General features: G+C 46.5%; 1 protein-coding gene and 1 long non-coding RNA gene across 2 annotated transcripts; both read right to left on the reverse strand.

Annotated features, from left to right (window-relative positions):
- Positions 1–2,927: 2,927 nt before the first annotated feature.
- On the reverse strand, positions 2,928–20,168 carry POLD3 (DNA polymerase delta 3, accessory subunit). The gene is made up of 12 exons (XM_075592771.1): positions 19,912–20,168; positions 17,876–17,931; positions 17,286–17,388; positions 13,989–14,028; positions 13,239–13,371; positions 12,037–12,280; positions 10,817–10,889; positions 10,444–10,621; positions 9,659–9,765; positions 7,490–7,578; positions 5,146–5,224; positions 2,928–4,685 (listed from the first exon to the last, which is right to left on the reverse strand). The coding sequence occupies exons 1-12, from the start codon at positions 19,966–19,968 to the stop codon at positions 4,480–4,482; spliced, it is 1,365 nt and encodes a 454-aa protein (XP_075448886.1). The 5' UTR covers positions 19,969–20,168; the 3' UTR covers positions 2,928–4,479.
- An 8,325-nt stretch (positions 20,169–28,493) lies between these two features.
- On the reverse strand, positions 28,494–36,023 carry LOC142491200 (uncharacterized). The gene is made up of 3 exons (XR_012800340.1): positions 35,832–36,023; positions 30,374–30,488; positions 28,494–28,760 (listed from the first exon to the last, which is right to left on the reverse strand). It is a non-coding gene; the product is annotated as an uncharacterized LOC142491200 (long non-coding RNA).
- Between the last annotated feature and the right edge of the window lie 36,066 nt (positions 36,024–72,089).

Raw genomic sequence — 72,089 nt, forward strand, 5'->3', positions numbered from 1 at the left:
CACGCACAGCCGCCGGGGGAGTGGCTGGCTCCAGTTCGGCATGCCTGCGCAGAACACGGAGAATAACACACCACACCCCCCCCCCCCCACGCGCGCACCCCCCCCCCCCACACGCGCGCACCCCCCCCACACACACACACTGAGACACACAAGGGGGAGAGAAAAAGGACTCTCAAAATCCAGCCGCTGTGTCCACAGCTCTGCCGGGAGAGGAGGGGGGAGAGAGTGGGGCCTGTTCCGGGCCGGGGGACTCCAACAGCGACAGCTCGTTCTCCCTGTCCAGTGAAGAGGAAGACAGGTCTGGCCAGTGGATGGTGAACAACCCCTCCTCCCCCCCGTACCTCCGCCGGAGGGGAAGGCAGCGGCAGCAGGACACAGAGAATAACCCCCACACACCACACAGAGAGAGAGACACGCACGCACACGTTATTATAAATATAGAAATGCAAATAGCTACAGTAAAATGCTTTCAAGTCAAACTTCTTCGCGTTTTGGCACTTAAATTGCGTTTTTGTTTTTAATTAAAAACATCACCATTACAAATACAATTTCTGTGACAAAAGGCAAAGAAGTTTCACTTAAAATTCACGTGCTCGGAACACACACTTTTTAGTTCATAAATCTTTACTAATTCAACACTGATTGAAAACTTTTAGGAGGATTTGGCTGGAATATAAAAGGGGACACGACAAATCCCACCATACCTCAGGACTAAATCTTATTCTTAAAAATAACTACAACCACATTAATAACTGGAGGGTTAAATAGCAGCTTTATTCCCAAAATAGGTAACAATTTAAATTACTTGAAATATGGTAAAAATAAATAATAAAATCAATCAAAACAAGTCCAAGAAACAAGGTGGTAACTACGTGTCTACATACATTATAGCGCACGTGGTGTTATTGCTTCAACTGCACGCAGGAGAATTCCATTTTAGGAGTCGCAGAAGCGAAAGGGAGTCAGAGCTGGGCCCATGTGTATAAAAGGGTGCTATGTTTTAGCACACCCTAACTCCCATTCAAATGAACAAGAGGAGACAGGCTGAAGCTTAGCACCCTTTAATGAATATGGACCCTACTCTCCGACTCCATTCTCCTGGGTGCAGTTGAAGCAATAACAACCATGTGAGCTATAAAGTAATTTTATTGAGTAGACTAACAGTTACTCACTTTTTTTCTGAACAAATTTAAGCCTTATATATCCTAAAATACAGATGTAGCCACTTAACATCTCTGGAGTGACTGCAAAAGAAAAGAAAAAGTGCACAGGTGAGGAAATTGTACCCTGATCATGTTTCCATGGCTTTCCCCTGGGGATAGATCACCACAAAATACAGTTTAGAAAAACATGTTAATGATTGGTGCCTAAAGGCTGCTGGTCGCCTGGGTTGCAGAAAAACAAATAAATTAACCGCCTCAGCTACGCCGAATAGAGAACTCACTTAACCCTTTAAGTTCCAGAGTTCCACAGACCCTCTGGCCCATTGTGATCACATGACCGGAACAAATCGCGTGATTGTGACATCACCGATGAAGGGACCAGAAGAGTAGTTCTCCTGTACTGGCCAGATCAGGTTCCGCACTCCACAGGACGCAACCTCCCCATAGCACATGAAGTGACCAGTATGTCATGGGCCCCAGACCCCATGATGTGGCATTTACATCATTGGGCATGTAAACAGGTGATATTAAAAGAGACTTTTCCTAAGCCCAAAATACTAAGTCGCTACACATCATGCGTCACTAGCCCCAGAGATGAGCCAAAGATTAAGGTTCAAGATAAATATTACTACAACAAGATAAATGAAGGTGAATACAGGTGCACCGACGAGTATTCTAAAACTTGCCTTGGAAAATCTGGGGCTATCGCCAACAAGATCCAGGTACATGCTGCATACATGCTGCAACATTTCAGTGACATTTCTGCAGAGACTAATGGCCCATCGGATTAACACAGCAGGGATCCCTGGCAGTCTCATTCAGTTTGAATGGGACAGCCAGGGATCCCCGCTGTTAATCCGATGGGCCATTAGTCTGTCTGCAGAAATGTCACTGAAATGTTGCAGCATGTACCCAGCATGTACCTGGGTCTTGTTGGCGACTGCCCCAGATTTGTTTTAGAATACTCGTCGGCGCTACAGTAGGTTTAAACTTTATACTGAAACCTTGAATACAGTACAGGCATACCCCACATTAACGTACGCAATGGGACCGGAGCATGTATGTAAAGCGAAAATGTACTTAAAGTGAAGCACTACCTTTTTCCCCACTTATTGATGCATGTACTGTACTGCAATCGTCATATACGTGCATAACTGATGTAAATAAGGCATTGGTACCAGGCTCTATAGTCTCCCCGCTTGCGCACAGCTTCGGTACAGGTAGGGAGCCGGTATTGCTGTTCAGGACATGCTGACTGGCGCATGCGTGAGCTGCCCTTTGCCTATTGAGCAAGATGTACTTACTCGCGAGTGTACTTAAACCGGGGTATGCCTGTAATTGTGAATGTGCATGAATTTCAGTTTATACTGTGATATTTGTTACAATGGTAATCCTTACATATATTTTTTGTTTTATAAACTACAAGCAGCGTTTTTCCAATCGTGTTATGCTTTTTTTTCACCTTAATATGAATATATGACCCATTTTGGTGATTATAGTTGTAAATAAGATTATCTGCTCAAAGCCCTGACTGCCGTAGTCTGCAAAAAGCATTACTACTGTATGTATTGCCTAGCAGACCACTAAAAAGACTAAACACGGTTCAAAAAAGTTCACGCAGCAAATATATAGTCACATGTTTATTTACAATAGTTCACACATTTTACAAAAATCCAATTGAGCATCTTTAAAATCAAAAGCAGGCACTTTTCAATGTACTCTACTCTCCATCAGCGTTCCAGTTGAAAACATGACATCTGGAGAAAAAAAAAAAAACACCCTACAATTTCTAGTGATTACATTTATTTATATGTAATGTAGCAAAGAAAACTGCCCAAAAAAGTATTACATCCAATATAGCATTGTTAGAAAAGTGTAATCTGTGGATTTCTAGCCAAAAACTAGCAATGTGACTAGCAATAGACGGAGTCTTTTCTAGGTTGCCATTTCTATGTATTTCACCTCTTAATTCAATTAAATACATTGAGCCTATACCACCGTGACAGTGCTAGTTGTTGGCTGCTTTAGCCAAGGTGTGCGATTAGCACAGCCCATGCTCATATAGACTGGTAAGCACCCTCCTCTAAACAAACAATTCTACAAGAACTTTTTTTTATTTTGCAATTACCGAAGTTATGAAGTGGAATGTCATCAGAAAACCTTCATACACAAATAAAAACACAAACGCAACTAGGATGGCAGCTGCCAGTTTCAGTGCAGTGCTCCATTAACCTTTAGGATGCCCTCATGTTTCCCAGATGTCACACGTTGGTTGCCCATGTGACCTCATCGCTGCCTTCTCTCGTTTTTAAGGGGAGGCACGTGAACAACATATCTCAGGGGGCTGTCGGATCAGAACGGAAGGCGAGGACTTGCTCTTCCAATGTCAGCGGGAAAGTTGTGGTATTGGGCGCTGCAGACCTTCCAGCAGATTCAAAGAAAACGTGCTGATCTATTTCTGTTCTACCCATTAGTAGCTTGTATTGTAACACTGGTTGGTTATTGTAACCTGTTAAACCCTCATGCACGTTTTGGAATAGACCTACTTAAAGAGAATGTCCCACCATTGACCAAAGTGAACTAATGGAAAGTGATGTTTAATAGATTTAATCTAGTTTAATCGATTCTGCACAAAAATTAAAATATCGCACTTTTAATGTTTAATTGGCCAGTGGACAGATTCTTTTGATGATTTGTATCGAATAGGTTTGTTAATAATACCATGTAGAACCTACTGTCCACTAGAAATGCACCATTACCCCTTCCCATCTTCTCTCTGGTTAATGTCCTAAATTGCTTTACAGTGAAAACAGAGGGAGGAGAGGGGAGAAAAGGTGAGGGCTGCATATTTTCCACAGGAACCAAAAACGCGAAAGACTTCAAAAAAAGATTAAATGGATGCTTCATTTTTGGTGGGGGGTGAGGGGGGAGTTTGTAGATCTTTTTTGCTTTGATATTTCTAGCAACACGTGCAAAATATTTTATTTTATAACATTAATATATTCTTCCCAGATTTTTATTTTTATTTTGAGAGTGCTACACGTACATCAACTCAATCTAGTTGGACTTACCAACGAATCTGCATCACTGTAATGGCCGACATACTGTGAAATAAGTCAGGTTGGAGAATGTATCCACCTTGTATTCCTTCCATTTTTCAGCATCCCAATTAATTATCAAAGTCAGAACTTGCAAGTATGACACGAAACCCAAGGGACCGTGCAAGACCCTCAGGGAGGTAATTATAACCAATCTCCTTTAATACAAAAAAAAGACTAACTGAAGCCTTCAAGAACAGTACGACAGTAGAGGAGCATCACTTCTTGTGAAAGAAGCCCATGATGGAGGCTTGCTTGCTGTTCCCTTTGCTGGCTGCCGCAGCTTTTTTGGATATTTTCGCCTCTGCTTTAGTCTCTTGCTTTGTGGCTCCTGCTGCAGGCGGCTTTAGCGCTGCTGGTTTGGATTTCGGATACTCTTCTTCGCTGTTCGTACACGACTCGCTCTCATACACCCTTTCAGTTACTGGAATAAAAGAAAAAAACAAAACAGATGACAAAGGAACCAACAACACAACCCTTTCCCACCAGGCATATCAATGGCAGAGCACACATTATTTGGTGAGACATTATTTGGTGACATGACGATCCTAATCCACCTCCTTATTCAGTTGTTTAGCATAGTAAACAAACAGCTGCAAGTCCCTAATAAAACACAAGGATCAATAGCATGGCAAGTCTTCATCTACAAATGTTCCTTTAATAATCCAAGACCCGGCGGTACTCTGAGACAGGGACCCAGTGTTACTATAGTTATGCTTGTAGGTATTACTAAATAAATATATTTTTTTACTTCAAAGCAACCGTTATGCAGATTTTCCTCCAAAAACAAGTGCTGAAAAATTCATGCTTTAAAGGACAGATGAGATCTCCCAGTGCAAGTCCTGCCCAACCACGCGTATACATCAGTAAACACATCATCTTACCCATACACCCTTCTTCGTCAAGGAAAGTTTTGGGTTTTAGAACACGTCTGCGCTTTCGTCTCTTCCCTCCAGGCTGTGGCTACGGAGAACGGGTCAAAGCAAAATCCATTTTATTTTCTGTTTGTTTAGATCACCACTTTCCCCCAACAGAAGGTAATCACTACTACTTTACACTTGCTGCACGCCACATCTGAGCAGGAAAGCACTCCTATTTTTACTGCTGTAGCAGTGAAAGTGTCACAATATATAGGTGTAATACTTTGTATAGTGAAGGAGACCAGGTTAAACTCTTTGAAGTGTAATAAGCAAGAACATTTCTTAGTCAACTAACTTTTTTCCCCAAACCTATGCCAAGAATGTTCTACAAATTTAAATCATTACATTGATGAAAAAAATTATCATGTATTCCAGAGTTTCTAAAATGTGTAATTTTACAAACTTCTCAAAATAAAGTTGTGTATTTGGTCACAAATGCAATTTTAACCTTGGTCATAAAAAAAAAAAAGTAAAAGTAAAAAACTTTCAGAAAATATAGACCAGGCATCAATTAGAAGTATGCAAAACGCTGGCAACGTGAGGGAATCTCTCAGAAGGTGAAGATGTTACACATTTCATGGATTGTTCAAACTTCTTCATGGCAAGAACTACCAGTACCAATTGTCAGGCTCCTTTTATACTAAGTGGCGTTACTGTGGTCACTGACAGGCACTTGTGCAACACCCTCTGCATATGTATATATTTAATATACAAATCCTCTTCTATACACCTACACAGCTTGAGAAACCACACCCAGGACGGAACAAAACATTTGGTGTGATGCAGACCGCGGCTCCTGAAGGGCGTCTTCGGGAAGCAGAGTGGTGAGCGACTGCTCTGCTTCCCTAAGCTGCGCCCCAAAATGCCTTGCACAGCGCAGTGCAAAGTATTGCTGGAGAAGCTTTAACAGTGATTGACGGCTTTACTTCCAAAGAATTTCTTCAAGAGCCACAGTTCTCCTACGCTGGCCCCCCATAGTGGACTAGTGGCTGGGGTGGTCCGGTGCTAGCAAGTTACGCGCGCGTCAACAATTTCAACCTCTGGTGAAGACTTCAGTCCCACCATAATTCTAGTCGTTGTAGAAGTAACTCATTAAAATGCACGTCCTGACTTGAAATGTCATGATATTTCTATGAAAAAAAACTCATTAAGGCACCTAATCTTTGGAACTGGTCATATCAAAATACCTTCCTTTTAAATACAGATTTTTTCCTCTGTCAAAGAGAACATTTAAAATCGCCTTTTCCTCAGTACTCAATGTAGTTAATGACTTTTGCCTCTACAACTTCAAAACCAGTTATTGCCTTATGCGGATACACTTCCTTGATACCACAATCTTTGTAAAGGAAAAGAGCATAAACATTCAAATAACACAAACCTACATATCATCCTCTCACTCAAAGCATAGATTGAAGTATTTGATCATGCCTTGTGTTGCCTGACAGGCTTCCATGGTTATTCAGAGTGCTGCTTTTGTATTCAACAGCATCTCAGAAAACTGTCAACTTAATAGGTAGATTCATATAAAAGTGCAACGCTTAGGCTGCGCTTATATAGTGCCGGTGACAGCATGTCGCGCCAAAACAAATGCATTGCTGCCGTCGCGTGCGCTTATAGCAAGCGCGAACAGACGGCTTGGTCGCGCTCGCTGGAAATCATCTCAATTTGATTTTTCTAGCGACTGCAGCATTATGTCGCCGTCGCTATAACCGTAGCCTTAGGCGCAGATCCACAATGCTCAGTTGTTGACTTAACTAGACGTCAATATCTAAGTGCTAATGGGCATCGTCAAAGCTCACCAACGCTCTGTTAAGTGCCATTTTCAGCCGTAACAAGCCCTTGCATTACTATAACGGACGTTAGTAGAGCAGTTAACGCAGGGATGTTACGTTACTTAGGTCAGGGGGTGAGGAAACATGTTATTTATTTTATTATTTAATTGCGCCCCATACAACAGTGCCAACTTCAAATGGCGTTGAACCTGTGCTTAGGAGATCACCAACCGCTGTTATTTTTGCATATATTTAGATTTGGGGATACCTGTTAAACGCAGACAAAATGACATCCGTTATCTATTTAGATAAACGTCACGTTATTTGCCCCTATTTAACAGAGCTCTGTAGCATCTGCCCCTTAGTGTGCATCATAATAAAATGTACGGCAACTTCATGCACAATGTATGGCCAGTGTGCTTTTGCAACTGACGTATTGAGCAAGTTATCATTGTGCCGAAAACAACATTTTAAAGATATCAGCGTGCAATTTCTCAGGAATAAACAAACAGTAAAATGGTCTGGCCCGGCCTTACCTGGGACTCTGCCTCCGTTTTCGTTACGTATTGAGGAGCAGCAGCAGGAGGAGGAGATGGAGTCTTCATTTCACGAGAAGGAGGAACAGCTACAGAAAAAATATATATGATAGATATATAGATCTCTATTGTACGATTCTGCATATACGGTGTACGGTTCTGCATATACTGTGTACGGTTCTGCATATACGGTGTACGGTTCTGCATATACGGTGTACGGTTCTGCATATGCTGTGTACGGTTCTGCATGAAATAAAATCAGCATTAAATAGGAGCCTTATTAACGGTCATTCAGCTAAACCAGTCACTACTTCTCCCTATCCTCCTGGACTTTCTCCCTGCTGAGTTTGATATGGATAATCACTTCTCATCTTTCATTCTCCCTTTGCATCAGTGCCAAGACCCTTTCCTGGTATTCATCCAAACCCTTTTTTTGTCTATACAATGAAGCTTACTTACTGTACAGATTGTTTAAACATCCCTATTATATCTATAACTGAGATGCTGCCAGTGTTTCATAGTTTTAGTATGTATGTTATTATTTATACAACGCCATTAATGTACATAGCGCTTCCTTAATTTATAAAATCCCTGAACTGCCAGTGCTGGTTCCCACCGAAACCTGCCAAGCACCCAAAAGCCACTTTGACTCGCAGCGCAACATGGGTACCCTATAGAGCCTCTGTTTCAAGCTGGAGAGCTCATTCGACTGTATACAGGCTCTCACACTGCTTAGATTTTAGGCTCTCACACTGCTTAGATTTTAGGCTCTCACACTGCTAGATTTTAGGCTCTCACACTGCTTAGATTTTAGGCTCTCACACTGCTAGATTTTAGGCTCTCACACTGCTTAGATTTTAGATTTTCACCATACTTGTGAACAGATGCAGAAATAAAACTCAGCAAGACTACAACTTCCCCGACACCAGAATTGTTCCTGCCTATAAATGGCAATATACAATAATCAATAAACATTATGTGACAAGACAAAGAGGAAACTTGTCAGAAATACGCCAGATTTACACCCTATATCTGGGATGTGTGTGTACGTGTAAAGAACTAGAATGCAGAATCAGAGTGATACTTGTTAAGCACAGAGAACGTTAATAGAAAGCACTAAACTTAGCAACACCTCACATTAATAATTAATCCAGCCAAATTACTCAGGCTCACTGTGACTGAAGCATTTCACCAACAAATGATTTCTGACAAGCTGGGAACCAGTGACCTTTTCCAGCTCAGCAAGAAGTGACACGGCTCTGTAATGAAGCGCAGTGTGGTGAGGTGAGAGGGGGACGAGAGCAGAGATACAGTGCACTGACGCAGACTCTGTGTTACAGGGCAGCACTGGGGCTGAGAGTTATGACTGTGCAGGGAGGCCCTTACACGCCTTTCCAAATGCAGACTGCTCCAGGCACAGTGGCAGCTGCCAGTGCTTATTAATACAAGAGGCGAGTCCAGCTGTGACCAAATCCCAATGCTTGGTGGGACAGTGAAGAAAACAAACAGCACATCAAAAGGGAGCGATTGGTGTGAAGGCTTCCACCAGGCTACAAAGAGCTGGCACCGCGTGGTACCCTGACGTGGAAAGAGCTGGGTGACAAAGGCAGCCACTTCATCTTTGAAGTGATGCTATGCTTTGGCTGGCTGCTCAACAAGCCATGTCAGGGAGCACTGCAGCCAAGCGACGCGCTTTGTGTGGGTGTGAGAATGAGAAAACCATCAGCAGAAGGTAGATTATACCCAAGGATAGGCTCGAGGACAGGGACAAAGGCAGAATAATAATCTAGCAGGATAAGGATTTCATGCAGACTACATGGTAGCCACTCATTTAAAATACTAAAAATGTTAATCTTTCCAGCATGCCTCCTACGGTGGTCAAATGTTTTTACCACCCACAAAAATAGTGTGTTTCTAACCATAAGCTTTATTATACAAACCCATGATCAGCACAAAACAAATACAGCGTAATTGCTGGATGGTAGTATTAGTAAAAGGCTTGTCCCATGGCCACTTCACCCGCTTTCACAACACATCCCACCAATTGTTACGCAGCGAGAGGAGCTTTTACATTCAGCTCAAGTCTAGCAGACCCACAATGCCAGAGACTAGGAACAAAAGCAGAATCTCAAAAATCACCTTCATCGTACCCACAGGTTCAGAACTTACCCTCATCCTCACTGCTGTCAGACTGGGGCCGTTTGATCCGCCTTCTCTTTTTCACTAGTTTATCCTCTTCCTCATCCCCGTCACACATTGCTGCCCTTTTCATCCGGCTGTTCATGGAAAACAAATAGAAGCATCATGGAAGAATCAAGCATAGCGCCTTCCTCCGACTGACATCACAACGGTGCCTACCCTGGCAAAATCATCCAATTTGTATCGTTCCGGACCAAATTAAAAACATGCAGAAATTATTTACTTTCTGTTTAAAATTTGATTTCCAAGTGCTGAGAATGGTCACCTGACCATTCAGTAACCAATCAGCATGGAGATTTGCCAGCGAGCAATGGAGGGAGGGGGGTGGGGGGGGGGAGAGATTGAAGGGAAAGCCAGACGCATACACACAATCCAGGCAATGACACACCCCCTCCCTTAATTCTCAAATTATTGCAGGACAGCCGAGCGCTCATGCTTGGAGTTGGTGATGTCACCGCTCAAGCAGCCTAAAGGTTCACATACTTTTTTCACATATGAATATTGAACGTTGACTCATTTGTGGATAAATAAATGTTGAAAAAGTATCATATTTGTGTGTCATTAGGACTTAGATTAAGATCTAATAACATTTTAGGTTTGATATATGTGAAAATCCTAAGGGGTTCACAGACTCTCGCGCCACTGTATATATAAATAATACAGAGCTTTTAAAACCTCAGATTTCTTAAAGTATAACGACAGCATCTGATCCTTAGCAGTGTGAGTTTTTAGATGGAATGGCTGTGCCGTGTTACCTTTTTCTAGCCTTTGGTAGGGCTTTTGCTGGCTCACTTTGCTTTACCGGTTTCTCTGGGGGAGGCACATCATGGACGATGACAAGAGGCAAATCACGAACAGGGGCAGGAGGCGGAGACGTCGCAGGTTTTTCCTCTTTGACAGCTTGACTCATGGATGAAGTTTCCTTAATTTTGCCTATGAGATTACATCTTATTTATAATCATACCAACCATGCACACAATGCATTACAGAACTTGAAGGCTGTTAATAGGAAGGTACACAGATCCACAGGCCTTCCTTCCTCCCCAATATAGCAATCAAGTACACCCACAATGTATGCTCCGTGCTGCAATATTTACCTAGGTGAAACCAAAAACTTGTGCTACTCACTTAAAGCAGCCTTCCCAAAGAAGTTGTTCATGGCATTGCTTTTACTAGATGGTTTGCTGCTTGCTGTAGCTGCCTAGAAATAAGCAAAAAAATAATAATATGTAGACAGGACTGTACCATCGGCAGAGGACACATTTAATGAGGATTTGAAATGGTCTTCTGCAAAGAACCCTGTCTGCATTTTTGGATATGGTTTAACTGCAGGGGTGAGAGACAAGAGAGAGTGATACTCGCTCAACCTAGAATTATGGATGGTTGGTACAGAGTAGGTGCACTAGGGTGGTAGCCAGAGAGAACAGAAAAAGGAGGTCCTGTCACGCAACAGGAAAGACCCCAAATTGCATTCACTCAAAACTCTGTAAACAGTATTGGCCGAGTAGGGAGACAAAAAAAATCCTATATAGTATATGGAGGATAGCGGTGCCTGAATAGCACAGATAGTGCTGTAGCTAATAATCCGCTAGGAGACAGGGTGCGCATACAGTCAAGTCTATGAAGTCACATGTGACTAAGGTAATGCTAGACCTCTGTTATATGAGTCAGTTCCCTGTGTATACATATACAATGACTACTACAAGGGGTTGCAGGGTGGATTGCCATAAATGGCAAATCCGCCGATTCGGCGGCTATAGGAGAAAAGAGCATGAAAATAAATAAAAATAAATGTTCCTAACATGCGATATCCACTGCCTAATTGTGGCTGGTGCAAATTCACTATGTAGACGACTAGTAACACAAATGAGTGTTGACGGTTGCTGCTCCTAACAAACAATGCCTGCTAATTGTCAGAAATTTACGGCTGTTCGTGCTGGCAGTTAATGGATATAGGGTGATTAAAAGTGAACGGACCAATTTAAATATAACTCTGACCCTACATACAACTGTACAATACAAGTGGGGTAGAGGGTAGGGGAAATGCTAAGCTGTGGCTGATCTTACCCCTGGTCCGACAGTTGAATCAGAGAACGCCTGTTGCAATGTAACGAGTATCCCGTGCGCAGGCTGCCAGGTTACCGATCTCGGCGGAATGGTGTCAGTCGCATAATACGTGACGTCGACAGTGACTCCCTACCCTTGACCCACGTTTCGCTCTCGTTACTGTACGTGGTTTGTCCCCGGCTCCTCATGCGTGGCTGCTATAATTCTCACTTGAGAATCACGTGACTGACACTAAACCGCTACAGAGTGCGCACCGTAGTCTAAAAATAAAGCCAACTTACAGCTGGTTCCTTGGCTTCTGCTTTAGTTTCTTTATGAGCTTCTTGGGGTTTTGAGGTTGGTCTTGAGAACATTCCCATGATGCCCTTCGGCTGCTGGGAGACAGCCTTAGCCGCAGGCAGTGAGCGCCCATTGGTTACATGCACTTCCTGGGTCCCCATGTCATTTAGCGGAGAGGTCTTCTGGAGCTGGGAGATTTCCTCAGGGGACCTCAATACAGCCTCCGGACACTGAATGGCACTATACCTAGAAGGTATGAAGAAATAACATATGTAACAATGAACAAAGATAACAAATACCGACATATATTTTTTTTACCACTTCTCTCCAAAAATAATCCTGCTACAACTGCATTTGGTCTCAACACTGAAAGTGGAGTGTGCGTATCGACCCTTGATGGGCATCATTAGTTGTGATTATTGGAAGGCTGCCAGATTTTTGGGATAGGATTAAGCATTGACAATTGTTCAACGTTCATTAAAAACCTAATATTGCTTTAAATTTCAGCATAAAAGATTTATCTCTGGGGAATGAACATGATGTGCCCTTCAATACACTAAATTATGTGGCAGACTAAAGCATAGAGTGCAAAAAAAACAAATATTATTAGTATGATAGATTACACACACTTATCTAGAATCTTGCACTGATTAAAATATACTAAAAAAAAATAAAATAAATTAAAAAAAAAAAAAAAAGAGATGGGTTTAAGTGCGTAGAGATACTTGCTACAGTTATACACGGTAGCACGTCCAATAATTGGTGCCTAAAATGTGACTGGGGACCCTCTGAAACTGAACCACCATATATAGCTCCGGGGACCCTGCTCCCTAAGGTTCTCCTGAGATAACAGCTTAGTTGCCAGCATTTGATGCAATCCAGTCAATCAAAATGACCACAAGCAACTCAATGGTCTAAATGTTGCTGCTCCCTAATGGATGACCGAGGGTGCCATCTATGAATATCCAGGAAGGAATACTAGCAACTAGTCCGTTAATTATCTCAAGAACCAGGGGTCTAAAAACCTAAAAAATAAAAGCACCATTCAGTTCCAGGGGACAGCTCTGTATTTAAAATAATAATGGGTGGAATTGCTGCTTAAAGATTAACCTCCTAACACCCACCTATGAGAAAATAGGTGCCCCATACAGGTTTAAAATCTAACTCTAAAGTATTTATCTTTACTGGGTGGGTACCAACGCACTTGTTGCAGTTCTGGAGATTATTCTTGACGATGTCATAGTCGGTGTTGAAGAGAGGACCGCTGTCCTTCAGCACAGCTTTTTGGATGCTGTACATATGCACACTTGCAATCAACTCCAGCTTTGCTTTCGTGGCTGCGGAAATAAAACGGAGAGTGAAATCTTTTCAAGTGAACATTACGCCTATGCAAACAATGCTAAAAAAATATTGTGCTAAGGAGCTACATCGGTTGTATAGGTCCTTGTGGGACCTCAAGATAGAGAGATAGAGAGATATACACACATACATACATTACATATATAGTTTTAAATTGAAGCTTATTCAACTTCACGCAGGAGGATGAATGTGTTGTATACTTAAGCTACTACAAACCTTACTTTAATAAAGTTGGATAAAAATACCCTGTGTGGGGTAATCTTCCTGTTGGGGTCTTTACTAAATATTCAGACATATAGATTCAGTGCATCACCTGGATGCACTTTCCAAGCAGTAAACTCAGAGAAATATGATGTGTTTTTGAAGGCTCTGCACATTATCATTTCATCCATGAAGGACTCAAGTTGGCCTATTAAAAAAAAGGTACCAACCTACAAAGAAATCGACTCCTCTCAAAGAGAAATAACTCAAGAAACTGAACTACAACCGAAAAAACACATTAAGGAAAGACATCTGATTAGGCCACAAGGGCTTGTACAAAGAAATATGGACCTTAAGTTTGTATAGGCCTTATAAAGCACAATTCATTACTTACCTTCCAACTTCTCTTCCTTCACTATGGCTACCTTGTGAAACTAAAAGAATAGCAGAATGTTAGATACGATTACAATGTGTTGTGTTCTTAAAAAGGTAGCAGACAAAATGACAGTGGGTGCTGAGGCTGGTATAAAGGCGTAACATTTTAATCAGGAATACTCCAGAAATGCTCAACAGTAGTAGTGGCCAACTCCAGTCCACATGACCCACCAACAGGTCAGGTTTTAAGGATACTCCTGCTCGTTGACTGAGCAACCTGTTCCGGTTTTAAGGATATCCCCGCTTCAGAACAGGTTGCTCAGTCAACAAGCAGGGGTATCCTTAAAACCTGACCTGTTGGTGGCTCATGAGGACTGGAGTTGGCCATCCCCAGCCATAGAAACTCCACAGTAACTATTTATACTATTGTGTAATTGTATGGTACAGTTTAATTTATTTTATTTTTTTTTAAACAAAAGAAAACTTGAATTCCCTTTTTCAGTAATAGGTTGTCATGCTATGCAGTTTGATGATATAGATCAGTGTTTTTCAACCAGGGTTTCTCAGAACCCTTGGGTTCCCCGGGCGTCACTAAAAGGTTCCCTGCAATTTTCTGGTCATTTGAAAATTGTATCAAATACAGAAGAATTTACAATGCATCTGATCACATATAGGAGTTGCTTTAAGGGTGGTTGGGGGTTCCTCAGAATTTTACTTGTGGTTCCTTAACAAAACAAATAAATTGGAAACTACAGATATAGATATACAAAAATAGATAAAACGCATAAAGTATTAAATGTGAAAACCTTTAACCATTCTGATTAGAATGAGAAAACATCCTATGGACTGGTTAATGGAGATCTAGACATTCCACATCCTAAAGAGAGTCAAAGTCAGTTCTACAGTAACTACATATATTAAATAACTTGCCGTATATGATTATAGGCATTTCATTAATCATAAGGAGGAGGTAGGGAAATAGTTAGACAGCAGCACACGCTGGATGAAAAAGAACAGTACTAGTGCTCAGCTTTATAAGGCATTAGCAAATACATCCTTTAGGTACTGAAACACTTCATCACTAGTAGAGTTTTTGGCATTGAGCAGAGGCTCTCCAACCTGGAGCCCCTCCTCATTAGTCTTGAGTACTTCCCTAGTTTGAAAAATTACTCAGATACAATATACAATTACTTTCTTTATTAATCATGCACACAAATACAAGGAGACACTTAAGCCTGAGTGCCAAAGCCCCTCAGGCATTTGTGATCACTTGACTGCTCTGTCACCCATTACACATGTTCTGTGCTGCAGAACGCGATCACCTCTAGAAAAACCAGCTGGAACTTTATGTTGTAGCCACTAAGTCACGAGGCGGTGAATAATGCCAAGCTTTATGGGGTGCAATTTCGGGAAGCAGAACCCGAAGAAGGCAATCTGCAGTAGCTTCGGTCCACACGTCCCCGACCTCCCAATTATTCTCCCAGCCTGAACAAGGAGTTTTCCAACCTGATCATTGATCTTACCCTTACTTAGGGAAGAAATACTCTGCCACAGTGGGTGTCCAAATGTATTTAAAAGAATGCAAGATCTTGGGTAGGGTGAATCTGACAGTTTTAAAAAAGGTTGGACATCTTTTTGGAAAGGAAAGGTATACAGGGATATACCACATAAGTAAACATGGGCAGGATATTGGTCCAGGGAGTAATCCGATTGCCAATATTTGGAGTCAGTAAGGAATTAATTTTTCCCCTTATGAGATATTAGATGATAAGTCACTGGGGTTTTTTGTTTGCCTCCCTCTGGATCAATATACTGTAAGTACAAATATAGGATAAAGTATCTGTCATCTAAATGTAGCATAGGTTGAACTTCATGGACGTACGGTATGTCTTTTTCCAACCTCATCTACTATGTATTAACCATTACTGACCTTGTAATGTCTCGCGTGTGACACGCCAGTGTCAGGTTGATTGACCAAGGTCTTCTTTCTATTGCCTGGATCACTACTGAAAGACTGAAATCTGAGGATGTGGTCAAACGCTTTCAATATAAGCCTTGCCCTCTTTATTGGGATGGAACCTTTACTACGGCTTTTTCTTTCAGCCGTGTTTACAGACTTCCCCTCCAGGGCTGGTCTTTTCCCCAAATTGTTTAACATTTACTATCTTACAAATCTATTGAATTTGGGAAAGCGAGTTACATCACATAACCATTTCTCACCAGCCCCAACATCCACTAGAGTACTGGATTAGGACATATGCAATCCTCTCTTGTACTAGGTCTGAATTAGATGCCTAGGCATTGGCGCGTGCTGCACACGTTTTGTGTATATACTGTGCGTGTGTATGTATGTGTATTTTAAATAAATCCTGAAATAATTTACTTACACACACACACACGCACACACACACACACACACACACACACACACACACACACACACACACACACACACACACACACACACACACACACTTTCAGTGGCGGTAGTAGCGCGATTTCTTTCTTTCTTCTTTGTCCGTCGGCCGGTTCTACTCTCCTTGCCGTGCGCGCGCGGCGCCATTATAGAAAGGCCGACTGGTGTCAGCCAACTAGAATTCCGCGCGCCCGGCACTATAGAACGGGCCTAAGATATCTCACAAAAAAGGTGCTTAGAAAGGCAGTCCTAGCTTCCCGTGCTGCTTATCCTGTGACTGACAGATTTCCTACTGACACCATCAATCATATGCAGCCGGAGGTGCAGTCAGCGGCTCTATAAGATCAGCCACGCTTCTGCTTTGCCATCCCACTCTCCTGCCAGCGAATCACTGAGAGCCTGCTTCTCTCACGCCCCCTACAGGGACAACCAGCCACCTGTGGAGCTCCAACCTCCGCCACCAACAACTTGGTGGGGAGAAGAGGCAAGATCCTGAGACTATCCAAATTGAAACTCCTGCAGAAGTAGAACTGCAAAGACGAATGGTTGGATATCCCCTCTACCCAATGCCAGAAAAGAAAAACTGGCCCCGAACTTCAGGGGGATGAGTATCTTCCTATAGTATGTGCAAGTATCCCAGCTTCAGCAGAGGTGGCTCAATCAGTGTCTCAGTCGAAGATTGAGCCACCTCTGCTGAAGCAGGGATATCCTGAAAACCTGACCTGTTGGGGGAGGGGTGCTTGAGGACTGGAGTTGAGCACCACTTGTCTACAACATTGCTAAACGTTCAGGGTCATGTTTTACTGCCACAGTCAGGTGAAAAACATCCCTGTATAAAAAGGCATAGAAAGAAGAATGAAAATACCATGATCAGATAGCTCGTGGATTGCAAATACTCACAGGGTAACCATTCTGAATACATTTTCCAGTCACCAAGTATGTGACATGCACCTGAGCACTTAAGTTCTCCTTCCGCTTCCTCTCCACGTAATCAAAGAGCATCCTGAAAAGCCAGAACAAAAATATGGTTTAACCCTTTCAGGTGCCATGGATCAGCCACTACAACACCAAATAAATATATACACACACACAACCAACATTTTAATAAGTAGCCAAGATAGCAGTACATTGTGTTTCTGACAAAGCGTTCTGGGGCTTACAGTATCAAGGCAAAAGTGGGACAATTCTGGGGCACAAACATTGCGCCCGATGTATTGCCGAAAAAATATATATTTTACATTTTTTTATACATATAGTGCAGTTTTTTTGCCAGAGAATTGCCCCCCTAAATGTTATTCTGTGAGGGGGAGGCCTAGAAATCTTGCTGCTGAGCACAGTTTTCAAACAACGTTTTAAATGTTGTCAAAAGAGCAATGGCCTTTCAGTATAAAGAAACATTATTTAAATAAGAAAAAGGAATAGTTTTACAATGAGATTCAACTTGCTAAGTCTTGTGAAAAGAAGAAGACAGCTGGTGTCACATTACTCACTGCTTCGCTTGGTTGACATGAACACCCAGAGTCTGGCTCAGCCATTTGTACGTCACCTGCAAACAGAAAATATTACAGATGTAAAGTTATTCATTACATTTATTGTGATCCAAACATGTGGGGACAGATCAGTGTACGAAGTTACTCTTCATTCTGTGAGCCCAAGCATGCTGCCTAGGGGTCACACTCGACTCCTCTCTCACATTCGCCTCTCACATTCAAAACAGTTCTAAAACCTGTCGCTTTTTCCTCCGCAATATAACAAAGATACGCCCGTTCCTCTATTGCTCAAACTCTGACTCAGGCCCTCATTCTCTCCCGTCTTGACTACTGTAACCTCCTGCTGTCCGGCCTTCCTGCCTCTCACCTGTCTCCCCTACAATCTATCCTAAATGCTGCTGCCAGAATCACTCTACTCTTTCCTACATCTGTCTCAGCATCTCCCCTCATGAAATCCCTCTCCTGGCTTCCGATCAAATCCTGCATCTCACACACCATTCTTCTACTCACTTTTAAAGCTTTACACTCTTCTGCCCCTCCTTACTGTACATCTCAGCCCTAATGTCTCATTATGCACCATCCAGACTCTTGCGTTCTTCTCAAGGATGTCTTCTTTCTACGCCCTTTGTATCTAAAGCCCTCTCCCGCCTTAAACCTTTTTCACTGACTACCCCACACCTCTGGAATGCCCTTCCCCTCAGTACCCTCTCTATCCACCTTTAAGACACAACTTAAGACACACTTGCTTAAAGACGCATATGAATAGCACTGTGGCTAGTCTGAACACATGATACATAAAGCTTGGCCCCCTGCAGACGCACTTACCAGAACTCCCTCCTACTGTCTCTGTACGTTCTCCCTACCTACCAATTAGACTGTAAGCTCCTCAGGGCAGGGACTCCTCTTCCTTAATGTTACTTTTATGTCTAAAGCACTTATTCCCATGATCTGTTATTTATATTATCTGTTATTTATTTGGTTACCACAAGTATTACTACTGTGAAGCGCTATGTACATTAATGGCGCTATATAAATAAAGACATACAATACAAGACTGCTCACTGACTCAGATTAGTCTGGAAATAAATTACACTTTATCAATATATTAAGTTTGAACATTGATAAAATCATATGTTGTGTGTAATCATATGTTGTGTGTGTCACACATTCCCCCCCCTCTCACTGGGGGGTCACACATTTCCCCCCCCCCCTCTCACTGGGGGGCCACACATTTCCCCCCCCCTCTCACTGGGGGGCCACACATTTCCCCCCCCCTCTCACTGGGGGGCCACACATTTCCCCCCCCCTCTCACTGGGGGGCCACACATTCCCCCCCCCCTCTCACTGGGGGGCCACACATTTCCCCCCCCCTCTCACTGGGGGGGCCACACATTTCCCCCCCCCTCTCACTGGGGGGCCACACATTTCCCCCCCCCTCTCACTGGGGGGTCACACATCCCCCCCCCTCTCACTGGGGGGTCACACATCCCCCCCCCTCTCACTGGGGGGTCACACATTCTCCCCCCCCCTCTCACTGGGGGGTCACACATTCCCCCCCCCCCCCCTCTCACTGGGGGGTCACACATTCCCCCCCCCTCTCACTGGGGGTCACACATTTCCCCCCCCCTCTCACTGGGGGTCACACATTCCTCCCCTCCCCCTCTCACTGGGGGTCACACATTCCCCCCCTCCCCCTCTCACTGGGGGTCACACATTCCCCCCCTCCCCCTCTCACTGGGGGTCACACATTCCCCCCCTCCCCCTCTCACTGGGGGTCACACATTCCCCCCTCCCCCTCTCACTGGGGGTCACACATTCCCCCCCTCCCCCTCTCACTGGGGGTCACACATTCCCCCCCTCCCCCTCTCACTGGGGGTCACACATTCCCCCCCTCCCCCTCTCACTGGGGGTCACACATTCCCCCCCTCCCCCTCTCACTGGGGGTCACACATTCCCCCCCTCCCCCTCTCACTGGGGGTCACACATTTCCCCCCTCCCCCTCACTTGGGGATCACACCGGCCTTGCCACCGCTTACTATTTTATTTTGATCCGTGACGAACTCGTCAATATTCTCCAGGTAGAGCTCGTCCATGGCCCGAATACAGGAGGTTGGGGCCTAGGGACTGTCCCCCGATACCCCGCCTTTGCACCGCTACCCGTTAACGCTCCCGCCGCGGTGTATCGCAGTCACCGCTCTCCCTGCGCCGCTCGTCTCGGTGCCCCCGCGCCTCCGGCGTACTGTAAAATTACGGAGACAGTTTTGGCGCCCGGCAACTGACGCGGGAGAGGAGGCGCGTGCGCCGATCTGATTGGCTTGCAAGCCGCCGCGGGCATCCCAGCTTGGCCAATGGAATGGCAGTGGCGTGCACGTGCAGCGCGGATGGCCACGCCCCCTTTGTGTTGTGTTTCTGATAGTGTACATTAACCCTTCACTGGCTGAGAGAGAGAGGAGGCTGCAGAGAGAGAGAGAGAGAGAGAGAGATAGAGAGAGAGGAGGCTGCAGAGAGAGAGATAGAGAGAGAGGAGACTGCAGAGAGAGAGAGAGAGGAGGCTGCAGAGAGAGAGATAGAGAGAGAGGAGGCTGCAGAGAGAGAGAGAGGAGGCTGCAGAGAGAGAGAGAGAGGAGGCTGCAGAGAGAGCGGAGGCTGCAGAGAGAGAGAGAGAGTAGGCTGCAGAGAGAGAGAGCGGAGGCTGCAGAGAGAGAGAGCGGAGGCTGCAGAGAGAGAGAGAGAGGAGGCTGCAGAGAGAGAGAGCGGAGGCTGCAGAGAGAGAGAGCGGAGGCTACAGAGAGATAGAGCGGAGGCTGCAGAGAGAGAGAGCGGAGGCTGCAGAGAGAGAGAGAGAGGAGGCTTCAGAGAGAGAGAGAGAGAGCGGAGGCTGCAGAGAGAGAGAGAGGAGGCTGCAGAGAGAGAGGAGGCTGCAGAGAGCGAGGAGTGAGGGGGGAAGGGGGAGGAGAGAGACTACAGTGCCAGGCAATGGAGCACAGGAGAGTGCTGCAACAGGGACTGATTGAGCCACCTGTGCCGAAGCAGGGACTGATTGGGCCACCTGTGCTGAAGCAGGGACTGATTGAGCCAAAGGGATGGAGGGAGGTTCTCTTTAATAAATGTGCATTTCTTCAAAGGGAAAGAGGATTTGTAAGTTTGTAAATAACGCACCCCAGAAAATCCTCACTTTTCCCCTGTGTCACATGAGGCCAGGAGAGGGGATCTTCTGGGCCAGGCTGAGGATGAATCAGTCTCCTGGGACAGCGCTTGTTCTGAGATGGGTTGAAGTGTGATGCTAGTAGTGGGTACAGAGAAAGGCCCAGATTATGGTGCAGGCATCGCTGCGTGCACGAGCTTGCGTGCGCCCACCCGGCAAGCACTCTTGCTGTATTTTCTTATGGGACCTTCCCCCGTGCCTGGGCGCCTACAGGCGGAGAGGAGCGTTGACGCGGCCGCGTTTTGAAAATACAACACATTTTGTGTTTTCAGGCGGCTGCCGCGTGCCGCATGCCGCCAGCCGCCAGCGCACGTGAGCTGGTTTAGCCAATGAGGGCGAACCAGCTTCGTGACGCGTCCGCCACGCGTTCACAACCCGTCTTCGATCTCCTGCAGCCAAGCTCACAAACCGCTTGGGCTGCAGGAGTGCGCGCGGTGGCGCGCTCGTTCTCACGCAGCCGCGCAGGGATCATAATCCCCGCCTTAGGTGACACTTTCACTGCGGTTTTGGTTCCAAACACTTTTTGTGTTTTGGTTTTGCTGGAACTACATTTGTTTATTTTTTTAATTTTAAATGTAGCCTAGTACCCCTGGCTACTTATTTCTCTGGCCCCAACACTGTTAGGCTGAGTCCATGGTGACTGCAGCCGTGCGGAGGCGCGCTGAGGCTGAGGGAAAGTGGGTGCTTTCCCTGGCCTTAGTTCGCGCGCTGTCCGGGGGTGTGTCGTGGGGCGAGGCAGTGACATCACAGAGCTGGTTTGCTCTCATTGGGCGAACCGCTCACGTGACCGGCCCTGCGCTCCCGTGAGCGCTCAAACTAGAAATCTGGTAAGACCTACGCCTGCGGACGCGTGCGCGAGCCCCTGCTAAAGCCACTCTCATTGCGGCTGCAGGGGCTCACTGACAAGCGTCAGCGCGCCTCAGCACGGGTCAGCGCCTAAGCGCTGACCCTGGACTCAGCCTTAGTCCTGGTAAGGAGCAGGCAGTGTTGGGGTTAAATCCCTCATAACATGAGACAGCCTGTGTGATCACCATGGGATAGATCATTTGTTGCGGTCTCCAGATGCTAGCTGGGGACCGTTGGAGCATGTGACCCTGGGGGTGGGTTTCCTGGAGGGGTGCTATCCTCTTACCGGGCCCAAGGAGTTGGCCCCTCCTCTGTGGTATAAAACATGGCATCCTGCTAAATTTAGTGGTTCTGTTCCAGATAGCCTCTCCTTAGAGAGGTGGCTGGATTTCTCTTACCCCATCAGGGGGTAAGGGAGCTGAGGATAGGTTCTTGGGGCCTCAAGCTCCTTGGGCTGATTCCAGGGAAGGGTCCTGTGAGCAACGCGCTGGCCCAGGAAAGATGCCTGCAAGCTGCGAGGTATAGGTTAGTGAAGTGCCTGTGATCTGTACCTCTCTTACATGGGAGATGAGCTGAGATCACCTGCAATAAAGATCTAAGTTGTTCCATCACTGCGTTGTGTTCTATGGAGGAAGGAGTGCCTGTGGGGGTTACCCCTGTTTCTAATAGGGTCACTGCAGGATGGAGGCGCTGAACAGAGAGAGGAATGCTGAAACCCTGTCCTGTTGCTACTCCCAAACACCAACAGTGGAGACTCAGCCTTCTGTAAACCTACAGGTGAGCACCATCACACAGGTAACACAAGGACTTTATCTAGTGTAGCCAGGTCACCTGATAGTTACTATTCTGCCCTTGTGCTGGCAGTAAGTCCTGGTACAATCAGGTTGCCAGTAGTTGATATGGGGTTTTCCCACAATGAGGAACTGCATGGTGACATCAGGCCTGGGCCTGACCAATCATAAGCTAGACCTGGTTCCCTCTTCCTGGCTATACTTAAGGGCAGTTCTGCCCCAAATTCAGTAGTGCCTTCCCCCACTTGAGGAAGGCAAGTCACACATTAGAGAGGCTGAATATTGGGCCTTCTCTCGTCCTCTTCCCTTCGGGAGAGAGTGAGTGTGGACCATACCTCTGCTTCTACTAGAGAAGCAGGGAAGAGCTAGGACGGCTGCGGGTGCCCATGGCCTGTAGTGACGGTCCAGGGACCATCCTTCCTGGGTAACTGAGAGACCGCTTTGGGCAGAACCCTGCCGTTATTCCTGTATTGTACAGAAGAGTAATAAACCGTTCCTGTTGTTATACCTCCTGCCTGCTGTGTGATCTAACTGGGGGGAGAGTTACTGTTTCTACCGTGGGATATCATCTCCACTTTCCTGGAGCCTACGGCAGATGGAGGAGAGGCACTGCTAAAAGAGATATGTAAGTTATGAACCCCAGAAGCCTAGTCCTGTGTCCCCATTATCATCGGCGGACGGCTTAGCCCTCCTGTTACCAGCAGGTATCATGCACCACAAGACCAGTAATGGCCAAATCTCCCACCGGGTGGGGGAAACACTGTTACACTAGGAATACCAGATCTCCCGTACAGCAAATACAAATACAACTTGTGAGCAGATTCACGCCCCACACAGTTCTGCAACCCTGTCTTTCCCCATTATCTCTTAGCATATAATACTTCCACTGCAGCCAGGAATTCTGGGTAATGACATGCAAATGAGCACTCACAAAGGGTCACTCCTTCTTATCCATTTTAGAACTTCTCGTTCGCAAACTCAATCTTTCTCGGGTTCCGGTTGGAATTTAACTTGGAAATTTTGAAGTCCTGGGTTTGAACCCACGAACATGCCCATTCTTAGCCCAGAGGACCAGTACTTTATTTGAACTATTATCCAAAGTACCTTTTTATTTACAGACTTACAATTCCACATTCTTTTAAAAGAAAAGTAATTTATTGTATAAGGCCCCGATCCGCTTAAAGGAAGCCTACAGCTGGAACAAGACGTATTGTCCCTCGGCGCCACGAAAAAGTCAGCGGCGCCAGAGACAGGGCCTGACGTGATGGAGCTGTGCGGGGGTCCATGCTTCCGAATGGGACCCCTCCCCCGTAGTGTTAATCCTTCGGTGTTAGCGGCACTGAGGTCAGTCAGCGATCCTGTAATAGTGATCCAAGTCCCATTGTTATCATTACCACACAGTATACCTGAAGTTATTTTGCTGGTGTGAGACCTGAGGAAGCTCACATCCGTGCATGTGGCGAAAGTCGTTCGTTGATTTGAATGGACAGTTTCGTGCGGTAGGGCCCGTTCGGCACTATTAGATTCTAATAAATAGCCCCCCTGTGGCTGGGTATATTAGCAGCTTGACATGGGGCATAAACAGCAATGTTATGTCATGTATTCCTCACGATAAATAAGGTGTTGTTTGACATACATCTCATGCACCAACCTTGACCCCTTGCAGTCGTACTTACCATAATACACCCCTCTGTAAATTCTCCCTACTTAAGTGGTACCAAAGTATTTTGCGAACTACAGGCCTGCTACACTTTGTTGCATTAAAGAGCTCCAACTGTGTCCGGCACCATCACATAGGCCTAAATACCCCCATCACATAGGCCTAGATACCCCCATCACATAGGCCTAGATACCCCCATCACATAGGCCTAAATACCCCCATCACATAGGCCTAAATACCCCCATGACATAGCCCTAAATACCCCATCACATAGCCCTAGATACCCCATCACATAGGCCTAAATACCCCCATCACATAGCCCTAAATACCCCATCACATAGCCCTAAATACCCCCATCACATAGGCCTAAATACCCCCATCACATAGCCCTAAATACACCCCATCACATAGCCCTAAATACACCCCATCACATAGGCCTAAATACCCCCATCACATAGGCCTAAATACCCCCATCACATAGGCCTAAATACCCCCATCACATAGGCCCAAATACCCCCATCACATAGGCCTAGATACCCCCATCACATAGGCCTAGAAGCCCAGCATCCTGAAGACACTGACATACAGCATTTATGGGGAATGTTATGCGGATGTGTTATAATATGCATGTGGTGATCCTTTGTTAGGGGTCACAAGGATTCAATAGTGTCTATACTTGCTGTATAAAACCGGTTATATTACAAACGCCATTGTAGTTGTTTCATGTGTCTGACCCAACGCCACGTGTGGCATATCAACTAGAAATAGAGGCCTCAGGCCTCCCACCTCAGCAACCGTTATCAGTCGGGAGGGGGCGGGGGGGCTAGAGATAAGAGGGGTTTCATATGTTATATTATTATGTCACGTGTGACTGATTTGAAGGGCTATGTACAGTACCTGGATAACACTACTGTATATAAACATACATTAGGGTGCTTCAGAATAACCTGTAGCATTCCCCTATAGGATACAAGGGTATGATGTGAGCAATATGCGTGATACAATTTGCACCGGTTTTTGGAGCAACGCCCAATGAGTGTCATTTTCATTCTCTGGATGGGTCAAGGTGCCGGACTGGATCAATATTTTGCAGGAACGGTGTATCCCTGCCACAAAAAGCTTGCAACCTAAATGGGTTGCTTGAGGCTCAGAGAGAGGAAGTGGCTTGTCCAAGGTCACAGGCGCAACTGACACTGGAATTTCAACCACGTTCATCCGCTTCCAAAAATGAGCTTTTACCACTTAGCTATAATTTAACTGGCTTGTGTAACCTTCTATAAGTATGTTTTAGTGGTATAGAATACAGGTACGTTTCCAATGATACCTTCTACTGTTTACTGCTTACTAATGTTGTTTTCCATCAGCTTCCAAGACATCTCACGTCTCTTTGTCAGGTATTAAGAAGTCTGCATTTCAATAGCGACATAATTGCTAGACGTGCACTACGCTGTTACAGAGCTTTTGTTTCTATGCAGGTTCCTTCACCTTGATGACATCTTCCACATTCTCTTGTGGATTCAGTTGGTTCTGTAGTTGAATGTCCTCTACTAGTTACCAAACATGCACTAGAACGTTTCTGAGATACTCATTTTAATTTGTTCCTACTCAGATGATGTATATTTTACCGTATTACGGCAGGGGGGGTGGCCAACTCCAGTTCTCCAGTCTGCCTTGTCGTGGCTCGCAAGTTTACAACGCTTTGGCCAAAGGGTTAAACTAAATGACCCTTTTTCAAGAGAATATATTAGTATTTTACTGTGTATTTTTGTCATATTGGATGTATCATTGGGCTTCTCTGTCGTTTGTTGTATACATATGCCACGCTCAATAGCACTCCATTTTGACACTTATATACATATATATATTTTTGGGGGGCTCAGGGGTTCCCAAAAAGAGCTTGCTGGGGTTCTGTGTGTTTTGTTAACTTATTTTCAACTCCAGTTCTCAACAGATCAGGTTTTCAGGATATCCCTACTTCAGCACAGGTGGCTCAATCAAAGACTGTGCCAGATTGAGCCACCTGTGCTGAAGCTGGGATATACTTAAAACCTGACCTGTTGGTGGAACCCTGAGAACTGGAGTTCAGCACCACTGGCGTACGGAACCGTATACCGTTTTATTTCTAAATGCTGATTATTTGGATAGGAGACCATAGGACAGCCTTGTTTACCTCAGACTAAAATGTTCTAACAAGCTTTGGATCCAGTCACCTCTCATCCCATCAGGTGTCAACAGCGTTTCTCACACTTGATGCAGGTTTAGCCCAGGCCAGACGTGGATGATTTAAGTAACGAAGAAATAAGAGAGAAAAAGGATGCAAGAAATTATTATGACGATTATAAAGTAAGCACTGTGACAGTAGGTTGTAGCCATTCTTCAAAATAAAGGTGAAGCCCGACTAGTTACCCCTGAAAACCGTGGGTCCCTGGCAGCTAAGTAGCCATAATTAGATTGTAAGCTCCTCGGAGCAGGGACTCCTCTTCCTAAATGTTACTTTTATGTCTGAAGCACTTATTCCCAAGTTCTGTTATTTGTATTATTTGTTATTTATATGATTGTTACTTGTATTACTAATGTGAAACACTTTGTACATTAATGGCGCTATATAAATAAAGACATACATACATGTCTGCGTATTTTATCAGAATAAACTCAATTTTATTCCACTCCTGTGTTCTGCCTAGTGAATGACCCCCGGTAAAAAGGTGTTTAAGGTCCTGTTCTTCCGTAACCCCCACCTCTTTATCTCCTCTAATAGCTTCATGCAGTATAACCAGCCAGCAAGCAGCTCACTAACCAGGGGGGGGAAGTTGTGTATGTTGCTTTACTAAAGTGGAGATGCACATCCATAAAGTTTTATACTAGTTTTAATCACTAGTCTATACGTGTCTACTCTGAATGTTGCTTTTGAAAGAATACCCCCAGGGGCAGTTGAGAGGAACATGACATGGGGGTCGGCCTCGACCCGAGGTGTGTGGTAGTGAGAGGGTTAAGGGTGGATTAAGGAGGGCAGCTCAACCGGAGGAACCTCTGGATAGAGGTATAAAATGGCCAGTGTGGAGATGACCCATCTCTTCGATCCCGTCCCTCTCATGTTGCACCGGTATTTTTGGTTTTTAATCTGTTGTGTTACAGTAAAAACAATAGTAAAATAAAATGAATTTTTTTTAAATTAAATGGTATACAATAAAATATTTATGTAAATAATGGAGGTGAATGTGGATAACCAAAATAGAATACAGTATGTTTGCACCCAGAATGATGGATCGTTCAAGGGAAGGATCAGTTGAGATTGCATACGTCAGTCGTAACCTGCGTTTGCAATAGCGAACCGATGAGGGATTATGGGATTTTTGTTTCGGTAAAAAAAAAAAAACAGGGATAGTGGCAGATGACAAAGCTTTCCCAACAGGAGACGCGGGAGGGCAGTTAAGGACTTGTGCTCCTGCTGGTGGGCGTTGTGCTCCCAACATGTAAAGTAATAGCCCCATCTAATTGCCCCACCTCTAACCATTTCTGCACCTGCCTGCCATACATTGTTGTAAATAATTAGAGGGTGGTATTAAAATATTTGTCAGTTCATAGAAAAGAGCAGAGCGTAATAAGCATCAGCAACGAGAACACCAACATGTCTATTTACTGAAGACTTCCAGATGCCAAACGGGGACAAAAGCAGCACCAAGGCGTTGAAGTCCCATTGCAAGCAATTTCCGTTTTTCTTTAGATAAATCTAGCGCATTTTTTTTGCAGCTGTTTGGAAGCCAAGAGACTTTAGTAAATAACCCCCAAAGTTTCTATGCAACTATACTCATTTGCATGTCATTTCCCAGAATCCCTAGCTGCAGTGGAAGTAATGTATCCGTAGGCTGCAGCCAGGGACAGTTAGAGTGCGCTGGCGCTCATTTTCTTTGAGGGATTTGTGGCTAGCGAGTTGCCCGCTCGGGGAGCGTGTCGGGGCATGGCCATGACGTCGCGGAGCTGGCGAACCGCTCACATGACGTGCCAGTGAGCGGCAGAAACACATTTACTTGCCTCTGCAAGCAGCTGAGCGCTGTGCGCTCACGGGCACATGCGCTCACGCTGGACAAACGTCACCCTGGCCGCAGCCTAAGAGATAATGGTTGCAGACCTGTCTAAGACATGTGAATGTGCTCACAGGTGACATTTTTATTTGCTATGCAACTATTCCAAATCCAATGGGGGTAATATGTGGAGCAGAAAACTATTTGCTACATCAGTCATGCTCACGATTCATCTTATGTTACAGAAATGCCTTCTTTATTTATGTTCCGATGTAGATTATTCAGTTAAGGTTTCCTGTTAATGCTCTTGCTCTTCTTTCCCCTTCACCACATTCTTCCGTAAGTGTTTGGAACACAGCATCTGTTGGAAGATAAAAGGATATTTCACAATATAATTCAGAGCTTATTCAGATTTATCTTCGCTTCTTTGTTTTCTTCTGCTGGAAGTTCTGGCCCATGTGATACATTGCATGTGTATAAACACTGTTCTGCTTTCAACCATACATACCAAGTAAAGATGAGAGGCGGAAACATTTATTTAGCTCCGTAAGTGAGAGAAGAAAAACAAAAGTGGGGATGTTCCATGGCACAGACCTTCATCAGTTCATAGCTCCGACCAACACATTGGTTTCTTGTGTAGTTTCCCAATGTGGAGAGCTGGTTATCATAGGACAGGGGTGATCAACTCCAGTCTTCTAGAGCCACCACCAAGTCAGGTTTTAAGGCTATCCCTGCTTCAGCACGGGTCATGGACTGAGCCACCTGTGCTGAAGCAGAGATATCCTTAAAACCTGACATGTTGAGGACTGGAGTTGGCCCCCTCTTGTCTTAGGGGCAGAGGAGACTTACAAGGGGTGCTCAATGAGAAAGGAAGGGACATACATACTGCACAAGGAGAAGGAGTGACAAACACAGAGGGACAGAGGGAGCGGGGACAGAGGAAGTGGAGAACGGAAAGCAGGAACCCAATTAATTTATCCCACTATGTGGAATCCTTATTCTTTTAAAAATATGTTTTCATGGAGGTGCATTACCCCCAAACCTTGGTCATCTTGTTTTGTGCAGAGAGCTGGTTCAAAAGACTAAGGAAGTAGGGAGAACGGTGCACTGAATTCATAGGGAGAAGGAGCGGCTCAGTGAGTAAAGACACACTCTATATACAACGACACTGAATTTGAAACAGGATGCTGGTTCAATTCCTGGTGTCAGCTCCTTGTGACCTTGGGCAAGTCACTTTATCTCCCTGTGCCTCAGGCACCAAAACCATAGCGTGTAAACTCATCTGACTGTGCCTGTAACAATCCTTTGTACTGCGTACCGCGCACTATATACCGGCACCCCATAACGGGACCTGTATCTCGGGAAGCAGCAGGTTCCCGTTCCTCAAATCAACACGGTTCTGCTCCCGAGACCCCCTGCTCATCTACACTAGTATTAAAATTCATATTAAAACAGCTTCATTACCTTAGTGACTTGCCGCTATGGCAATGAAGGGGTAAACTTCAATAGCCTGGTTCTTGGGCTAATAGAATAGGCCCTATAGTGAGATATAATATGATATTCTGCCGTGACACTTTATTTATAAAAATATTTTACCAGGAAGTAACACATTGAGAGTTACCTCTCGTTTTCAAGTATGTCCTGTGCACAGAGTTATAACAATACATGGTTACATTAAAAGAACAGAGGTTATACAGTCAATTCACAGACATTTCATGGACAGACAGAGTTGGAAAATTGGGTACAGGGGATAAAAGGGTTGGAGAGTTTCAGATTGAAATAAAGAAGCTTTAACATCACCAAACATCAGCAAATGGCAGCAAATAGCTCACACCCTTTGGCTGCCCTTCAGCTGACAAACACTGTCAATGAACCTTATGCAAATTCTGTGTTATAACCGAGCAGGATGTGTTGTGTTATTGTTGGAGGAAAAGATCCCGCTCTACATCCCAATTGTTACTGTCAATAACTTACACGTTTCCTTCTGCACAACCCTTAGATCCCAGCGAACTTTCATGAGCAAAGCAGGCGAGTCGGCAGTATCCCTGGTAATCGGCACATCCCCAGATGCCAAAACTCGCCCCATTACCTGTAATCAGAAAATAATGGTAAGTATCTATTCTCCCAACAGGGATTAGGAAAGGACAGCGAATAATAGGTGTGATATTCAACTCCTATTGTGAACAGAAATGGTGCAGAGCGCTAATGCTAGGTCAACTGTGAAGCGAACTATTAATAATAACGCGATATATATACGAATTCACAATAAATAACGTTGAATAAACACAATGGGAATGGGAAGCCGCGCAAGCAGGTTCACTGATTGATCTAAGTCAGAAAGCATTGAAATAGGAAACAAGTGACTATCCAGCGCCTCCAAAAAAACAAAACAACACGTAATGTCCAGAGCAGTTAGAAACTAAGCGGATATAGAGTCAAACCATGTGGAAATATCCTGACCAGCGTGTCCGGAATGATGAATGACTCCAGATGGCAATCAGGTGGACATCAGGACGTTTGGGGAGAGGTGAACAGAAACAACATCGTGTGATACTGTATTATGTGAGAAATAACTAACTTACAAACAATAAAATGCTGACAAACAGTGGTATGTTGTGGTCCTTAGTGGTGATGTATCAACATAAAGAAAAGACAAATACAATTGCTACATTTTCACTTTGCCCCCCCAAACTCTGGAGCTGATGCCCCCGGCACAAAACTTGGAGCAAAGACCTTAATACATTGACGCAGAGACGCAAGATAAGAATTACGCTATTGGTGTCAACATTTGCCGAGATACATGGCCCCCGTGGGGTTTTTGTTTGCTTGCTATGTTACTCAGGGCGCCGACAGATTTCCCGGGGCCAAGGACTATAGTTTCGACCGGGGTCCCCCCTCCCCTCCATGTCAGCGGCCTTGCGTTCCCTACCCCGTTTCACACCTTTATTTCTCTCTGTCTCTCCCCCCCTTACTCCTCTATCTGCCTCACTCACTCTTTCCTCTCACTCTCCCCCTCCGCTATCACTCAATTACCCACCTCTCACTCAATCCTGCTCCCTCCATCCCCCCTATTGCCACACATTCCCCCTTCCCCTTGGCCACACACACACACACACACACACACACACACACACACACACACACACACACACACACACACACACACACACACACACACACACACACACACACACACACACACACACAATTCCTCCCCAATACCCATACAATCCCCCCGCTCCCCCCCCCCCCACAGTGCGTGCCCACACAAACCCCCCCATAATAATTATCCCCCCACAATACACACACAATGTCCCTGAATTCAAAACACTATCCTCCTCTAATACAAACACCACTACCCCCAAAATTAATTCACCACTACCCCCCAAATAGAAACACTACCTCCCAATACAGACACCACTACCCCCCAAATAGAAACACTACCTCCCAATACAGACACCAGTACCCCCCTAATAGAAACACTACCTCCCAATACAGACACCAGTACCCCCCTAATAGAAACACTACCTCCCAATACAGACACCACTACCCCCCCAAATAGAAACACTACCTCCCAATACAGAAACCACTACCCCCAAATACAAACACCAATAGCCCCCAAAATAAAGACACCACTACCCCCCCCCCAGATACAAACACTACACACTTACCTTGGGGGTGGTCTCAGGTGCCCCCGCTGTCCCGGGCCTCTCTCCAACGCCGGGCCCCCCTCTCTCTCCTGCCTGTGAGTGCCAGAAACTGGTTTCCAACTTCCGTGTGCCCTCCACTTCCGGCGGGGGAGAGAGGCCCAGCGTGGGAAGACAGAGGCAGCATCTGGAGAGAGGTGGGGCTCGGCGGTGGCAACCAGAGGCCCAGCAACTGGATACAGAAGTTGGGCCCAACTTGGAGAACCGTCCGAGCCCCCCCACAGCCGGCTCTCCCCCACAACTCCTGTCGGCGGCTCTGTTATAACTCATAACAATTAGCAAACAGACGTGTGCGCTCTCAGTTTACATATGAATGAGATGCTGATTGGATATCGAGATGCTGATTGGTTATCCCTTAAACAAACTCTTATTGGGGTTCTCTGAACAACCACTTTGTTGCAATGTAATTATTACACAAGATCCTACTACACAAATGTATTGATTCCTTGGTTGCAAACCTGTCTGGGATACAAAAGCACCACAAGTGGTATTTTTATTTTTTGGTACCTTGGGTAGTATTTCCTTTTTGCACGGTTCTTTCCTTCCATGTGTGTGTGTGTGTGTGTCAGTCGTGATATTTTTTGTAAGGGATAAAGGTGCCTGGACCCTAACTAATTAATATCTAAACAGCAATCGTGCATCCAGCTTTAAATAAAGAAATGTGGCTGAAAAAGAATATATCCACTGTGAGTTAGTACTGTGTTGTAGACCCATTGTAATAATTTCCTTTCTTCTGTTGCTCGACTGCAAAAACTCTGACTCAGGCCCTCATTCTCTCCCGTCTCGATTACTGTAACCTCCTGCTGTATGGCCTTCCTGCCTCTCACCTGTCTCCCTTACAATCTATCCTAAACGCTGCTGCCAGAATCACTCTACTCTTTCCTAAATCTGTCTCAGCATCTCCCCTGCTGAAATCCCTCTCCTGGCTTCCTATCATATTTCGCATCACACACTCAATTCTCCTCCTCACTTTTAAAGCTTAACACTCTCTGCTCCTCCTTACATCTCAGCCCTAATTTCTCGCTATGCACAATCCGAACTCAAGGATATCTTCTCTCTACCCCTTTTGTATCTAAAGCCCTCTCCCGCCTTAAACCTTTCACACTGACTGCCCTACACCTCTGGAATACCCTTCCACTCAATACCCGACTAGCACCCTCTCTATCCACCTTTAAGACCCACCTTAAGACACACCTCGTTAACGAAGCATATGAGTAGCTCCATGGCGGATAATTAACACCTCATACATAAACCTTGGCCCCCTGCAGACACACTTACCAGAACACCCTCCCACTGTCTCTGTACGTTATTCCTGCCTACCAATTAGATTGTAAGCTCTTCGGAGCAGGGACTCCTCTTCCTAAATGTTACTTTTAAGTCTAAAGCACTTCTTCCCATTATGTGTTATTTGTATTATTTGTTATTTATATGATCGTCACGGGTATTACTGCTGTGAAGCGCTATGTACATTAATGATGCTATATAAATAAAGACATACATACAATTTCATAATCATATATATAGTTCATTATTCTACTAGCGATATTGGTCCTGGAGAAATGTAATTTAATTGAGGGTTGTGATACATTTTTAAAGGGCTAACATGAGAGTTCTTGATAGATTAATTTGATAGCCACCTGTGCTGAAGCAGGGACTGATTGGGCCACCTGTGCTGAGGCAGGGATATCAGGAAAACCTGTCCTGGGGAAGGGGCTTGAATGCTGGAGTTGAGCACCGCTGCACTTTAATTTAATCTATCAAAACCTCTGGTGTTAGTCCTATAGAAGGTATCACAACGTACAACGAATCTACATGTCTCCAGGATCAATATGCTACATTATCATGTCTAATGTTTATTTTTTACCCCACAAAATAGCTCTTCTCTGTCAGCGCTTAATGTCTATTGGAATGGCTTCTGTTGCGCCTGTGTATTTTGACGGGGTAATGCCGCCATCTAGTGGTAGAAAATGCCAACAACATTTGGAATGTAAAAGTTTGCAAAGGTACAGAGCCCATTAGTGCCCCTGCATGTCTCCTACTGGTCCCCAAACCAGCTTCACAGAGCGTCACATGTCATGCAGCGATTAAACAGCAGATATCCATTCTGAACAGCGACATGAAAATGAGCACAATGGGAGTGTCACTTTTAGCTTTCTATCTATTTCTTATTGAATAAGCCCCTAAAAAGGTTAGCTTTACGGTTGCATCCTCTGCGCCAATGTATAAGTACCTTTTTGCAGTTTGCCACTGGCATCAATAAGCAATTTGATGACTGGTTATTTGAAGATTTGGAGTAGAAGTTACTTGGGGCATCCTATCTGTGGCTGTATCCCAGTTGACACCTCAAGGACGTGGTCACGGGCGGTTCCCAGCACAAGAACAGATCACTTCCATTCCGATCGCATTCTACCCCCAAAACTGAGCTTTTCTAGCATGATGGACCCTGTACATCATAAGGGCCGGCACTCTAGGGGGCCCTACTGTATGTCTTGGGGCACTCAAATGGTTAAACCTCAAATATAAATATTAATATTGCACACACATACACTACATACTGTATACTGTAGTGCCGACGAGTATTCTAAAACAAATCTGAATGGGACTGCCAGGGACCCCTGCTGTGTTAATCCGATGGGCCATTAGTCTCTGCAGAAATGTCACTGAAATGTTTGCAGCATGTACCCAGCTTGTACCTGGGTCTTGTTGGTGATAGCCCCAGATTTTCCAAGGCAAGTTTAAGGCAAGTTTTAGAATACTCGGCGGCGCACCTGTATGTCATTTGATTTGTTTGAATGTTTTTGTAGTGTTCAGTGCCTCATAAATAACAATGGAAAATCTGGTTGCCCCAAGCTATACTACTGCAGCAATACTACTGTGGACCTGATAAAGTTCTATAATAGGATTAAAATCACTTGCATACATTTTCCCTCTGATTTGAGCATGCCAGGAGCACCGGTTTTGTATTGCATTCACTAGGGCAATCAGGAAACACACACATAGTTTATGCTGTCCAATACTGTAGGGACAAGAGGAACAAGAAAGCCTCTTGACCTGAATGGGTTAACATCTGGCGGAAAATAAGAAAAGCATGGCAGAAAAATAAAGTGAATATATTGATACTGTGAGTGGCACAGAGAATAGCAGTGTTAATATTTAATATTGCAAAGAAAGAAAAAGACACAGCATTTGAGATGAATAATAATAACTTGCATCCATTGTAGGTGTTATTATACTTTTAAATGGACCAAGCATAGTTCTTCATTAATGTAATATGTACAGAGCTTTCGAAATCTCACAGGTCCCTTCTTCATATGCAAGGATATACAGGTGAGGTTTGCAAAGCTCTACAAACAATAGTACGTCCACGAAGATCTGTATTGTTGGACTATTAAAAGGGATCACAAACTGCATAGAGTCTACAGTTGTCTCAGATCGGTGCACCTGCTAGAACTTTGCATTTCAACAATAAATAATATGAGTGACGTGCAGGACCATTGTTTCAGTTCGGTTTTTACCTTCATGGTGGAGGTCAGGACGTGACCAAATATTGACACGACATCGACATCCTCCAGGTCAAGTCGCAAGCCAACATGTCAAGCTGTGGCTGAAACATTGGCACAGGACTTTCAACAAGCGCTGTATGCAGTGTACCAGATTTAAATGTATTCATAAAAAGTAAACAAATATAACCATGTTTATGTGCATATAACCCGGTGTCTACTTACTGTAATCCATGGTTACAGCCAGCAGGACTATGAGAAATAATGCAGATCGGCCCATGGTCTTGTGTCAGGTCTACGCGTAGTGTTGCTGTTCTAAATCCACTGTGTCCTACCTCCAAATCATTTATAGTCCTCCGGTGCTGTACATTTGGTTGCCAAATAAATAGAGAATCTGTCACAGTGCAGGATGGGGGCTGGATTGGTCCTTGTTGTTTTGTTGTTGAACAGAGTTTCAATAGACCCAACTAGGGCTGTTCCACTTTTAAATCACATTTGCTAAAAGGAAATGTAATTATATTGTGGGATGGAGATCTACAACCAGCACATTTGTCACATGAAGCTACCAAGAAGGAACACATCGTTTCTCTTTTATGGGGGTTAATTGTGGCGGGGGGTGGGGGGGAGGGGGAAATCTAATTTGGACTATGAAGAAGGCACGGCATTAGTCATGAGACAGGAGGTCTATACAAGGAGAAGACTGTGCTGGATGTAATGAGAAAGATGTGGTCAGATTTGCCCTTTTAAAGGATCATGAGCACACGTAACACAGTGTAACAAATCTTATGATATTCCTGTTCATTTAGTTAACCCCTTCCCTGCTAGAAGGGCCTATAATCCATTGCAATGTAGGTTCCTGACCCGGGAAACTGCAAGGGAGCTCCCCTCTCCCCAAGAAACCCAGAACCCCACATAAGTAACACACCAAATGCAACAACACAAGGTACAAGGCCGTGGTTTATTTAACCATGAAATAATTGGTAAGCGCTAACCCTGTCAGTGCGCTCGCTCATTGGTTTAAAGGTCCTTGAACCGATAACCCATGACACCCAAGCCGGGGCCCACATAACCCGGCCATTGACGTGAGTGGGCTCCAGGAACGCATGTTTAAATGAGCCCCACCCACTCGCCACTCCCAGCCCCACGGGGCGTAACCGAGTACAGAGCCCCTTCGGGCAAGAATAAGCACACTCACCCACCCAACTGCCTCCGTGACAGAGGCAAGAAACTCAACACTTTGACCCCATAAGGGTAACAAAAAAACAAAGACTTATCTCCCCCTCCGTTAAGGAACTCCAGTCTTTACTCTCATACAGTATATCTTCCTTTATTTTATGTAAATAAAACTTCAACTGTAACATAACCTGGCAGGGTGAGGACAAACCATGAGCCCTGCCAGCCGACCTAAATAGATACCCTCGCCCCTCCCTCACCTTGACCGCGTCACCCAATCGCACAAAGGTGTGGGGGGAAAGAGGTCAGGAAGGACCACTATAAGGTAAGAGGGGAGCCTGGTCATGATGGTGCCCTTCACCTAGGGCTCAAGGCAGCTAGAGATAGGTGAAGATGTCAAACTCCTTTTCCCTGAATTTCTCAAGCTTTCCGTCAATCCAAATTTTCCGTCATTAATCAAAAACCACCATTGGATGTTTAAAAATCCAATTCGCGGATTCCACCATACGTTTTAAGATGATTCAAATCCGCCAACGGATTGCGGAATTCGCGTATTGGATTGTCACTGGCAAAAAAAACCCCAAAACAAATCCGGAAAGACAAATCTCCCGTTTTGCAACTGATTCACGGAAATCCGAGCATCAAAGGAACCGTCTGATCAGAGGCGGATCAAAATCCGTCCAAAAGAATTCCCCCATCTCTAGCAATGACGGTGTTTCAAGGTGACCATACAACTTAAATTGAGCGTCATGGTAATTGTGCTACTCCTTAGGTTGACCATATTTGTCTTGGCAGAAACTGGGACAAATGTCACGCATGCGCAGTCGGCAAGTGCGAAGAGTTCTTGCCGATCGCGAATGCGTCATCGGCACTTGCCGGCTGCTTGTGCACACACGCGATCGTGTCGGTCGCTCATGCACATGTGTGATAGGAGCTTGCCGGACGCGCAAGCGCACAAGCAGCCGGCACGTACCAATTGCACATGTGCACGAGCAGCCAGCAAATACCGATCGCACATGCACAAGAGAGGCCGGCAAGTGCAGATCGCGCACATGCTTAGTCAGTAAGCGCTCTTCGCGCATGTGTATTTGGTGCTCACCAGGGGGACCAAAAAAACCGGGACATCACCCGAAAAAGTTGGGTCAGAGCCCTAAAAAACGGGACTGTCCCAGCTAAACCGGGACATCTGTCCACCCTACTGCTGCTGGTTTCCTGCGTTTCGTAGGCCCTGGTTCACTAAAGGGTGCTAAGCTTTAGCAAGCCTCGAGTCCCATCCAAACGGTCTTCTTCTCACTGTCGCACTTGAAATACTGCTTGATGATTAATAATCTCTATGCATTAATAAAAGCTCTACTGAATATTTAAAGCTTTAAACCATTCCACCTTTAAATTCCAAAAAGGGCTATCTGTCGCCCATATAAACATCCGGAGCCTGCTGCTCAAACTGGACGAACTAAGGGCATGGTGCCTTATGCATAAACCCAAAGCCATCGTTCTTACAGAAACATGGCTATCCCCTAAAACCCCTGATGCAAATATCGCCATTCAGGGATACTCCAATTTTAGGAGAGATAGGTCAGAGAGAGGAGGAGGGGTGTTATTTTATATTGCAGACACATTACAATTTACACTGTTACATTGCCCACCAAGCCCCACCCTCTTTTGAAATTCGTGTTGGAAAAATCTGCCTCCCCTTTTCTAAGCCCATCTTGCTTGCTGGCATCTTCCGCCCCCCTAAAGCCCCTCTACAATCCCTGACTGATATCACCCAATTTCTTGGCTCCATTTCCTCTCTGAATGAGAAGAGTGAGCTGCTAGTTCTTGGGGATTTCAACTTCAATTGGCTTGACCCTAAAAACCACATAATCCAGATACAACTCAAGTTACTTAACCTATCGCAACTCATTTCCCAACCCACACGATAAACCTGAAATCGCATAACCATTCCTTGCTAGACTGGATTCTCTCCTCAAACCCCAGCAGAATCCAATCCTCTGGCATCCTTCCTGACATTTTCAGTGACCATGCAATAGTGTACTTTGTAAGGAAAATTAAACCGCCCCAATCAAGCACTAAAGTTCTCCTCACTAGAACATTTAAAAACTTTAACCCACAACAGTTTCCTGACCTTACCAACTGCCCATGGCACAGAATCGATTTAATTCCCGACCCTGATTCTGCGCTCGACTATTTTCAATCCGAGTTCTTAAAACTCTGCGATACCCATCTCCACTACGCAAAATAAGGGTACGGGGGGCCCACCTTCCATGGGTTACACCTGACCTTATAGCACTCTACCAATTCAGGGATGCCTTGTGGAAAAGCTACAAAGTAACTGGCACTTCCAAGGATCTCAATCACTACAGATGCCTGTGGAACATGTGCACAAGGCAAACAAGGCATGCAAAAGCACAATATTACTCTGACAATCTCCACCAGAATACATCAAACCCAGCTAACTTCTGGAAGGTTATCAACCATATATTCCAGCCTCCTAACCATCAACAACCAAGTAATATCACTAAGGGGGATATTACTCTGACAAACCCCACTGACATCGCAAATGCATTCAATGATTACTTTGTCGGGTGTGCCACTAACTTATTAGCGAAACGCAGCACAAACCCCAAACATGAATCTCATCCTGGGAGTATCCCTACAGTCCCACCCCCTCCCAACACTGCCACAATTTTCAATTTGGCCCAGTATCTGAAGAGGAGATTATACAAGCGCTCCTCAAACTAAAACTAAGCAGCCAATGTGGACCCGACTTACTACAATCTAGGTTCCTACGACTTGGTGCCCCAGCCATTGCCAAACCAATTGCGTCCATTGTCAACTCTATCCTGTCTGCAGGCCATATCCCTAAGACCTGGAAAACTGCCAGAGTTGTCCCAATCTTCAAAAGTGGGGACAAAAACACTGTCTCAAACTACAGGCCAATCTCACTTCTCCCAATTCTATCCAAAGTCATGGAAAACTGTGTCCACTCCCAATTAAGCGATTTCTACACCAAGACAAATTTCCCTAGCCAATTCCAATCTGGATTTCGCCCCAAACACTCCACCGTAACTATCCAGCTAAAAGTTTGCAATGAAATCCAGTGTGGAATGGAACGGGGACAACTCACTGGTGCAGTATTCCCAGATTTTGCAAAGGCTTTTGACACAGTCGATCATGCTATCCTGCTTAACAAACTCCAGAGCTCTGGAATAGGGAAACATGCTTTAAACTGGTTTCAGTCCTACCTATCAAGAAGATCCCAACATGTGTCCATCTCAGGCTCTAACTCCAACCCCCTGCATATCACCTGTGGTGTCCCGCAAGGCTCTGTTCTGGGGCCCCTACTCTTCTCAGTGTTCATTAATGATCTTCCTACAGCTTGTAAGGAAGCCTCAATACACATGTATGCAGATGACACAATCCTATATGCACACAGTCATAGCCTCTCTGACCTTCAACACATACTTCAGTCTGACTTTTTGAGACTCGAAAACTGGATTTCCCAAAACAAACTGTTTTTAAACACTGACAAGACTGTAACAATGGTATTTGGGACCAAGACTAAATTTGTAAAGCTTCCAGTGACTGAGCTCCTGATTAGAACCAACGCTAACACCACCCTAACACCTGTCACTAGTTTTAAATACCTGGGCTTATGGTTTGACTCCCACTTAACATTCGGGATGCACATTGATACCCTGACAACCAAGACCTATGCCAAACTAGGGGTACTTTACAGGAACAAATCCTCCCTAAGTCTCCTGGTCAGAAAGCGTATCACACAGCAGATGCTAATGCCAATTATTGACTATGGAGACATAGTATATGGCTCGGCTCCTTAAACCCACCTTAGCAAACTTGACACCCTCTACAATTCAATTTGTCGTTTTGTTCTCCAATGCAACTACAACACACATCACTGCGAAATGCTCAAAGAACTAGATTGGTCAACACTAGAGTCTAGGCGCAAAGTTCACCTTTCCTGTCTTGCCTTTAAATTCTTCATGGGCAAGCTACCCAGCTACCTGAACAAGCTCCTCACCCCTACCACCTGCAGCACTTATCACCTGAGATCAGACTCCAAAAGACTTTTCATGGTCCCAGGGCTCAACAAAGTATCCGGACGTTCCTCCTTCTCCTTCCGTGCACCCCAAAACTGGAACAACCTACCAGAGACTCTCACATCCACCACCAGTTTAAGTTCTTTCAAATCTAAGGCTGTCTCACATTTGAACCTGGTCTGTAACTGGTTCATACTCTCATAATATATATTTTCTTTAACTGTGCATGCAATGTCTTGTATATAATGTATACCCTGTTCATTTATGTAACTGTACGTGTAACCATGTACTATTTGTTTTACTCTGAGCCCAGGACATACTTGAAAACGAGAGGTAACTCTCAATGTATTACTTCCTGGTAAAATATTTTATAAATAAATAAATATCTGGTGTCCAAACAATGTTGGAAGCAATAGAACTTGGCAAAGCATATTAGATTTGGTCACAATCATTTGGAGCTGTGTGTATGGAATACGGAGGAGTACGTAAGTTTACAGAACTTACTGGGTGCTCAGTGCAGTGTGAGTGTCTGAATGAAACATGCTAGTGTATGTGGCGATGGAGGGGATTTGGCCCGGGATTAAAGGGGTTGCACCCCATTTGGCCCCCCTGACCTCACCTGGGAGTCAAAGGGTTAACTGGGCTAAGACCCAGAACTGTGATTTAACCCCTGTAATGACATGTACATGTGTATTCCCCTGTTCCCTTGTTCCCTTGTAATGTCTGGTTAATCAGTGTCTGCATCACACACACACTAGAATCCATCCGGGAGCACAAGGGTTAATGTGTCCCCAGGTATGGACAAAGCAAAGGAATGTCTCTGAAGCTATCAGGATGACAGATGGCCCTAGAGTCCCAATGGCTAGAACTTAAGTTTTGTTCAAAAGGTTTTATTACCCTCCCTGTCTGTGAGTATGGGGGAGGCGCATACCATAGCAGTTTAAGTGTCCCACTTATCACTGTCCAACACAGGTTATCTTGTCCAAGATCCGGAGGGGTAGCTGGCCTGGCATTCCATTTGCACATGTGGGGCCTCAGAAAGGAGACCCCAGAGTTCTACTGCAGATGTGCCAGCTAGCAGGGGGGCCTGTCCTAAAATGTGTTCCCCCACCAAAGATTGGCTGGAGATAATTGCAAACCAATCCCAGGGTCTTAATGTTACAGATAGAGGGACAAAGGGTTTATAACCTGCTGTTTCCCATCTATCCTTTGTCTTCATTTTTGGTCGCCATGCAATGTCTTGGGCTGATTGCTGGATGAAACTGCCAGTTCAGATGGGACTGTTTTCATTATTTTCATCTTTTACGTAAGTGTCTATATTTTGCCTGTTATTGTATAATCTGTTGTGTTCACCTTTATCAAGGAATAAATTCTATTTATCATATCTAAGTCTCGTCCCAGTTCAAACCCAGGTATATATATATATTTATATATATAGTTTTTGGTGTAAATTACAGCCTGTCGCAAGCTACCGTGACAGGCTTGTAATTAACTGGTGGCAGCTGGCGGGACCGAACTGGACCTGGATTACAGTATTCTGCGGGGTACTGTGATCCAGTGGGAACTTGATGGTAATTGCAAGTTCCTGGGACTAAAGATATTGAACACACAGTGTACAACATATAACACAAGATATGGCACCTCCTCACTGTTCCCCTACTTGTGAGAAGCATTTCCTCCAGAACCAAAGTGCCGGCCATCCGTCTGACTGGAGCCGGGCACTGAGACCAGAGGAGTGCATCAAGTCGGCGCGGGGAGCAGCAGCCAGCAAGGCTGAGAGAGAGACAGCAATCGGTGAGCATGAAACTCGGCAGGCTGAGCAAAGATCCACAGCTGCAGCTGCTGTAACCATCAGACATGTGGAGGGAGCGGGTGGTCTTGCACCAGGAGAGGTATTGGCTGTTGCAGCGGCCAGTCCATTTTACCCAGAATTGCTGGCCCTGATGTTTGCGCAGGGAGAGATGTCCCCGGCTGAGCGGCTCGAGCAGCTGAAGCTGGCGATGATCCGACCCACTTATCCCCTCCCAGAGCCCGGCGCTCAAGCCTCTCCGCTCTGGACTCCGTTGCCCCTTGCTGGGGTTAGTCCACCGGTGGCGGAGAAGCACCGGCAGCTGCTGCGGCACTGCCAACAAACGGGCCACAATAATGCCCAGTGCCCTGACCGTGCGCGGTCAGGCGAAGAAGCCCCTCAGGGCCAACGCTCACGAGCTGCGGAAAAGATTACCCAGTTAGCGGCATCCTCTGATGGCTCCCGCCCAGCCGGGGCGACAACCTTCCTCGGGACGTCTCCTGGAGAACCTGGACGGGCTGCATCAGCAACAGTGGCGGAGAGCAGCGGCCATCCACCTGATCCCGGCGGAGAACCAGCGGCGGCGGCAGAGAAGACGCCGCCACTCCGGCATCCTGCCGGCGGCAGTTTTATTCGGGGGGAGGGACAGGGGTTGCGGGAGGGGGTTATTTTACCAAGTTTGCATGGAGCTGTGTTCCTCCACAAAGACCTGGGACCCTTGTCCTGCACCGTTTTACCTGTACCCAACCCGGGCGATGTTGCGGCAGCGGCCCGGCGCTGCCCAGCCCAGATCGGGCCGGCGGCGGCCGCTCCAGTCCCCCTGCAATTGGGACCAACGAAGGCGGCGGTCTCTGTGTGGACCAGCAAGGTAAGCCAGACCAAGTCGCAGACTGACCCTGACTTATTTTTCCCTATGACTGTACCCAGTTTCACTATAGGGGTGACCGGGGGGTGGCAGGAGATAGGGGTACCAGGGGAGGGGAAGGAAGGGCAGCTTGTAGGGCAGTCAGAATTCCCCATTACCCTGGCGGAGCAGCAAGGGAACCCTCAGTTAAGAGCCCCACTGTTGCAGCCTTGCTATGGGCCGGAGGTACCAGGGGTTGTGGCACAGTTAGACCACCCCCAGATTATCTGCCAGCCAAGAACTGAGGCGGTTGCATCTGGAGAGATGCCAATGGGCTCATCCCCGGTAATGGGGAGACAGTGTCAGGGAGAGGGCCTCACTCAGGTGTCTCTAGGGTCCAGGCTAGGATTAGCTAGGGAGAAGCGCAGAGAGGGGAGGCTGCAGGTAGGTAGCCATCAGCAGATCTCAGTGGGAGAAGAAGGGCTAGTGGTAGCCGGGGAGGTACAGCAGCAGGTACTGCAGCTAGATTCCCCCATTACCCTGGCAGAGCCTCAGGGGGTTTCTCAGATCAGCAACCCCCTGTTTCAGCCTAGCTATGGGCTGGGGGTATCCGGGGCAGTGGCAGGCTTGTGCCACCCCAGGGATACCTGCCAGCCAAGCGCTAAGGCGGTTGCATCTGGAGAGATGCCCCATAGCTCATCCCTGGTAAGGGGGAGACAAGGTCAGGGAGGTAGGTGCACTCAGGTAGTTCCAGGGTCGGGGGTAGGATTGCCCAGGGAGGAGAGGAGTGCAGGTGGGCTGCAGGGAGGTAAGCAGCAGGCTGAGGTGCTGGGCCTAGGGGAGGCTAGACAGGGAGGCACCATGGAGCAGGGGAAGATAGGAGGTCAGTGGGGTGTTAGGCAGCTGGCAGAAGCTAGGGATTGGCTAGGTAGACAGAAAGTCCCTTGCTCTGACGGGCCAGGAGTGACCCCCCTGACAGATTCCCCAGGGTCCCCAAGGGAAGGGCTGTGGGTAGATAGGCAGCCAGGGAGGAGAGTCAGGAGTATGGCGGAGCAGCTACAGGGTGGCACAGAGCCAGGGCAGGTAGGGTCCCTACAGAATAGTGACATAGCCCATTCCCAGACTTGGTTGACAGGAAAGCGACGGTCTGTGCTGGATAGCTGGTCTCCTGCAGATGCAGAGACATGCCAGTTTCTGGGCAGTGTGCAGCCTGGACTGCACCGGGGCCCCTTCACCACGGACTTGGTTCCCAAGGCACTGGGTGGGGGGCAGAGGGAGGCAAAGGAGAATGCCCGGCAGCCAAGGTGGAGCCCTGCTCCCCAAGATCTGGACTTTACAATCCACTGTGGCCAGGACAATGTACTGGACAATGCCGGAGGACAATGTTGCCAGGCCAATCCCTCAGGACTTATTGAGTGCGTCAACGGCGCCAGTGGTACCCCAGGGCCTGGGGGAGGCGACTGGGGCACCAGGCTCCATTGAGCAGGGGAGGTGTGGCGATGGAGGGGATTTGGCCCGGGATTAAAGGGGTTGCACCCCATTTGGCCCCCCTGACCTCACCTGGGAGTCAAAGGGTTAACTGGGCTAAGACCCAGAACTGTGATTTAACCCCTGTAATGACATGTACATGTGTATTCCCCTGTTCCCTTGTTCCCTTGTAATGTCTGGTTAATCAGTGTCTGCATCACACACACTAGAATCCATCCGGGAGCACAAGGGTTAATGTGTCCCCAGGTATGGACAAAGCAAAGGAATGTCTCTGAAGCTATCAGGATGACAGATGGCCCTAGAGTCCCAATGGCTAGAACTTAAGTTTTGTTCAAAAGGTTTTATTACCCTCCCTGTCTGTGAGTATGGGGGAGGCGCATACCATAGCAGTTTAAGTGTCCCACTTATCACTGTCCAACACAGGTTATCTTGTCCAAGATCCGGAGGGGTAGCTGGCCTGGCATTCCATTTGCACATGTGGGGCCTCAGAAAGGAGACCCCAGAGTTCTACTGCAGATGTGCCAGCTAGCAGGGGGGCCTGTCCTAAAATGTGTTCCCCCACCAAAGATTGGCTGGAGATAATTGCAAACCAATCCCAGGGTCTTAATGTTACAGATAGAGGGACAAAGGGTTTATAACCTGCTGTTTCCCATCTATCCTTTGTCTTCATTTTTGGTCGCCTTGCAATGTCTTGGGCTGATTGCTGGATGAAACTGCCAGTTCAGATGGGACTGTTTTCATTATTTTCATCTTTTACGTAAGTGTCTATATTTTGCCTGTTATTGTATAATCTGTTGTGTTCACCTTTATCAAGGAATAAATTCTATTTATCATATCTAAGTCTCGTCCCAGTTCAAACCCAGGTATATATATATATTTATATATATAGTTTTTGGTGTAAATTGCAGCCTGTCGCAAGCTACCGTGACAGTGTATCAATGGGGTTTTATGAGAGTCTGCCAGGGGTTTCCTGCAAAGATTTGGTAATGGTGGATATGACTTTTTGTTACATTTGTGTAGCAGAGTCCCCCTCCTTACCTCCGGTAAGGTGGAACTGCTTGGTTGCCCGCCGGAGCTCCGCGTGAGTGGGGATAGGTGTAGGCGGCCGCTTCAGAATGCTGCGCATGCGCAGTTGCGACTGGAGTAGTGGTCATCTTTAAAGGGCTTCAAAAGCCCATAGAGACTTCAATCCCCAGAATGCTTTGCGGGAATAGCATGGCGGTCATCTTAGGATAGCTCCGCATATGCAGCCGCGGAAGTCCCAGAATCCCTATTGGGAGGGACTGTACCGCATGGGACTGCCCAGCCAATAGGATTGTAGCAAGGGGGAAAAACAGGATATCCTCCGCGTGCAGGGAGCACGCGCGCCAGTCTGGACGGAGGAGGCAAAGAAGAAGGTAGTGTCCAGGGAGCAGTGCTTCCTGGCCTAGGCCTAGATATTTCCCCCTAAGCCCCAGTTAGACCCTGAACCATAGTAGAGGAGTGTTTCAGGGAAAGCCCCAGATAGGGACTCTTCCCCTTATTCATATTTCTTCACCGGTGACCCCAGACAACAACGCGGTGCTCCGCGACCTGGGATCAGGCCGCAGTATCCCAGAACATTCAGGTGAGACCCTCCGGCTGTTTCTCACCTCATGAAGAGGATCAGGACCTTAAGGAGAGAGGGGATTTGTCTTGGAGGCCCCGCTACGTGCGACCCGCTCCAATCCATTGCGACAAGCAGCACCTCAGTACTGGAATACCCAGGCAGGTATCCAATGTGCACTTACATCCACAGGGGGTAGCGCGTCTTCACATTTGAGTGGGAATTGCTGGGACAGGACACCAGGGGTATTGGTGCCACAGCACCTTCAGTACTTTGGGGGAACCATCACGTGTTGAGGCACTGGGTTCATACAGTGTGAACAGTAATTATATGTTATCTGTGTTAGTATGTGTGTACAGTAATCCTTAGTTATATACAGTGTGTGGTGTATTACTTATTACTGTATATCAATTCCTCTGAGGGGTTATCTCGCCAACGCTTGGATCCCTCAGAGGTAGAGGCGCTGAATGCAAGGAGAAAGAGCTCACCCCAAGCTCCCAGAGGCGGACGCTTAGGCCTTCTGTGAGCAAACAGGTACAGCAGCACGCATAGTTGTCAGCATAGTTCCCCTAGGCATAGGGAAAGGGGGCTACATTTGGAGGCGCTGCTGAGATTCAGACCTGGGGTGCCCAAGATAGTAGAACTAAATTTAGGGAACTATGTGTGTACCCTCCAAGCAAGAGGTCCGCCAGTGGGCTGTGTTGTTCCAAGAATCTCCCCGCCACGTTGTTGTGGTGGACGTCCTGGCTGGTACACCCCCACAGCAAGTCTGCCCTCCCTATGGTGGTTCCCCAGTTTAGCTGGAGCCTAGCCCCTAGGGCGAAAGTGGACCCTACATACCATATATATATAGTGTGACAGAAACCAGGGGATGGTAATAAATTCCATATATAGGGCTCCCAGGATACTGAACAGTTTCTATCCTGTATGGCCTGGGAGTGCAGCCTTATAATACATGCACTCCATCCCACAGTTTGGCAAGCGCTGGAACTGAGGGATTTCTGTCACCTGTCATGCTAATTAGAAATCAGGTATGTAAGACTGATTTCCTGTTTGCTCTTGTCTCTTCTCCAGAGCCTGGGAGGCTGCTGAACACAGTGGGGAGAAGCCCTTCCCCACACAGGTTCAATTGTTCTATTCATTTGGCTAAGTCTGCAAAAGTACCTTGTTTTGTTGTTGGAAAGTGGAAAAGCCACTTCCACCCTGAGTTAGGGAAATCTAAGTTAAGTTATCGCTCAGGTGAGCAGCTTTTGTTTTGATGTGTTTTGTTGTATGCACTGTGGCAGTCTCAGTGCCTGGGACTGAATAAACCAGGCACAGCCTGTTTAAAGGAACAGTACGTGACGCCTCCTCATTTAACCTACCCCAAAAGACCGTGTTCTAACCGTCCCGGACAAGCGGCAGAGCCCCGGAGTAAGCTGTTTGTCACATATGGTGGAGAATGCGGGCAGAACACTAAAAGGTCTGGGGGTTAAAGAACTTTAAAAGAAAAAAAAAAAAAAAAAAAGTTTTTTTCTCTCTCTCCAAACAAGATGGAAGACGTGGTGAGTGCGCTGGTACGCAATGTCGCTGTCCAGAAAGACGCGAATGAAGCCCAGCAACAGGCGAGTGAAACCCAGCGACAGCTGTTAATAGCCCAGCAAGAGACTAATGCAAACCAGCAAGAGACAAACCGCTTGCTGAGAGAGGAGCAACAACGGTTCGCCCAGGGCTTGCAGCAGGAACTTGAGATCCTGAGGGGGACTATCAGTAACCTTCCACTGGCAGCGGCAGCCCCAGTTCCGAAGATGACCAGGGCAAGCCACTACCTTCAGAAGATGGGACCCTCGGATGATGTGGAAGCCTATCTTCTCACGTTTGAACGCACGGCACAGAGAGAGGGATGGCCAGAAGCTGAGTGGGCTGGTCTAATCGCACCCTTCCTAAGCGGCGAACCCCAGAAGGCTTACTTTGATCTAGAGCCAGCCGAAGCTAACGTCTATGCAAAATTGAAGTTCGAGATCCTCGCCCGCCTCGGCGTAACCACGGCTGTTCGCGCCCAAAGGTTTCACGCATGGTCCTTCACGATGGATAAAGCCACCCGAAGCCAGATGTATGACCTCATCCACCTCGCCCGGAAGTGGCTACAACCCGAGATCAACTCTGCAAGCCACATCGTGGAACGGTTGGTCATGGACCAGTTCTTGAGGAAACTTCCCTCTGCCTTACGCCGTTGGGTCAGTCGGAGTGACCCCCACAATGCGGATGAGCTTGTGGCCCTCGTAGAAAGGTACAATGCAGCAGAAGAGCACCCGCAACCCACAGTCGTGGAGCAACCCCACTACCCGAGGTTCCAGGACTCTTCCAGAGACGGTAAAAGGGTACCGGGGTTAAGGGGAGCTGAAGAGCGGCGACCACCTTCACGCAGCACCAGCAACAGTGGTTCGCACACTAAGGGCAAAAGCCAACATGGGGAGCCGGGAAAAGGCTCTAAGTGGGACACAGACTATGTACCTAAATGTGTAAATTGTCATGAGAGGGGCCACACAGCAAAAATCTGCCCACTAAATGATGAGCCCATGCAATGCAACAGTGTGGAACCTTATTCGCTGTTGTCCCAATGTATGCGCCCTAGCCCAGAGGACCCCTTGAATAACCATCTGTGGGCATTTGTAAAGGTTAATGGTAAGAGGGTTCGGGCACTTCTGGACTCTGGGAGCATGGTCACACTAGTGTCCGAATACCTCTTGCCCATTAAGAAGAAACAGGGAAACAGGTCACAAAGAATGGCAATTTGTTGTATACATGGGGATAATCATGAATATTCCACTGTTGATGTTTTTTTTGAAACAGAGTTTGGTTCTTTAGATTTCAAGGTGGGTATTGTACCCAAACTGGCACATGATGTGTTAATAGGGACCGACTTTCCCCATTTTCTAAAAATGTGGTCCCCCGCTCAGAATAGCGCCCAGAGTTCAATAGCGGACCATAACGAAGTATTAGAAGAAATAAATCCTTTCCCGTTTTCAGAAATGGAGGTTGACGAGGGCCCAAATAAGAGGGGGGGAAAGGAGGAGTGCTGTAAAATTCCCTTCCCCATCACTACTTTGGTAGGGAATACCCCAAATCAGGATGTTGATCAGACACTTACCACCCCAGAACCGGATAAGACCCTCGCTGACCTAGAGGTCAGTCCTGGGAGTTTTAAGAAGGCCCAGTGGGAGGACCCCACATTAGCGGTAGCAAGGGGAAATATACGGGACCTGAATAGTACTCCTGGCCAACCAGATAGGTCGCTTGCTTACCCCTACTTCGAGGTAGAGAACGACCTAGTATATCGGGTTGATAAAAGGAAATCAGTTACAACTAAACAATTGTTGGTACCACGGACATTCCGTAACGTAGTATTACACCTCGCACATAGTCATCCATTGGGGGGACACCTAGGGGTGGAAAAGACAAAAGAAAAGGTTCTCCGAAGCTTCTATTGGCCTGGGGTTCTGGCAGAAATGACGAATTATTGTTCCTCATGCCCAGCATGTCAGATCACCGCCCCGTTCAAGGCGTACCGCAGCCCATTGGTACCCCTTCCCATAATAGATGTACCATTTGACCGGATTGCTATGGATCTAGTAGGACCCCTAATAAAGTCTGCTAGGGGACATCAGCAAATATTGGTAATATTAGATTATGCCACCCGATATCCGGAGGCAGTTCCCCTACGTAGCACCTCTGCCAAAAATATAGCAAAAGAGTTAGTAGTTCTGTTTTCCCGGGTTGGAATTCCTAAAGAGATTCTATCTGACCAGGGAACACCATTTATGTCCCAAGTAACAAAAGAGTTATGTAAACTCCTAAAAATCAAGCATCTCAGAACCTCAGTCTATCATCCACAAACAGATGGTTTAGTGGAAAGGTTCAATAAAACCTTAAAGAGCATGTTACGGCGGGCGGTCGATAAAGATGGGAAAAACTGGGATTGTTTGTTACCGTACCTGTTATTTGCCATTAGGGAAGTTCCCCAATCTTCCACAGGCTTCTCCCCGTTTGAACTATTGTATGGCAGACACCCAAGGGGCTTACTGGATATAGCCAAAGAGACTTGGGAACATGAGGTTACCTCTTACAGAAGTGTAATAGAGCATGTTGCCCAGATGCAGGACCGCATTGCTGCAGTCCTACCCATAGTGAAGGAACACATGGAGAAAGCTCAAGAAGCACAGAGGAATACGTATAATAAGGGTGCTAGGGTCAGAATTTTTTTTCCAGGTGATAGGGTACTAGTGCTGGTTCCCACCGTGGAAAGTAAATTCCTTGCTAAATGGCATGGGCCATATGAGGTCTTGGAAAGAGTGGGAGAAGTAAATTATAAGGTAAGACAGCCAGGTAGGAGGAAACCTGAGCAAATTTACCATATAAACCTACTCAAGCCCTGGAAAGATAGAGAAGTCTTGTCAACCCTAGTAACCCCAGGTCCGTCAGAGAGTCACGAAACTGACCCAGAGGTTAGCATAGCTGAAACCCTGTCCGTTCATCAGAAACAAGAGGTTCAGAATTTAGTGAGAAGAAACAAAGAAATCTTCTCTACACAGCCAGGTAGAACTAGCGTAATTGAACATGACCTAGTCTCTGAACCGGGGGTCCGAGTTAACCTTAAACCGTACCGAATCCCAGAGGCCAAAAGAGAGGCTATAAGTTTAGAGGTTAAAAAAATGCTAAAACTAGGCGTAATTGAGGAATCCCAAAGTGGGTGGAACAGCCCTATAGTCTTAGTCCCAAAGCCAGATGGTACAACAAGGTTTTGTAATGACTACCGGAAACTAAACGCGGTGTCAAAATTTGATACTTACCCTATGCCCAGGGTAGATGAACTTGTAGAGAGACTGGGAAAAGCCCGATATCTCACAACCCTAGACCTAACAAAAGGGTACTGGCAGGTTCCCCTCACAGAAAGGGCAAAAGAAAAGACAGCCTTCTCAACCCCAGACGGCCTCTTTCAGTATAGGGTGCTGCCTTTTGGCTTACATGGAGCTCCCGCCACATTCCAAAGAATGATGGATAAAATTTTAAAACCACATGCTCGGTATGCTGCTGCCTACCTGGATGATGTGGTAATCCATAGTGAAGATTGGCAATCCCACCTTCCAAAGGTCCAAGCTGTGCTCGACGCAGTTCGGTCTGCTGGACTAACTGCTAACCCCGCTAAATGCACCATTGGTCTGGAGGAGGCCAAGTATCTGGGGTATTCTATTGGCAGAGGTTTACTCAAACCCCAAACACTCAAAGTGGAGGCGATACAAGGTTGGCCAAGGCCAGTTACAAAAAAACAAGTAAGGACCTTTTTGGGGTTAATTGGGTACTATAGAAGGTTTATTCCCAATTTTGCGACTAAGGCAACCCCACTAACCGACCTCACAAAAGCAAGAGGACCGCTTATGGTAAAGTGGTCCCCCGAAACCGAACAGGCCTTTAGAAGTCTGAAAGAAGCTCTCTGTGCCCAACCAGTGTTGGTCACACCTGACTTCTCCAAAGAGTTCGTAGTCCAAACCGACGCATCGGAGGTAGGGCTGGGGGCGGTACTCTCCCAGGAGTCTCAAGGTGAGGAACACCCCATCCTTTATTTAAGTAGGAAACTAAATCCCCAGGAGAAAAATGACTCCATAGTAGAGAAAGAGTGTCTCGCAATAAAGTGGGCTGTAGAGACGCTCAAATACTACCTGTTGGGGAGAAAATTCCGGTTGGTCACAGATCATGCACCCCTTACCTGGATGTGTCAAAACAGGGAAAAGAATGCTAGAGTGACCAGGTGGTTCCTAAGCCTACAACCCTTTAAATTTTCTGTGGAACACAGGTCAGGGCACAAACATGGCAATGCTGACGGGTTGTCAAGGATGCACTCCCTAATATCCATGGTCGCTCATCCCTCGGGGTCTGAGCTGGGGGGGAGGATATGTGACAGAAACCAGGGGATGGTAATAAATTCCATATATAGGGCTTCCAGGATACTGAACAGTTTCTATCCTGTCTGGCCTGGGAGTGCAGCCTTATAATACATGCACTCCATCCCACAGTTTGGCAAGCGCTGGAACTGAGGGATTTCTGTCACCTGTCATGCTAATTAGAAATCAGGTATGTAAGACTGATTTCCTGTTTGCTCTTGTCTCTTCTCCAGAGCCTGGGAGGCTGCTGAACACAGTGGGGAGAAGCCCTTCCCCACACAGGTTCAATTGTTCTATTCATTTGGCTAAGTCTGCAAAAGTACCTTGTTTTGTTGTTGGAAAGTGGAAAAGCCACTTCCACCCTGAGTTAGGGAAATCTAAGTTAAGTTATCGCTCAGGTGAGCAGCTTTTGTTTTGATGTGTTTTGTTGTATGCACTGTGGCAGTCTCAGTGCCTGGGACTGAATAAACCAGGCACAGCCTGTTTAAAGGAACAGTACGTGACGCCTCCTCATTTAACCTACCCCAAAAGACCGTGTTCTAACCGTCCCGGACAAGCGGCGGAGCCCCGGAGTAAGCTGTTTGTCACAATAGTCATATTTGCCGCGGGCAATGAATTATGTGAAGATGATGGCCCCAAAGCCCTACATTTTCCGGACGTCCTGCCCACTGGTTGTCCGTTGATATACCCAGATCTGCCAATACCAATGATAACTTTCAGTCCGGGGCCCACACCAAAGATACCTTACCGGGCTGACCTCCCTCACCACTCAGAAATCCCCAGAAGGAATGAAGCTAGTCCAGAGTAAGCTCACAGCTGCCGGTCAACTTTCCGCAGTCGCCGCTCATCAGGAGGCTCGGATGTAGAGGAAGTCTTACTGAAATTGGCTGACAAAATTGCACAGTCCTCCCAAGCCCATCATTATCGCATTATCGCAGGCCGACTGTTACTTTTCCTTAGAGACCACGCCCGAACAGGATGCCAAGAAAGGGTTCAAGGTGGTACCAGAAATGAAAAAGTGGAATTTTGCACTTCCTCGCCGGTCCAAGGTGGCCTTACAGAATATCTCGCCTCACCAGGGTTTGCCGTCATCCCTTAAAGTGATGTCACATCCTTTTGAACTAATGTAACCTATCACATGGTACAGCAACCAATGGGACTGTCTTCAATACCATTGGTTGTAATACCATGTGATACGCCCATGTGGTTTTAAGGATGTGACGTACCTCCCTTGGATAGAAGATTAAAGAAAAGAAAGAAATTATGACAGAAGATAGAAGAAATGTGTTACCTGTTACCGGATCTACATGGTGGATGGCGTTGGATTGACTTTGATAACATCGCGGTACGAGAGCCGCAGACACCCGTGGGGACCAACCGGGACCCTGTGGGGGCCCCTGGACACACGCGGGGACCACCTGGAGGTCCATGGACACCCGTGGGGACCACCAGAGGATCAATGCATAATCTGGTATCAATCCTGTGCATAAAAAATTTAAAATGCTTTTGTGTGGGGGTACAGGGAGTGGGTGGGTTGTGTATTGGTGGTTAGTACATATTGTAATGTTTATTGGGGGCAGAGGGGGTGAGTAAAGGGCTAAGTACCCCCTTCACTCACCCCCTCTGCTCCCAATAAATCTTCTATTGTGCCTTAACCCCTTCATTGCCTTAGCGGATAGCCGCTAAGGTAATGAATCTGCTTTAATGTAATTTTTATTAATAGTGTGCGGGAGCAGGGCATCCCCTGAGCTGAACCTCTTTGATTTCAGCCTCAGGGAACCCCCTGCATCCTGAGTTACAGGCCCTGGTATGGGGAAACGGGTGCCGGTACCGTCGCCATTTTTTTTAATCGTCCGCGTCACGTGGCCGGGGAATTTAAATACCATGGCCTGTAACTCGTGAAGCACAGGGTCCCTGAGGCTGAAATCAATGCGGCTCATCTCAGGGGACCCCCTGCACCCGCACACTATTAGTAAAAAAGATAGTACCTTAGGAAAAACCTGGCTTGGGTCAAAACCAATAGGTAATTATCAATGTGGAAAATGTTCAATATGCAAATTTCTACACTGAAAGATAAACATTCAAATCACGTAACAAAACAAAAATTTCTGAGATTACTGATTTTATTAACTGTAATACGACTCACGTGGTGTATTTATTGGAATGTGCGTGCGGTCTACAATATGTAGGCCGCACAAAACGAAGCTTAAAACTCCGCATTCAAGAACATGTGAGGCATATAAAAAATGCTCTACAAACCCATAGTGTTAGTCGCCATTTCTCTGTTCACCACAATAAGGACCCCTCACCGCTAACTTTCAAAGGAATTAAATATATTCCATGTAATAGACGGGGAGGGGATAGACTTAAGGATGTCTCCATTCAGGAGACATTCTGGATACAGAAATTAGACACCCTTGGTATAAATGGCCTGAACGAAAATATTGATATATGGTGTCTCTATTAAATTCCTTAGGCTCTTTCTATATGTTTCTATGTGTTTAAACACCCTGGGCTTTGTCTTCATTAATATATAATAATAATAATAATAATAATAATGATGGCATGTTCTTGTGTGGCGCTGCTGGTTGTGCCGACTCCGGGAGTTGAACCGGGTTCGCCTGCGGCAGTTTCGGTGACAGTCGGTGTCTTTGCTCGCGAATTGGCCGCAAAACTACGTGGACTTTCCGGGGGGAGACGAGCCTGACGGCGGTTCCAGCGGGCACAGTGCAAAGACGTTCTTGCAGACTTCGTAGAGCCAGACTAAGCCAGCCAGTGACGGCCTAAATCGACGGACGATCAGCGGTACCTCACCCATCTTGGTGAAACGGCGGTTGCGGCGGTTCTATGGTGCGTCTGGTGGTGCCGGGTAACATGTTAACCTAAGTGCACGATATGCCTACTTTTGTCTTCACTGATGTACGCAGATATCATACCTTTTAATATATATTAATTGATTTGAACTTACTTCACCATTTGCGTCTGCGCTTGTTTTCTTTTGTTTCAGATACTGTAAACAAACACTGCACAGCGATTCTAGGTGACCCAAGAGCTTACGAAGATATGCTGGGTCTTACACGAAGAGACGGGGAAAAGGATGCATGACTTTGGAAGCTAATACACTTCTGTGACATCATCATATGGGTGAAGGAATTAAAACGGCAGTAGGCCGAACTTATTTTAAGGAAACAAATGACCATCGTTGGATATAGGTGGTACTTCACAAGATTATAAGGTATATCCCTTCCCCCTGTTATTCATGCTTTGGCAATACTGAAATGTTCTTTCGTCATGCGAATAAAGCTCATTTGATTTGATTTATTGTATGTCTTTATATAGCGCAAAAAGTGTACTCAGCGCTTCACAAAGAATACAGTACAGGGACTTAAAATACATTAAGCGCCGCAAAATCAGACAATAGGAAAGGAAATCCCTGCCCCAAAGAGCTTACAATCTAAGAGGTATGATGGGAGACTTACAGAGACAGAAGGTGAGGGAGTAAGTGCTGTAGATGGCAGTGCTTGGCCACAATGGGTGGTACAGTAGGAGTGACTGTGGGAGAATAACCATGAGTGCAGGCTAATGGGAGGCTTAATTTGTGGGGCGAGTTTTAAGGTTAGTCAGTATTAAATTAGGAGGTTAACACCATTTACAGGGGGAGAGATGGCAGGGTTTATATCAAAATAACAAGAAGTCAAAATTAAGATGCGAGGATGAAATGAGTACATGTGTTGGTTCAACGTGCAGGACACGGGCTTACATTGCAGCACTGGGAAAATCATTGAATAATCCTTCATGCCGTATCGACAAGGGCTAAAGATACTGTAATGATGATACACACACACCAGAATTAGATTTATTTATTAATGTACATGTGCCCCACTACATTGGCTGATATTAGATAGATATGACAGTTAAGATGTGGGTCAGTGGGGTGAAGATATTTTTTTTGGGGGGGTGTTCCAGAGTTACTAAAGTTCGAAAAACACTTAATAGCAACAGGTCAAACAAATACTTGGCAACATTAGTTTTAATAATAATAAAAATAAAAAAAAGAGCAATATTAAAGGCAAACAGTCAATGATCAGTAGTCAAAAAACAATAGAGGGACATATGAAATAGGTAAGAGTACATTTTGAGGTTCAGCCATCTCTTCATGCTTTGCCTCGTTGCCTCTGTCATGTTTTTTGTTGTCGGTATTGACCATTCCCGGCTTGGTGTTATGTAGCTTGTCCACTGTGTGAACCGGTTCAGTGTCATTGATCGATTCAGGAAACACGTTTCATGCAAACGTGAACAGAAAACGTAGCCATGTGTAAAAACAAACCGTCATGCGCGCCGTCTCTTTACCTTGATGCATTTCTCCCATCGTATGATATGCAAAAGCATATACCATTTACAGTATAGACACCATACATCTTTTTCTTCGAGGAAGAAGAAATTACCCACCAATAAAGAGGCACATACGTACAGTATGTAGTCACAAAATATAACGGGGGGGGGGGGGGGTGAGGTGGGGTCCACTCCAGTCCTCAAGTGCCACCGAGAAACCAGGTTTTGGCAATATCCCTGCTTCAGCACAGGTGGCTCAGTCATTTTGACTGCGCCACAGATTGAGCCTCCTGTGCCGAAGCAAGGATAACCTGAAAACCTGACCTGTTGGGGGCACTTGAGGACTGGAGTTTGACCACCCCTGACATATCACATTATAATAATATTCCATATCCCATGGCATTTATAACACAACATATCACACAACGGGCAATGACACAAAACTACTGTCCATCTGTAAGTACATGTGACTTAGCACCAGTCATAAATAACATGCCAGCCACCCGTGTGAAGGATATGCCCTTATGCACTATATGTAAACAAAGCCAGCTGCATATCGACAAGACTACCCATGACGCAGTTTACTTAACGTATGATGTGGATCCCCTTTCCTTGATGATCAAAACAACCATATTATCAGTGTTGGCCTGAGTGCCCATAACGCTCTGCACATCCTTTTCCTCGAGCTGTTTATATTGTGCCGTAGTACTTCCTGCCCTTAAAGACTGTTGTCTTTGGCCCGGGCTCCCAGTCAGTTTACAGAATCATTTCTCTGTCTTAAAATGCTGCTCATCGTTTTCTTCTTGCACTTGATGGGAGAAGGTTTCTTGTCCGGATTAGTTTCCTGTTATGAGCCGGGTAGGACGAATGTTTCCTGGACTCGGTAAATATTTGTGGTATGTTGTTCCGCTGGAGTGTTGTCCCCATCACTCAGTGTTTGCTTCTTTTGTTCGCCAGATTATCCATGGGATGTCAAAGGCTATTGTTCATAAACCCTTTATTAGCCCCCAGACTGTGGCACTCAACACTATACGCCTCACCGCCAGAGCTGGCAGCATTATATAGAGGGTGATTGTGACGGGAGGGGGTAACCAGGCTCTATAATAAAGGTCAACCCCATTTTGGTTACCCCTGCTCCGGGTATAAGGGTCCAAGACAGTTAGCTCTTGGGCCCAGAAACATTGTATGATCACATTATACTGCCTGTAATAAAACCATTTTTTGTGTTTTTCCCTTTCCAGGCATGCAATCGCGCAGGGATTGCTGGGGTATGAGTTTCAAGGGGGGGGGGGGGGGGGGGGTTTGCGGAGGAACCGTTGTCAGAAAGTGCCTAAGAGGTTGGGGGCCGGAGTTTCCGGTTCCCCCATTAATGTACCCGGGAATCATGCCTGATTCTCGGATACATGTAGGCACATTGTCCCGGCAATATCTCCCCTTGAAAACACAAGCGTGACTCACCACTAGGGTACCCTGCTTCAGCACAGCCCAGAAAGGAGAATGAGGCACAGGGATAAACATGTATTCCTGTAGCTGAGGGAATCCCTAGGTTAAAGGGGGTACCCCAGCTAGTGCCAAGGTGACCCAGAACCAGTATAGGTTTGTGGGGACCTGAGTCACAGGGAACGTGTGTGGGGAACAAGGCAGGCAGAAATAAACCGACCACATTTTTCCTTTTCTGTTCCCTGTCCCCCAAGACTCAGAATGGTATTAAAAGATACTTTAATGTAATGTGATATGCTTTTTACATTCGGAACCGATGTCCAAACAGGCTGCCCGAGCTAACCCATAGTCACTCGTAAGTCTGCTGGACATCGGAGTTCAAAGCAGCCAGAGGATGCCCAGAGGTGTGAATAGCATTTTGTCCGCGGGGAAAGGCAGAGTAAAAAGTCCAGAGATCAGTGCCAGTCCTCCGGGATGCCACTTGTTCCGCTAGACCTGGTGTAGCCTGCCCAGTGGGAGGCATTGAGATACAGGGAGAGAGGTGGCAGGCTTGCCCATGTCTCATGACTATTTCGGATTTCCCGCTGACCTGGCTTTTCTTGCCGGCTTGGCTTTGATTGGCTGCTTGGGAATGTTCCCACGCGTTAATTGGCTGTTCAGTTTTGTGAATGAAACTGAAAATACTATAAGAATTGAGGAGCCAATCAGATTCGTAGTCTCCGGTAGTTAGAGCGCGGGCGGGCTTTTCAAAGTTGCTTCCGCGTGAATAGCAGGGCAACCGGCTACGATTTCGAGACTGAAAAGCCTGCCCGCCAGAGTCTAAGTCCAGCCTGTTGGGACCAAGTTCTCAGAAATGAACATAGTGGTCGCGGCTGCGATTTTATGCCGATTTACGTTCCAGAAGATTTGGGCTAACTCAAGGTCATGGGGGAACCAAGTTCTCAGAAGAGAACGTAGCGGTGGCGTATGGAATTTTATGCCGATTTGGGTTCCAGGATATTCCAGCTAAGTCCTGGTGAGGGTAAAACTCTCCCATAAAGTTCCCTGCACCTAGGAAAGTCTAGTTTTCTACCCCCGTCCCACAGTAAGTGTGTCTTTTTGTCTGTAATTTGTATATCATTGTGTGTAAGTGAATTTATACCGAATAAATTACAATTTATTTCATTACCTTGTTTTGCTCAATGAATGATCCTGGTAAAAAGGTGTAAATAACCTGGTCTCCCTTGACAATGATAGTATAATTCCTACTTACTGCGGTGAAGAGTTTCTCGCGATATTGGTTTTGCAATAAAAAAAATATATATATTTTGCATTAACCAACCCGATTGTTCCCTCTGCAGCAAATACTATTCCAGGATCATAAATGACACCGATCTGTTTGACAGGAAGGTTTACTCTAGCTGAAACCCACCAGAGTTTCCTGCCCCATGTAAAGGGAAACGGTGGCAGACACAGATCCATACCATCTTCACATTGTACGGGACATACTGTTGTAGTTTGGGATTCCTGTAACTCCTTCATTCCACATAACCAATCCCCATATCAAAAGCCCAGCGCAAATAAGTCGAGAATTGGGGAACAATAGCTTGATGCATTGACACCTGCTCAAAATGTCCTTTGTCGCACTCACCATTTCAGACCGACGTGCTATATGTATTTCGATATATAGATTTCAAGATACAAACCGGGTCTGTAAGGGTTAATTTCATGGCTTTATACTGTGTGTCGCCTTCAAAGTTGGGTTTCTTATCCAAACTCATGGAGCCCAGATACTAATAAAGGTCGGAACCTCAAACGTACGTGTTGGGCCAATCGGGAGCAGATCCCACTGGCCGATTGGCCACTCATCTCGCCGTCAGGACCACTCGCCACTGGTCGCTTCACCACCAAGGTAAATCCCTAACCTTACCCCTTACCCTTAGACCCTCTAATCTTAACCCCTGAACCTAACGGTTACCCCTTACCACAAAAACAATTACCTATATCCCCTACCCTAAAGACCTTACCCTAAACACTTTAACCCCTCACACCAAACTCCTTACCCTAAACCCCTCACCTTAAAACCCTAACAATAACCCCGTAACTTAACCACTAAATGAACCCTTAAATAAACTTACCTTGGCAAAGCAGCCGGCGGCTGAGTGGCTGCGGTGGTGGGTTCCTCTGCAGCTGAACGCCAGCGGAGACATGGTCGCGGCGAGACGGCCGCAACCAAATGTCCGATTCCACCCCCTGACTTCCTTTATAAGATGATCACTTTCTGGCTGTCGGATGAATGTGATGTTGCCTTGTCTGTCTGTCTGTCCGCCCTGGCCCTGGCTTTGTTGTTGATTCCAGCCTATTATACCATTACCCTGCCTGCCGTCTGCCCTGACCCCAGCCTATTATACCATTACTCTGCCTGCCGTCTGCCCTGACCCCAGCCTATTATACCATTACTCTGCCTGCCGTCTGCCCTGACCCCAGCCTATTATACCATTACCCTGCCTGCTGTCTGCCCTGCTGCCTGTTATACTCCTTGAAAAAGCGCCACAGTAGGCGTGAAACACGTGGGAGAGATTTTTGTGCTGTTTGTTATTTTGATTTTATGTAGTCTAATAAATTAGTGTTTTTAACCTCCATGCTGGTGAGTTCAACTTTATTTTTGGAGTGGCTGGACCATCGATCCTTCCCCATCTCTGCTGTCACGTGACGGGATCAGCGTTCACCACCGGATGCGGATGCAGGCGCAGACACTGAGGGAGACGCTTCCGCATTCACAGCGTCAGGACCGGAGCAGCAAGCAAGTCGAGCAGAGCGGTGATCTGGTGAGTCGCGTGGACTCCACACCGGGCACAACTTGGCCAGGGCTTGGGACTGAGTAAGTACCTCTTGTTCCACTTAGCATACAGCCCTCTCTTGCTTGTTCCGTTAATCAGTCCATTTTCCCTCATCCCGGTGTCAACTCCATTCATTACTTATCATTGATTTTGCCCTGCCTGGCACTTAATACACGTGCTCTTAGAGCTGTTACACAGTTTGTTGCTTTCCTATACTGTTACCCTGCCTGCTGTCTGCCCTGACCCCAGCCTGTTATACCGTTACCCTGCCTGCCGTCTGCCCCAGCCTGTTATACTGTTACCCTGCCTGCCGTCTGCCCCAGCCTATTATACCATTACCCTGCCTGCCGTCTGCCCTGGTGCCTGTTATACTGTTACCCTGCCTGCTGTCTGCCCTGACCCCACCCTGTTATACCGTTACCCTGCCTGCCGTCTGCCCTGGTGCCTGTTATACCGTTACCCTGCCTGCCGTCTGCCCTGGTGCCTGTTATACTGTTACACTGCCTGCCGTCTGCCCTGACCTCAGCCTGTTATACCGTTACCCTGCCTGCCGTCTGCCCTGACCCCAGACTGTAATACTATTACCCTGCCTGCCGTCTGCCCCCAGGCTGGGGCCTGTTATACTGTTACCTTGCCGTCTGCCCCCAGGCTGGGGCCTGTTATACCGTTACCCTGCCGTCTGCCCTGACCCTGTTATACCGTTACCCTGCCGGCCGTCTATCATGACCTGAGCCTGTTATAGTGTTACCCTGCTTGCTGCCTGCTCTGACCCCAGCCTGTTATACTGTTACCTTGGCTGCCATCTGCCCTGACCCCAGCCAGTGATACCGTTACCCTGCCTGCTGTCTGCCCTGACCCCAGCCTGTTATACCGTTACCCTGTCTGCCGCCTGCCCTATCCCAAGCCTGTTATAGCATTACCCTGCCTGCCATCTGTCCTGATCCCAGCCTATTATACCATTACCCTGCCTACCATCTGCCCTGACCTCAGTCTGTTTGTGATGATCAAGGGTAATCTGGCCTGTAATAAAGGGGTTATACCCGGCTAGTTACCCCTAATTCGTCTGGGAAGAGAAAGGGTTAATGTATAATGTACTATGTATGTGTATTCCAAAGCACTTTTATTCCCTGTGGATTCAATTCCCAAGTCCAGTTAAGCAGGCAAATGAGGTAAAGTGTTTTGTGATCTATGGGTAAGCACTGTGATGTCATTTGGGAGTCAGCCCGGCAAAGAGTTCAGGGGTCTAATTTCTCAGACAGCAGACTTGTAATGGGATTTGCATGTGAGTTACATTTCTATTGAGGGGCCTCTGATTCAATCAGGTGAGGTTCCTGCAGATAAATGTGTATTGAGGATGAGCTGGGAGCTTTGGGAGTCCCTGACTTCAAAGGGCATCCTGTGGCTTTGTTGCCAAGGTGTCTGGAGATATTCAGGACTATCAAGCTGTAGACCCATAAGGAGTGGGGATGGGCCAGATAACATTAAGTATCTGCCATCAACCCCTCCTATGACCCCAGAGTGGTAGAGGGTTCCCTGTTCGTAGTTGGTGGTTCGTGACTCTAATCCAGCAAGGGAGAATTGCTAGCCAGTGTTATTCTTGGATACTTCACACTGTTATTATACCGTAAGTGTTATTTTTAAGTGTCATTTGTGTTACAATGTTGTGTTTGCCCGAAAGGGAATTTATCTACAGTTTATTTTATAATTTTGTTCTGTTCAATCAGTGCCCAGTATATTCGGCGTGAATTAGGTCTGGTCTACCGTGACACTGTTGTACTGTTACCCTGCCTGCCCTGACCTGAGCCTGTTATACTGTTACCCTGCCTGCCGCCTGCCCTGACCCCAGCCTGTTATAGCATTACCCTGCCTGCCGCCTGCCCTAACCCCAGCCTGTAATATTGTTACCCTGCCTGCCGTCTGCCCTAACCCCAGCCTGTTATAGCATTACCCTGCCTGCCGCCTGCCCTAACCCCAGCCTGTAATATTGTTTCCCTGCCTGCCGTCTGCCCTGACCCCAGCCTGTGATACCATTACCCTGCCTGCCGTCTGCCCCAGCCTGTGATACCGTTACCCTGCCTGCCGCCTGCCCTGACCCCAGCCTGTTATACTGTTACCCTGCCTGCCGCCTGCCCAGACCCCAGCCTGTTATAGCATTACCCTGCCTGCCGCCTGCCCTAACCCCAGCCTATTATAGCATTACCCTGCCTGCCGCCTGCCCTAACCCCAGCCTGTGATACCGTTACCCTGCCTGCCGCCTGCCCTGACCCCAGCCTATTATAGCATTACCCTGCCTGCCGCCTGCCCTGATCCCCAGCCTGTTATACTGTTACCCTGCCTGCCGTCTGCCCTAACCCCAGCCTGTGATACCATTACCCTGCCTGCCGTCTGCCCCAACTTCAGCTTCTGCCTTGTCCATTGTACTGCGTTTCTTTTTCGATCCTCCCCTTTACTGTCTCCGTGGCAGTCAGCCCATCTTGACCACGCTCCTGGCTCCATCCAGTTCTGCCTGCTCCAGCCATTAGGATCCGCTTCCGGTTGTGGAGCCCACCTTTTCCAGTGCGTTACAGTATGATTGAATCACTGTCATATATATGAAACTCAAGCATGGCACCAGTAGCAGAAAAATATTTAAAGGAGTTATTTAGTACGAGTGTTTCTCAAATCTCTGCTTAGTGACAATTAGCCACACAAGATTATAGGAATAACCAATGCCTTCGCAAAAAAATATGAACACACCAATTTACTGTACCGTATATATAAATGGAATACTTATTGGTAGTCCAAATAAATCCTCGTGATCTGGCTCAGGGACCTGAGATGAGGATTGAGTACCACTTCTTTATATAGCACTGTTTCCCCTTGAACACAGAAACTACTAATGCTGTTAATAACCTGTTGGCACGCAGGGCCTGAGCCTCTGCCACGGAGAGCCTGGGGCGATATAATTCTACTACTTGGTGCAGCGCCTCCACCTGGGAGGGATCCCAGCAGAGTGGGATTTGCCCCTCAGAGGAACCCAACACAATAATATACACACTTGGCATAAAACAATACTAATCTTTACTGTCATCAAATATCTTAAACTCTAATAAGGTATTAATAATACAATAATACAACAGCCCACGCAACGCGTAAGGCGTACCCTCCACCGTGTTCCCCACACGTGTCCACAGGAAGGTCTGAGGCCCCTTGGCCAGTCTGGTACTTAAGGGTCTCAAGTGTAACCCCCACTTTATTAGGTGTGATCAGTGCCTGATGTACCGGTATATGGGTGCACATAAGATACGATACCTGCCCAGTGCGACGGCAACTGGGCCCTTAAATATCTTCAACTAGGATCCGCCGACCTCCTCCGCGATGTCTTGGCTTCACCAGCGCGATGATCTGTCAGGGGCGATCCCACCCTGAAGATAGTCTCTCTCTGGGAGTGCAGCGTTCGCTGTTTCCCTAACTATCACTATGCAACAATAATGGGGCAGGGTTCCTAGGCTAGGGCCTGTCCCTGAAGCAACCACAAACTGTAATATGCCTCAGGGCCTATCTGGGGCCTAGGGGAATTACTGGCCTAGTGCAGCGGGTCACTGACCCCTGCACAGACACATCTTACCCATAGCTCTTCCAGGCACCGACTGACTAAAACATGGGCTAGTGACAGCTTCCTATTCCCCTCCTAGGAAATCCTCACACCCTGTTGGTCCCTGGCATCAGGTGGTGTGTCCCTAAGGCTCATGGGACTTGTAGTCCCTGCCAATAGCCTTCCATGATTGGCCATCCTTCGCACGCTGGTTACTGCGCATGCGCGACCTATCTGAGGGCCTCCTCCACTCCTAACCTGACTGCACATGCGTGTGCAATCCAAGAGGGCGGCCCCCGCTAACCGGCTCGCCTCCCCAGCTTCCCCTCACAAGCATCGCCAGCACCCGTGCGCACCTCCACTCATGCCCCTATCCTTGCGTTCAGCAGGCGGGTCCGTCACTACTCCAGCGGCACTCGCGACTGCCGCCAAGGTAAGGGACGGCGGCTACATTTACACTATCTAAATTAATTTAGATAGCAGGATGCTAACTTGTCCATCAGGGTATGATAGCAAGCATTTCGGATGATTTTGTATTTATCAAGTCAACTGTATTAACATCAATCAGTGAATGCCACACTAAGCAGAGCTACACTAACAGATCATTCATTCTATAACGGATTGTAAAGAAAAAACAGTAACAGGTGCTATTGAAATGAAAGGAGTTACAATACCAGTAGCACAAATGAAAGTCTAGTGGTATGGCCTGGATTGTCTTCAGCAAGTGTAAACTTCAGGAAATTAACACTTCAACCTGGGGACAATTGGATAAAATAGCTGTAAATACAGGAATTCCTGCCAGGTCTTGTTGAGAGGTATGCTCACCATGAATTATTTCCCCATTGGTCGAACTCTCTGAGTCTAACCGTACATAAAATGTAATAGTCCCTGCATGAAAAGGCTAATCTGCTTTTTGTGTCTAAACACAGTGTGACCAGGCTCACTAATAAAGGTCAAACCCACTTGGTTGCCCCTGATCCATGTTTTGGAGCCCTAGAGTGTTAGCTCTTGGGCCTGACTTTTGTATATGTGCTGCCATGCATTGTATGAAAAATATGCGACAATAAAGAATTGGTGTGTCTCTTGATTTTCCAGGAGTTCTAACCAGGGGAGATTCTCAGGCTGTGAGTTTCAGGGTGGACTTTGCGGTAAAAGTGTTGTCGGATTGTGCCTAGATAGCCGGGGACCAGAGTTGCTGGCCACCCCAAAAATGTATCCGGGAGCCGAGTCAGATTCCCGGGTAGATGTAGACACAGACCTCCGGACAAAGTCCTCCCTGCTCACCGCCAGGATGCCCTGCTTCAGTACAGACCAGAAATGTTAAAGGGGGCATAGGGATGTATACGAGTATCCCCGGTATAGTCAGGGGTCCCTAGTTTAGTGGGAGTCACCCCCAGTATATGCCCAGAACCATGGACCCGGTATAGGGTTCGGAGTGTCTCCAACTATCCATGAGGTTGTGAGAGTGAAATTATTTCTAAGTCCAGCTTTGGTACAATAGAAGCAACTCTGAAACATAACCTAAGCGTTATTTGAAGCAACTTTTTAGCTAACTTCTTATAGGAAGGTCTAGGAGCTCTGAAAATCAACATGCGCATCTTTTCAGTAGATCCTAGGGAACGAGGGACAGAAGAATTTTGTGATATTTTTATTAACATGGTGTATAAGGGTATTTATGTATTATGCACTGTATCTGAGCTGGGGATTTCTAAGTCCGTGGTTCCGAGAGACCAGCTGGCTACCAAGTTGGTGCCACCGAGTCTGCTCGGGTCCCGGACTTGAAAGCCACAGAGATGCCAAGGTGTTAGGGCGGACGGAGTACCGTAGTTATACTTGAGTACCCACATCCTGGAATGAATAAGGGCTATCAGGCGACCATTTGCCTGGCCCTAGACTCTGAGGAGCCTGGCTCAGTGGGGGGTTCAATATGCTAAGTAGCAGAGGTGCCAGGTTGGCGCATGTCCCTTTGCAGAATTAAAATCCGTGCCCGCCCAGCTTCAGGGGACCGGCATAACGCTGATAGGCTGGTAGCAAAATTCCCATGCTCTGATTGGTGAAGGTATTCTGTGAATGGGATTAAAATCCTATAAGAAACCTAGCAGCCAATCAGCTCAGGAGATTCTAAGCACCAAGACAGCAGCGGCAGATTTGAACTGACCAAAAGATGCTCGGTGAGAAATAGATGCGAGCCGGCTTCAGAAATTTCAAGGCAAAAAATGTTCCAAGTCCCACTTTTCGGGGCCAAGTTCTGAAAAAGGAACGTAGTGGTCATGGCTGGAACTACAAGCTGAGAAGAGTACCAGGACGTTTGATACTCGGCCCACGGTCAAGGGATTTCAGCACCTCCAGAGTGGAAAGAGCGGTGGCGTCAGAAAGTGCATGCCAGAAATAAGCTGACACGGCACTTTGGTCTCCTGCAGCCCTTCAGCATGCGAGAAGCTAAAAACAGCCTTTGTGTCTGCCCCCGTGCTGGTACATCCTGATCCAGGACTACCCTTCATGCTCGAGGTGGACGCTTCAGATGCTGGGACTGGGGCAATCTATGTTTCGCCTGCCAAACAGAATTATTAAGTGGGCAATCATGAACTGTTGGCCATCAAGTTGGCCTTGAAGGAATGGAGGCATTTGCTCGAGGGCACAGAAAACCCTGTAACTATTCTGACAGACCATAAGAATCTGCTCTACATTGAGGGCGCTCGGCGCTTGGGATTACGACAAGCTCAATGGTCCCTCTTCTTCTCTGGCTTCAATTTCATTATTTCCTATCTTCCTGGCTCTAAAAGCATGAAGGCAGTGTAGGAGGACATGCGCAGAGGTATGCAATGGAGACTTTTTAAGGTGAAATTAAATAAGGCTTTTATTGTGCCTGTTTCTTTAACATAAGAAAATCATCCAAACATATTCAAATAAGGGGTCAAACAAAGCTTCTGTTCCACTTAGGAGTATTTCTTGTAAAACCTATGCAGTCCACAACTCCCTTTAGATTAGCATGTCTCCCAGACCCAAACATATATCTTGATATGTGCAGATAAAAAGTCTTATAAAGGAAAGTCTTATCTGTTTTCTTGTAGTTGGAGGGAAAGTCTTCTCTGTTCCTGGGTTGCTGCCTTTTTCCTCAGGCTATATCAGCATTCAGGTTCAGAAGTGCTTTCCCCTGTGTCTTGCAAGCAGCGTGCAATTTCTTCTGGCAGGCTCAAGACATCTGTTCCTATGGTCAGTCTCACAATTTGTGAGACTCAGGAAATCTCCCTTCCTGTTTCAAGGGCAGGCTTTTCTAACAAACCTAATCAGCCAGGTGGTGTTGGTTAATTGACTACCAGCAGTTAACCACCACACTGCTGGATTAGAGGCACATTTCCAGAACAGAGATAAATCCCCTGTTACATACCTCCCCTGTTTGTGGGAAGCTTGGGCTTGCCACGGCCAAAGCCCATCCTTCCACTCTCACTTGAGACATCTCTGTGACTTGAATGAGAGTGGATGGAGGAAGAGAACCCTCAGTCCCTCTGGGATTGGAGCCCTTTCTCCAGTTTTTTTCGTGTCTCCTCCCGAAGGTGCTTGAGATCAGCACTCCTCAGTCGCTCGAGGAGGACTTTTCCAGGTATAGTCTTTTTACTGCGTGCGCGGTCATGAGATTTCCCTTGCGTCGGTGCTCGTCTTATTGTAGGCAGACTGTATGGCAACAGTTGCAGAGCGTTTTAAAAACAGCCCTTTGAGTTTTCCGCTCTTGAAGCTGTCTCTCTGCACTTTATCCACTCAATGGAGTTGCTAGTTCAGCTTCTTTGGGATTGAGTTGCAATTCCACATCCACTTCCAGAGAATGTCCCATCTTTTCAGCTTCATCAGCTAAGTATTCTTCTGGTTTTGATTCAGCACGTGTACCTTTTTTTGTAGCCTGTTGGGTGGCTGAAGGTTTTGCTAGTGCTTGTTTAGGTGGTTCAAATTTTGTCACCTTGTTTTTCACACGAGCGGTATTCCTAGCTCTCACTGTACCCTTGTCTTCATGGGTTTTTGTGGCTGTGGGATACTGACGCTTAGTCAGGGTCAATACTTGTCCTTGTAGAACTGTAATCTCATCCGCGAGATATCCCTGTTTTTTGAGTGCGTCTTGCAAGTCTCTTCTCAGGGAATTTATCTGCACACTTTGCTTTCTCTGAGCTTGCTTCCACATTTTCTTTGTATTGTGAAGCACTGTGAATTTCTTTGCTCGGGCCACAGTTACTTGTCTCAGTTTCTGGACCTTCTTGTGCTCCCTCTTGTGTCGAGTCACCTGGGCTCTAAGCTTGGCCTCTAGTGATGCTTTGGTGATACTCAGGGTAGCCTTCAGTTTCTTATGCTGCTTTGCGGGGACATACTGGGTAATCAGGCGTTCCTGCAGCACTTGTACTTCTTTAGCAGCCTGCAGATTGTCTTCCTGCAGAGTTTGCTGCTTCTCCTCGGCCTTCTGGAGGTGCGTACGCAGACCTTGCAGTTGGTTCTGCAGTCGGTGCTCTGCTTCAAACTTCTCATCTTCCAAAAGTCTATTAATTTCTTTAAGCTCGTGCAGCTTTTCATTCTTTTCCTTGACGTAGTCTGTCAAATGAAAATTTTCTTCTTTCAGTTTTAAGTTTTCTCTTTTTAATCTGAAATTTTCTCCTTTTTCAGTCTCTGTACTATTCAGGGCCTCCTTGCAGTCCAGCTTCCATTTTTGCACATCTGCTTGGTGGCGGGCTGTCTCCAGGCGTGAGACTTCCATCTCCAGGTTTAGCTTCTGAAGCTTCTTCTGAGAGACTTTGGGATCTAAGTTAAGATGGAGGATAGTTTTCTTTGCAATGTCCAGCTCCTCAGTGAGACTGTGAAGTTCCTTTCTGGAGACTTCCAGTTCTGTGCGGCAGCTGTTGGTCTCATGATGTGAGGCATCCAGTGCTCTGCAGAGTGTATGAACCTCTTTCTGAGATATGTCCACGTCTGTCCGGACACTGTTGACCTCTTGTTGTGAGGCATTCAGTTCTAGGTGAAGACCGTGAACCTCTTGCTGAAAGACTGTAATCTCCTTCAGTGCCTCCTCATACTTCCGCTTCAGCTTAGCCATCATTTTTTCAGATTGGCTCTGCTTTTCCACCATGGTGGCTTTTGTAGTGTTTGCAGCATCTAGCTCAGTCTTGAGATCGTCCAAGTCTGTCCTGGCCGAAGAGTTAATTGTGAGCACATCTTTCTGTAGCTTCACGTTATTTTTCTGTAGCTCTGTGTAACCATCTTTCTTTTGTTTCAATTGTTCACGGAGCATATCACAGTCATGCCTGGCATTTTTCAGGGCATCTTCAGGGCTGGTCAAGGGATCGACACTCACTGGTTCCGGCTCCGCTTCCCTGGGATGGTTGGTTGAGGGTTCCTCACTGTTGGCACCGGACAGACACTTCTTTGGGGTACACGACTTCTGCCTTGGGCCCTCTGGATATTCGGTTATCTGCGGGACAAATTCTCCATTTTCTCTAGGCTGCAGGGCAACTTGGTCCCCCTTTTTCTCCACAGGATCTGCGGACGTGTCTGTTCCTTCCACGGTAAGTGAAGAACCGCTTTTCTTTTTCTTTTTCCGCCTTTTTGTTTTGGATTACTCCATCCCATCAAGAATTATTTGATACTTCAGCGGCTTCATTGTATACACCAGGCTTTTCTTGCAGTTGCGTTAGCTGACAGAAATATTTGGTGATCAGGAAATCTCCCTTCCTGTTTCAAGGGCAGGCTTTTCTAACAAACCTAATCAGCCAGGTGGTGTTGCTTAATTGACTACCAGCAGTTAACCACCATACTGCTGGATTAGAGGCACATTTCCAGAACAGAGATAAATCCCCTGTTACAGGCAGACGCCCTCTCCCGCCAATTTCTTGTAGAAGACAGGGCTGAGGACCGACAGGAAACCATACTTCCCCCATCATGTATCATCTCTGCCAACACATTTGATGCTATGGAGGACATCACGAGAAGTCAGTCTGATATTCCAGAGGAGAAGAAATCCAAATGAGGAAAAACGGAGCACAACAAATGAAAAAATCTGGGGCTAAGCAGAGGCAACGATGAAAAAATTACTTTTATTAATTGGTAGACATCATGGAGATACAAAGAGTTTCTTTGGGTTGGGTTCAAGGGGAAGAGGGGGAAAAAGGAGGTAAAAAGCTGTCTGTGAGTAGGTTTACTGGCTATGCATCTTAACCCAGTCTGTGCTGAAAGCTGTGTAATGCAGCGAGAATAAGCTTATAAGGGTTCCATGTAAAAAGAGAATATGAGGAGGATTTGTAGGGTTGTGTTTTAGTGCAGGGGATATAGCTGTGTAGTGTCAGAGGGCGCAGGTAAGAAAGGAGTTCTTGTGAACTGAGAAGTGGCGAAGGAAGGAGAGATGGAGATATATGAAAAGAGTTAGAAACATAATGAGACTAGTAGCGCGTATTTTGAAAAGTGAGGTTAAAGCCAATAGAAACCGTGTCAGTGGCATGGCAACAATAGTTTAGAGCTGAGATGTGCAGTCTGGGATAGATAATATCCTCCTTTCCAGCATAGTTCCAAATCCAGGATTCAGGGCCAGTCGGTGTTGTCCACTTGTTTCACTACCGTGCAGCGAGAATAAGCTTATAAGCAGTGTTCGACAAATTACCCAAAAATCTACTCGCCCAACCAAAAAATCTACTCGCCACCTAGTCCCGCCCCCGACTCCGCCCCTAGTCCCGCTCCCAACTCCGCCCCTAGTCCCGCCCCCAACCCCGCTTTAAAATAAAATATATAAATAAAATACATTTAATAAATTCCTAGTCAGAACAACATTCGTTTTTGACATAAATGTATTTATTGTATTACATTATACTACAATTAGTCGTGTGTGTGTGTGTGTGTGTGTGTGTGTCAATGTCGGATCTAGAAATAAAAGCCAGATGTGAATGACTAGTTTCCTGAACCCCTTAACCAGTGTCTGGACGTCGGCGCTTCACAGAGAGAGACAGAGAGAGACAGACAGACACACACACAGAGAGCGGCACACACACACACACACACACACACACACACACACACACACACACACACACACACACACACACACACACACACACACACACACACACACACACACACACACACACACACACACACAGAGAAAGAGAGACACACAGAGAAAGAGAGACACACAATGAAAGAGAGAGAATGAGAGACACACACACTGAGAGAATGAGAGACAAAGAGAGAGTGCGACAGAGAAAGAAGAAGAGAGTGCGACAAAGAGGGAGAGGGTGACAGAGAGAGGGAGAGGGTGACAGGGAGAGGGAGAGGGTGACACAGGGAGAGGGTGACACAGGGAGAGGGTGACACAGGGAGAGGGTGACACAGGGAGAGGGTGACACAGGGAGAGGGTGACACAGGGAGAGGGTGACACAGGGAGAGGGTGACACAGGGAGAGGGAGGGACAGGGTGACACAGGGAGAGGGAGACAC

The sequence above is a fragment of the Ascaphus truei genome, chromosome 3, assembly GCF_040206685.1.
Source record: "Ascaphus truei isolate aAscTru1 chromosome 3, aAscTru1.hap1, whole genome shotgun sequence".
In the NCBI taxonomy this organism is placed as follows: domain Eukaryota; kingdom Metazoa; phylum Chordata; class Amphibia; order Anura; family Ascaphidae; genus Ascaphus; species Ascaphus truei.

Bases quoted from the DNA above. Each gene is read 5' to 3' on its own strand.
- POLD3 (XM_075592771.1), bottom strand. From the start codon at position 19,968: ATGGACGAGCTCTACCTGGAGAATATTGACGAGTTCGTCACGGATCAA. The intron at 14,029-17,285 runs GTGAGTATTTGC...CTATTCTTTTAG, and splicing joins GTATTCAGAATGGTTACCCT to TTTCACAAGGTAGCCATAGT. The intron at 5,225-7,489 runs GTAAGGCCGGGC...CGTTCTCCGTAG, and splicing joins AAACGGAGGCAGAGTCCCAG to CCACAGCCTGGAGGGAAGAG.